Consider the following 72,089-nt stretch of genomic DNA (forward strand, 5'->3'; position numbering starts at 1 on the left):
ATGTTGTTTAGCCTCCATATTATTGTACTTTTAATAGTTTTTTTTTTTCCTGTAGTTGACATCTAATCTTACTACATTGTGATCAGAAAAGACGCTTTGAATGATTTCAATTTTTTTTTAATTTACCAAGGCTAGATTTAGAAAAAGAAACAAAGGATACCATAGCAAAAATTAACAAAGCTAAAAGCTGGTTCTTTGAGAAGATAAATAAAATTGACAAACCATTAGCCAGACTCATCAAGAAACAAAGGGAGAAGAATCAAATCAATAAAAATAGAAATGAAAATGGATAAATCACAACAGACAATACAGAAATACAAAGCATCATAAGAAACTACTATCAGCAACTAAATGCCAATAAAATGGACAACTTGGAAGAAATGGACAAATTCTTAAAAAAGTATAACTTTCCAAAACTGAACCAGGAAGAAATAGAAAATGTTAAAAGACCCATCACAAGCACGGAAATTGAAACTGTAATCAGAAATCTTCCAGCAAACAAAAGCCCAGGACCAGACGGCTTCACAGCTGAATTCTACCAAAAATTAAGAGAAGAGTTAACGTCTATCCTACTCAAACTCTTCCAGAAACTTTCACAGGAAGGTTTGGAAGAGAAACTTCCAAACACTTTCTATGAGGCCACCATCACCCTAATACCAAAACCAGACAAAGATGCCACAAAAAAGAAAACTACAGGCCAATATCACTGATGAACTTAGATGCAAAAATCCTTAACAAAATTCTAGCAAACAGAATCCAACAATATATTAAAAAGATCATACATCATGACCAAGTGGTCTTTATCCCAGGGATGCAAGGATTCTTTAATATCCCCAAATCAATCAATGTGATACTCTACATTAACAAATTGAAAGATAAAAACCATATGATTATCTCAATAGATGCAGAGAAAGCATTTGACAAAATTCAACATCCATTTATGATAGAAACCCTCCAGAAAGCAAGAATAGAAGGAACATACCTCAACATAATAAAAGCCATATATGATAAACCCACAGCAAACATTATCCTCAATGGTGAAAAATTGAAAGCATTTCCCCTAAAGTCAGGAATAAGACAAAGGTGCCCACTCTCACCACTACTATTCAACATGGTTTTGGAAGTTTTGACCCCAGCAATCAGAGCAGAAAAGAAATAAAAGGAATTCAGATTGGAAAAGAAGAAGTAAAACTCTCACTGTTTGTAGATGACATGATCCCTTACATAGAAAATCCTAAACACTTCACCAGAAAATTACTAGAGCTAATCAATGAATACAGTAAAGTATCAGGATATAAAATTGACATGCAGAAATCCCTTGCATTCCTATACACTAACAATGAGAAGACAGAAAGAGAAATTAAGGAAACAATTCCATTCACCATTGCAACGAAAAGAATAAAATACTTAGGAATAAAACTACCTAAAGAAACAAAAGACCTATAGATGGAAAACTATAAAACGCTGCTGAAAGAAATCAAACAGGACACACACAGATGGAGAAATATACCATGTTCATGGATTGGAAGAATCAATATAGTGAAAATGATTATACTACCCAAAACAGATTCATGCAATCCCTATCAAGCTACCAACAGTATTTTTCACAAAACTAGAACAAAGAATTTCACAATTTGTATGGAAATACAAAAAACCTCGAATAGTCAAAGCAATCTTGAGAAAGAAGAATGGAACTGGAGGAATCAACCTGCCTGACTTCAGGCTCTACTACAAAGCTACAGTCATCAAGACAGTATGGTACTGGCACAAAGACAGAAATATAGATCAATGGAACAAAATAGGAAGCCCAGAGATAAATCCATGTACCTATGGACACCTTATCTTTGACAAAGGAGGCAAGAATATACAATGGAGAAAAGAGAATCTCTTGAACAAGTGATGCTGGGAAAACTGCTCAACCACTTGTAAAAGAATGAAACTAACACACTTTCTAACACCATACACAAAAATAAACTCAAAATGGATTAAAGGTCTAAACGTAAGACCAGAAACTATAAAACTCCTAGAGGAAAACAGGCAAAACACTCTCCAACATAAATCACAGCAGGATCCTCTATGACCCATCTCCCAGAGTATTGGAAATAAAAGCAAAAATAAACAAATGGGACCTAATTAAACTTAAAAGCTTTTGCACAACAAAGGAAATTTTAATCAAGGTGAAAAGACAGCCTTCAGAATGGGAGAAAATAATAGCAAATGAAGCAACTGACAAATAATTAATCTCAAAAATATACAAGCAACTCCTGCAGCAGCTCAATTCCAGAAAAATAAATGACCCAATCAAAAAATGGGCCAAAGAACTACACAGACATTTCTCCAAAGAAGACATACAGATGGCTAACAAACACATGAAAAGATGCTCAACATCACTCATTATCAGAGAAACGCAAATCAAAACCACAATGAGGTACCATGTCACTCCAGTCAGAATGGCTGCGATCCAAAAATCTACAAGCAATAAATGCTGGAGAGGGTGTGGAGAAAAGGGAACCCTCTTACACTGTTGGTGGGAATGCAAACTAGTATAGACACTATGGAGAACAGTGTAGTGATTCCTTTAAAAACTGGAAATAGAACTGCCATACGACCCAGCAATCCCACTTCTGGGCATACACACTGAGGAAACCAGAATTGAAAGAGACACGTGTACCCCAATGTTCATTGCAGCACTGTTTATAATAGCCAGGACATGGAAGCAACCTGGATGTCAGCTGATGAATGGATAAGAAAGCAGTGGTACATATACACAATGGAATTTTACTCAACCATTAAAAAGAATGCATTTGAATCAGTTCTAACGAGTTGGATGAAACTGTAGCCTATTATACAGAGTGAAGTAAGAAAGAAAATCACCAATACAGTATATTAACACATATGTATGGAGTTTAGAAAGATGGTAATGATGACCCTATATGCGAGACAGCAAAAAAGACAGATGTAAAGAAGTCTTTTGGATTCTGTGGCAGAATGCTAGGGTGGGATAATTTGAGAGAATAGAAATGAAACATGTATATTATCATATGTGAAATAGATCACCAGTCCAGATTTGATGCATGAGACAGGGTGCTCAGGGCTGGTGCACTGGGATGACCCTGAGGGATAGGATGGGGAGGGATGTGGGAGGGGGTTCAGGATGGGGAACACATGTATACCCATGGCTGATTCATGTCAATGTACAGTAAAAATACTACAATATTGTAAAGTAATTAGCCTCCAATTAAAATAAATTAATTTTTAAATAAAATAAATATCAATGGGACAATTAATGCACAAGTGTGTGTGTGTGTGTACATATACATATACATATAAAATTTTCCTTAAGCAGGCATTTCCCCTTGTAGTGTGGAATGTTATTTAGAAACCACAATCTGGGCATTTCTAGCTCAAATTTAATGCTATGATTTTTTTTTTTTTTTGTCTTGCCTACTCCTAATTCATGTTATATTTCTTTCATCTTAAAATGAGAGAACTCTGGCTTCCTAAAACAGTTTCTTTTTCATTTCTAAAGTACATATAAAATAGTTTCAGAATTGCTATACCCATGTCAGTATGGAAAACAAACATACAATGAGGAGTTCAAGATTTCTTTCCAGTTCTTTTTAGTAATTCAATTGATGACTTACAGTCAAATTACTCTGTTCAAACTTATTTGAATAGTTTTTTCTTCTCTGTGTAAATTATGTTATTCACCTGAAAAACAGTTATGTTTGTTTCTGTTTACTTTTAGCTGTTTTATTCAACCTAACCTTGTTGCCTCAATTTTCTTTTCCAATATGTAATTCATTAACAAATTTCTAAAAGTGAAAACTATACAAAAACAAATTCAAAGAGATCTCTCTCCTATCCATTCCACCCTGTTATCACCTACCCTCATAAGTAACTAATTTCCTTAGTTTTTGTTCACTATTTCTTGCAAAAATAAGCAGATATATACTTACCTCTGCTCTTATTCAAAATTATCATATAACATATGCCCTTTTATTTTTTTGTGTGTTTAACTTAACAACATATCCTCAAATCCATACCATATCAATTCATGGAGATAATCCTTGTTCTTTTCTATGGCTTCAGAGTTTTCCATTTTGTAGATGTACTGTACTTAATTTATTCAGCCACCTCCTATGGGTGTGAATATATTGCTCAAAATATTTTATACTTGTAGATAACGCTGGAGTAATTAACCTATCATATACATTTATTTTTGTAATTCTATAAGTATAAAATAATTTAAAAATCAGTTTAGTTATATAATCTATAACAATTAGAAATAAATCTTGGGTTACTACTGTTAGAATTTTAAGAAATCCAAGCCAAATAACACTACTCACCCTCTTGAAATCCTAAATCAACTCAAAAATAGATAAGAAAAGATAAGGTATATGGAGACTAAAATATTAGCTTTATTACTGATAAATCTGATATTGGAGAAGGTGATCAAAGCAGAGGCATTTGGTGCCCTAAACCAAATCACTTCAGCCTACTTCCTATTTTAACTGCACCAGTTACAAGTTAATTTGAACAACTTGGGATTGAACTGTGCAGTTGACTTACACAGAGATATTTTTCAATAGTAAATACTACAATACTATGCTATCTGCAGTTGGTTTAATCCGTGGATATGGAGGAACCACAGATACAGAAGTGAAGTGAAAGTTGTTCAGTCATGTCCAAATCTTAGGGACCCCGTGGACTGTAGCCTGCCAGGCTCCACTGTCCATGGAATTCTCCAGGCCAGAATACTGGAGTGGGTAGCCTTTCCCTTCCTCAGGGGATCATCGCAACCCAGGGATCTAACCCATGTCTCCCACATTGCGGGCAGATTCTTTACTGTCTGAGCCACCAGGGAAGCCCAAGAATACTGGAATAGGTAGCCTATCCCTTCTCCAGAAGATCTTCCTGACCCAGAAATCAAACCAGGGTCTCCTGAATTGCAGGTAGATTCTATATCAGCTGAACTACTGGGGAAGTCCTACAGGTATAGAGGAACCATATGTATGCAGAGCCTACTATACATCGCATACAGATTTTCAACTCTGTACAGTTGATGCCCCTAACATCTGTGCTGTTCAAGGGGGGTACTTGTATTTTTCTGTGTCTTAACATCATCCTGCCTTAACAAGTCACATTTTATACAAAGCCCCAAGAGCTTAATCAGCAGTCCAGTAGAGCAGTCAGGAGGAGTGGCAGTGTCTGGAGTAAACACTTGGCCAACTAAGACAGGAGTGGGTGAATAAATGCTGTATCTCAGAGGGACAATTCCAAATATATTCTACATGGTTTCCCAAAGGGATTGAGCCTCAGTGGCCCCAATCAGTTACCAGTTCAGTATCATATTCTTTAGTGATGTTTTTCCTTCACTGTTCCATTCTACTCATTCCTTCACTCTTGCTTCCTGGAGCCAATCCCAGATAAACTATCTGTACACAAGTCCTTGTCTGAGACTTTTCCTTGGGAGAGAAACTGAATTAAGACACTCAATTAGATGTGCAGCAACTAGATGGAATGCCAATATCAGAGTGATTCACCTACCCAAGCAGGCAGTGCTGAATCATACCATACCAGTGATGTGAGTTGTTAACCCCTGTAAGACATTCGGCATGGACAAAAAGAACACAATGTGTGCAGCAGGCCACTTAGCTGAAAAGAGAAGAGCCTGAAATGTTCCCACACTGTTTCTTTCCCAAAGCCTACAGTCTAGACATACCTCTTTGGGTAAGTGTAAGTGTGGAAGAGGAAAGCAGTAAGTTTAACGAACATCCTCACAGTGAAAATCAGAACACTGGAGGTGTAACATTCCCCTCCCTCCATTAATAACTTCTCATCAAAATCTTAGGGAATAAGACACTTAACATGTACAAGATACTAATAAATATGATGAATTTTACCCTTAAAAAGCTTAAGCAGGAGGTACAACTTTAAGTTTTTTAAAAATAAACTTTCCTACAAGTATATAGACATGAATTTTTCATAAAGGAAAGCAAGCCCACAAAACAGTCATCCAGATCCAGATGTAGAAACCTGGAAGCCCCTGTCATTGCTCTACCATCCTAGCTGCTATGGCCCAGACATACCTACTAGGTCAGCTGATGCTGGGAATTCTGAACCTAGAAGGACTCTTGGAAATTGTGACCAGTTGGGGTAGGATGGGCTTCCCTGACAGCTCAGATGGTAAAGAATCTGCCTGCAATGCCAGGGTAGGATGGATTGGGAGACTGAGATTGACATATATATATTACTGATACTATGCATAAAATAGGCAACTAATGAGAACCTGCTGTGTAGCACAGGAAACTATGCTCAGTGCTCTGTGGTGACCTAAATGGGAAGGAAATCCAAAAAAGAGGGGATATATGTTTACATATAGAGCAGATTCACTTTGCTGTACAACAGAAATTGACATAGCAGTGTAAAGCAACTGTAATCTAATGGAAAAAAAAAAAAAAAAAAAGAACCCCTTCAGTTGGTGAAGGGGGCTGGGCCCTTACATCTCCTCCTCAATCAGTCATTGGATGTGGCCAAGGTGGCTATCTTCAGCAAAGTCATCCTTGCAGGAGTATGATAACTGAGGACTTCCTACAGTCAGCACTTTCACAGCTGAGGGTATTCATTTTTTCATTTTTAAACCAAGATCTCAGTAGTGTATCACCGTATTGACTACAAACCAGATATACTTGGATCAATGAGATTTTAAAAAACAACAATCACTTATTTTTCTTTGCCTCAAATCTCTCTCTCTCTCTTTTTTTTTTTTTGTGAGACTTTAAAGCTTTTTATACTTCTCTATCATAACAAATGCCTATTGAATTAATCTGGTTTCTTGTCTGTTTGCTCTGAGTCTTTGAGCTAGGGAAACACATTTTATTAGTTGTATACCCAATACCTACCTCAGTCCCTGGCTGAGAGACAGTATCCAATTATTATCTGATGAAAGAATAAATTCAAATGTATAACTGTTTGACTGATCTTCTGAAATGATTAATGATTACATATACCTGTCTGCATGTAGATTTTAGTGCCTAGCTCTAGGCTCTGTCTTCATGCCTATCCCAAACTATAGTTTTACCAGTGATAAAGAGTAAGGTATGGGGTAGCAAGTAAATGTTCCACGTGTGAATGGTGTAAGACTAAGGATTAAAACCTCACTGGATGAGAGAGTAAAGATTCAAAAAGAATGAAAATAGGCTGAAATAATGGTCTGAATCTAATGAGGTGAAATTTAAGAGGAAATGGTGTAAGGCACTGTCAGTAGATTCAATAAACCATCTGGACAGGTTTTCAATTGGCTGTAGTAAAGAATCAGGGCTTTAGATGATGATAATACTAATAAAAGCCAACACAATTACGTGGCTATGAGAAAAAGCCAATATCATCGTAGACCTTATCAGCAGAAATATATAATCTGTAAGCCAGGAAGAAATAACCCTGTTCTAGGTCAGATTGTCATCATCAACCCTGTAGTTTCTAGCACTGCCATTGGAGTATAAAGACCAGACAATTTAGAATGCATCTGGAGGTGAGCAAGTCAGGGATGGAAATACTCTACAACTTGCAAGATAACCAATATCTTAATAGAAAACCAAACAAATATGAAAAAAAATAATTAATAACCCTCATTAATATAGCTGAAGAAATCCTAAAAGTGGTATATTGAATCTAGCAACATGTTAAAAAAACACACCACTACATATCATATACTTTTTGGCAGAATGTTATGTGATTCACTTTAGAAAGGCTATGGGTCACATCATTATGTCAGAGAAATATTATGAGTTTTCAATAGGAGACTTAAATGGCGATTGGTGAGATGAAAGTTACATTCATTTTTGAAAATTTAAAAATGCAAAACTCATTAAATTAGGAATAGATGGGCAGGTTATAAACATGATTGTTTATGTTTCTAATTTACATATATTTACATACTTGTATGTATTTATTATATATGTCATATATACTTCTTATGCTAAATGGTAAAGCCATATCTTTTCTTTATTTTCTTGGGCTCCAAAATCACTGCAGATAATGAATGCAGCCATGAAATTAAAAGATGCTTGCTCCTTGGAAGCAAAGCTATGACAAACCTAGACAGCATATTAAAAAGCAGAGATATTACTTTGCCAGCAAAGGTCCATCTAGTCAAAGCTATGGTGCTTCCAGTAGTCATATATGGATGTGAGAGTTGGACCATAAATCAGGTTGAACAGCAAAGAATCAATGCTTTTGTATTGTGGTGTTGGAGAAGACTCTTGACAGGCCCTTGGAGTGCTAGGAGATCAAACCAGTCATTCTTAAAGGAAATCATTCCTGAATATTCATTGGAAGAACTGATGCTGAAGCTGAAGCTCCAAAACTTTGGCCACCTGATGCAAAGAGCCAACTCGTTAGAAAAGAACTTGATGCTGGGAAAAACTTAAGGACTTGCCTAATAAGATAACAAAATGTGTTCAAAAGACAAGCCAAAGAAACATGGTGAAAATTCTAGGGGAATTGTACATTTAAGAATTTATGATATTAGTATAAATTGATCCAATAAAGAAATAAAAGATACTATAATAAATGTTGCTGAAGAAGCAACGTTGGAGAAAAATAACTTAATTTCTACTTAGCCCCAAAATAAATTACAGATGAACAAGTGATTTACATTTTTAAACAGAATCTTACAATTTCCAGAAAAATATTGTATCATCTCTCACCCAGGTGGATCTTTCTCAGCGTTAAAAAAAGAGAGAAAGCAGGATAGGGAACACATGTATACCTGTGGCAGATTCATGTTGATGTATAGCAAAACCAATACAATATTGTAAAGAAAAAAAAACATGTTTTAGATGTCTGAAAAAATAAAAAAAATAAATAAATAAACTTCTTTGATGCCAAAAAAATATCAATTTAACTTTACAATATTCATTTTTAATTTATAAGAAAAAGTAAGCAGAAATTAAAACCAAAAATGATGCCAGGGAAGTATTTCAAAAATGACAAAGGGTAAACAGCTTTCCACATAAATAGTTCTTAAAAACAAAAAGGTAAATACCCATAAACAGAAAAAAAAAGGCAAATAACATTCATGGGTGATCAACAAAAGAAAAACTACAATGGCCAATAAAAAACACAAAAAATTATTTCAACTCACTAATATTGAAATAAATTAAGGTGTTTTACCTACATTCACTCATTCATCCAAAATATATTTATTTATATTCAATGTTATTTCAGGACTTTTGTGTGCCACTAACCTGGTGGCTCAGGAGTAAAGAATCCACCTGCCAATGCAGGAGACGCAGGTTCAATCCCTAGGTTGGGAAGATCCCTTGGAGGAGAAAATGGCAACCCACTACAGTATTTTTGTCTGGGAAATCCCATGGTCAGAGGAGCCTGGCACGCCACAGTCCATGAGGTCAAAAAGAGTTGGACATGACCTAGTGACTGAGGGTGCACACACACACACATACACACACACACACACATACACACGAAATACTGCATCTACTCTCATGAAAAAGAGGTAGACAGTAATCAGATAAAAGAATAATAGCATGATTTCAGATACTGATAAATGTATGAGGAAGATAAAATAGGCTAAATGGCTCTCTAGCCATTAGGGGATACTATTCAAATGGGAGAAAATCGACATGATATTCTTAAAAGGTATTTTGGCAATATGTATCCATAAATTACGAATGTTTATACCTTTTGAAAAATTTTTACCTTGAAATAGTGTAAGACTCACAAGAAGTGGCAAATATAGGAGAGAATTCCTATGGTGGATTCACCTGCCTTTCCCCAATGACAGCATCTTATATTTGTTGTTGTTGTTACATAGTCAAAGTAAAATACCAAAACTCGGAAATTGACATTGGCACGATACTATTAACTAAACTGCAGACCTTGAGTCATTTTCTTCAGTTTTTACATGGACTTCTCTGTGGGCTTGGTGTGTAGTCCTGTGAGATTTTTTTCATATGTGTAGATTCGTGTAACAGAAGTATTCCATTGTCACAAAACACTGTCATCACAGCCCTGTATAGTTTTATCTCCTCTAACTCTAACCTTTGACAACCACTGATCCATTTTTCATCACTATAATTTTATCATTTTGAGACTGTTATATAAATGGAATCATAGAGTATGTAATCTTATGAGATTGGCTTTTCTTCCCCCTCACTCGGCATAATGCCCTGGAGATTCATCCAAGTTTCTGTGGGCATTAGTAATTGGTTTCTCTTCATGGCTGAGCAATATTCCCATTACATGGATGAACAAGTTTCTTTATCCATTCACCCATCAAAGGGCATTTGAGTTATTCCCAGTTTGGGGCTATTACAAATAAAGCTGCTATGAACATTTGTATACAGACTTTTGTGTGGATATCTGTTTTCAGTTCAGTGAGATAAACACCCATAATTGTAATTGTTGGATCCTATGGCAACTACAGAGAAGGCGATGGCACCCCACTCCAGTACTCTTGCCTGGAAAATCCCATGGATGGAGGAGCCTGGTAGGCTGCAGTCCATGGGGTCACTAGGAGTTGGACACGACTGAGCGACTTCACTTTCACTTTTCACTTTCATGCATTGGAGAAGGAAATGGCAACCCACTCCAGTGTTCTTGCCTGGAGAATCCCAGGGACGGGGGAGCCTGGTGGGCTGCCATCTCTGGGGTCGCACAGAGTCAGACACGACTGAAGCGACTCAGCAGCAGTAGCAGTATGGCAACTATATGGTATAACTTTGTCAGAAACTACCAAACTGTTTTCAGAAGTTTGTAGCATTTCACATTTCCACCAGGAATGTATGATGGATCCAATTTGTCCACATTCCAAAAGCATTTGGTATTGTCACTGTCTTCTGTTTTAGCCATTACAATAGATGTGTACTGGCTTCAGGCCTTCAATTTGCCTTTATCTAATGGCTAATGGCATTGAACATACTTTTAGTGTCTACTTACTCTCTGTACATTCCCTTTGGTTGTATATCTGGTTCAGACTTTGGCCTGCTTTATAATGGGAATGTCTTACTATTGAATGTTCTGGATACAAGTCTTATGTTGAATATGTGACTTATGAATATTTCTTATAATCAGGGGCTTGTCTTCTCATCCTCTTAATAGATTCTCTCATAAAGCAAAGTTCAAAGCTTCTGACAAAGATCAGTTTGTCATTTTTTTTCTCCCATGGATTGTACTTTTGGTATCATGTATAAAAACTCTACCTAACACAAATCATAAAGGTTTTCTCCCATGCTTTTCTATAAAAATTTAATAGCTTTACAGTTTACATTTTTTTAAGTTAATTTTGATGTAAGGTGGAAGGTTGAGGTGTTTTTTTTTTTTTTTTTTTTGATCTGTAGATGTTCAATTGTCACAGCATGATTTATTGAAAAGATCATCCTTTCTCCATTAAATTCAGTTGCATGTACTTTCCTGGGTCAATTTCTAGACTCTACTTTGTTCCATTGATTTATATGTCTATTCATTTTTCTATAAGACACTTTGTTGTGTTCATATATTTTTGATTCAACAGTTTTATTTCTAGGAATTTATCCATAAGAGATAAAGAGAAGAACTCGCCATAAAAGATAGGGTATACATGGGAAAATGCACATATAAGGATGTTCACTGAAGCATTAATGTAATGAATAACTGAAAACAATCTAATATTTAATGACAGAAAAAAAGTTAAAGACATCACGATAGATTTCAGATTACAGAAAGATGATTCACTTGACTGGTACAGAAACTCTCCCTGTAAAACCTAGTTGTTAAATAAACATAATATCTTTTACTGTATACAGTAGCTGACTTCAAAAAGTGTGAGCTCTCCAGGAACCTGAATTAGAGTTTCCTGACAGCCAGAATTCCAAGAGTACATGCTGATTTTGCTGTAGCCTTGAACATGTTGCATGTGTGTGTGTGTGTGTGTGTGTGTGTGTGCTCAGTTGCACACTCATATCTGACTCTTTGCGACCCCATGGACTGACATTTTACTAGCCCAATATTAGTAGGATCTTGATTTGAATACACACAAAGGCACAGATGATAAGAGCTTTGCTCATTCATGGTAGGACACTAAAACTAATACCTGGGAATAAGGCTGAGCCCCTCAAAAGGGAATTGGAAATAAAAATGTTCCATGTACCTATGCACTGTGATGGAAATAAACATTATATAAATATAATGTATTAATATAAAGAAGTATGTATATGAGGTGTTATATGAAATTATAGGAAATAAGTATTATAAAATCAGTGATGTGGCTCATTCATTCAACTATGACTCACTGGGCACCTACTATGTATGAGAAACTACGAAACTGCAGTGCACTGAACAAAGTCTCTGTATTCCTGTAGCTTAAGTAGTAATGTGTGTGGAAGAGGGAAGCAGCTATCGAGAAACAGGTAATTAGCAAGAAAACCTATATTATGCTAGGTGGTGATATGTGCTATAGGGAAAAGAAATAAAGCAAGGAAACAAAGATAAGGAGGGCTCCTGTGTGTGTGTGTGTGTGTGTGTGTGTGTGTGTGTAGCAGAGGGGTATTATTTAACGGGCAATCAATGAAGGTCTCACTAATCGGGTAATATTTAAGCAGAGACATGCAAACCAAGAACCAAATACTGGTATATAGAATATCTGCTAACAAATATAGTCACGGAGATTTTAAAACAATAACTCAGTGCATGGATTAAACAGGGGATTAGACATAGCTGAAGAAAGGATTAGGATTCAACTTAGAAAATACAGAATAAATATTTTGAAAGTTTTTTCAGCTACAGAGTAGCTATACTTTATATAGATATCTACAAATAGCCTTTGAATTTTATGAGCTTATTTTAAGAAAATGTAGATCAGCACTGTCTAAATATAATACAAGAAATACAAATATTAGTATATTTTATACATGGAATCTAAATAAAAAGTCAAACCCATAGAAAGGGAGTAGAAAAGTGGATTCCAGGGGCTGATGAGTAGGAGAAATAGGGAGAGATTAATAAAAGGGAATTAACTTTCAGCTACAAGATAAATAAGGGAGAGGATCTAATGTAAGATATAATGACTACAGTTGAAAACAATGTATTTTTAAAATAAAAATAAACATAATATGAACTACACATGTAATTTTATTTTTTCTAGTAATCACATTAAAAATTTAAAAATAATAAGGAAATTATTCTGATAATGCACTGTTAGTAAATGAATAATTGTTTAATTCAACACATCCAAAATATTATTTCAACATGTGGAATGAGCCACCTTTCACACGCTTAGTAGCCACAATAGCTACCGTATTAGACAGCACAGCCCTTGATATAGCATATATTACTGCAGGCAGCTTTTCCATGCTTCGCAAAACTCGAGGTATATTTAACCAAAAAAAAAAGAAACTGATACTGTGGAAATCCTAGGAATTTTGCCTTCCTTAGGTACTTCTACTCCTTGGGGTTTTATGGCCATGCAGGGTCAAGGGACATGACCTTGGGATAACCCAGGAGAGACATCCAGAAAGAGATGTAAAGGGAGATAAAGAGAAACACTGAGAGCAAGAGACAGAAAAAAAGTATATGTGTGTGCACATGCATGCTCATGTATACACACACAAGGGAGAATGATAAGGGGATTGGGAGACAGAAGAGGCTCTTCCCTTCAGTCCAGATTAGAAACTCAGCACGGAGCCTCCTTCCCCCTCCTTGAATCAGGAGGGCCCTCCACTTCAAGTTGTGCCTCTGTGAGTACCGCTCCACAGTAGGGGACACCACTGGCTACAGAGACCATGGCTAAAGCTTAAAACCCATGAATCTGAGCTCATTCACTTCAACCTTCAACCAAGGCTCTACTTCTCCAGAGAGAACAGGCTTGAGATCAGTGACTCCAGAAAGCAAATAAGCTGAATTCAGCAGAGACATGGAGGTGGTAGCAAAGGTACCCTACCAGGTCTTTAAAATGTAGAGTGTGATGAACTGTTTTTGCCTGAGAACTCTCTAAAAAGAAAGGACAGATCTTACACCCCGGGTTTCTCAGCACCATTTGTACACTAAAATGAGGGACACACACACGGTATAAGCCTGTTTCTTATCTCAGTTACACTTTGACAACTACCAACTGAATCAACAAGTACATGCCACTTTGATATCATTCGAAAGTGTGATGGAGGTGTTGGCTAGTAATCCTAAAATGCTACTACTCTAAGCAAGGACCTTATTTGAAGAGACAAAGTAACACTATAGTAATAGCCCATGGACTGTGAATCTGAAGTCTGTATCTCAGATCTGGTCCTACCATTAAATAGCAACATGACACTATCAGCCAATTATCCTTCCGTGTAAAGCCTTCCTCTGTTTCCTTACTTATGAAAGCATCACACTGGATCATAAAGTCACTCTCATTCTACAATGTATTGCTTCACTTTTATAGAGAAAAAAATGATGAAACTGACTGTTTTTATTTAACAATGAAACAGAATGAGAATTGTTGGATTCCTAAGGACTGTCTAGATTATTCCAGGTCTGTTCATGGCAAGGCCACAAGGTAATTTCACAGGAAGTGGATTCTCAGGAAATTAAGTGAACTCCAATTCCCCCACTTCTATCAATATCCCTATGAGAGTGGAATTTATGTGAGTCTGTGCATGTTGGTTTTTTAGAGAAGGGTGATTCTTAAATAATGTACAAATAGAAAATTTCGCAATTATTTAGTTTTGAAACACCAGTGGTCAAGTAACATCATAATAAATTTGGAGGAAATTAAAGTATTTGTATGTATAGAATCAAGTTTCTCAGTTTCCTACCATTATTCATAGTGAACACACATCTTAAGTTCAAGTGTCTGCTTTCATGAGACCACATGCTACCAGGCCATGCCTTGCAGTTAAGTCATCCTCAGCTTTTCTCTTATATCAGAAAAATTTTGGACCTAAAATGTCACTAACACATATTAATAGATACTTGATCATGGAGTAGTTTTGTTTACCAACTTCTAGGAGACAAAAGCTGGGATACACATTTCATTTATAGAATTTTGTTCTTGCAGCTGCTCAATACCAAATACAATGACATATGCAATTTGGTGACGTGTTTCAATTTGCAGACTTCACAGAAGCCTCTGCCTAGAACCAGTAATCAGCAGGACCAGCAACAACACTGCCAAAGATTCTACAAAAGCCATTCAAACAACCCTATAATTTAACTTTCATTTTTATCTAATAATGTTTGTGTATTATTTCAAATTGAAATGCAATTAGTTTAGAGGCTTACTATACAGATTTTGGGGTAAGCATCACTGATTTTACAAAGACAGGCCAAGGCCACCTAATATTGTTCACTACAATTAGTTTTCTGATTGACAGTTAAATCCTCCCATTGACTCAGGTTTTTGACACTTCCACATGTCAAGCTGAAATACTGTTATTCTCTGAACCATAAAATTTCAATGAGATTTTTTTGACTCTGCAACCAAATAACCAAATTAAATAAGAACACTTGAAAGCTACCTGCTTTATTTCCCAAACTCACAATTTCTTGAGTTTGGTTTAAGTGCAACTCCTGATAATGGGTAATAATACTGTAAATATTTTATCACTCTACACTGTTGGAAAGCAGTCTGATATCTATGGGTTTTGGCGTTAAGCAGCTGGAGTTTGAATCTTGGCTCCAAGCCTACTCTGCACGATGTTGCATATAGAGTATATGCTCAGTAAATAATGCTTTCCTCTCCTTATTGGTTTCCACTAAAGTCAACTAGGGGAATGAATTTGGAATTCATTTCATGAGCAATGAGGAACTACTTAAAATGCTGTTTTAAATTGGGGAAATTAATATGAACTTTTAGATAAGTGATAAAGAAAGAGATAGAGGCAAGGAGATTGGATATGAACCTGTTTCAGTAGGCTAGATAGAAATACCCTATTCATTGATCAATTGATAGGATCATAACTAAGATGTGGGCAGGAAGCAAGATTTCAGATTATCTCCTTACTTACCTATCTGCCTATTCATTTATCAATAATCATTTGTTTGTTCAAAAAGAACATTCACATCACCAACAAGGAGTCTAAGAAATAGCTATCATTACTCAATTTTCACAGATGAGAAAAGTGATGCTCAAAGAGGTCATGTATTTTCCCCAAGGATAACATAACTATCTAGCTGGTTAGTGTTGGACCCAGAATTTGAAGATGAATTATCTGTGATCATTTCTATCATATACTCCATCTCACGAAAACATCAGAAAGTATGAGATTATTTATTGGAGAAATATTGGAGACCAAAGGAAGAATCAAACAATAGTAAAAGTTTAATAGTGATAACATTAAAAGAAAGAGTAAAGTCAGAGAAAGAATTGATACAGTATGGGACCAGGATACTGATCAAATATGTAGCTTGGATATGCTGATTTTAGAGTGGGATTGAACATTCAAATAGAACTTCCACTAGATATCTGGAAATGTGGGAAAGTTAGAGTGTCTGGCCTGATCTATAAAGGTGCTGAGTGAGAGAGGAGACCTTAATAATAAATATAAACAGAGAGAGAAACATTTTGAAATAGAAGCTTGCTAACAGCACCTATGGAACAGCCCTATTCTGGCTATGAGATGCAGTGTATTAACTGACCAGAAAGATAGTGATGAAGCAAGCAAAGGTATAACCAAACATGTGCAGCTCAGAAAACAAGAGAACAATCAGAGGATTGTCATTTTGAACATCCATTGCCAGATATTCAATATTTATGTGTTAGCATTCAACTCAAAAATAGATTCATATGCTATATTATTTCCATTATTTAAGGAGTAGACACTAAGGCCAAAGAAGAAATCTAACTTGTTCAAGAACACACAAGAAGGAAATAACAAAATCAGGATTCTAAGTTAGTTCTGGGAGGCTCCAAATCTCTGTTCTTTGCATTGTAAGGAAGAGGGAATAGTCACTAGTGATTAAATGCTGCTATATTATCAAGAAGCAATGTTGTACAGCAAAAACTAACACAATGTTAGCAGTTATACTCCAGTAATGGAGAAAGAAATGGCAACCCACTCCAGTATTCTTGCCTGGAAAATCCCATGGACAGAGGAGCCTGGCAGACTATAGTCCATGGGGTCACAGAGTCGGACATGACTGAGTGACTTCACTGATCACTGATACTCCAATAACAAAAATAAAATAGATTATCAACAAAGACCTTCTGTATAGAATAGAGAACTCTACTCAATATTCTACTATAATCTAAATGGGAAAAGAATTTGAAAAAGAATAGATACATGTATATGTATAACTGAATCACTTCACAGTACACCTGAAACTAACACAATTTTGTTAATCAACTATATGCCAATAAAAAATAAAATGATCAACAAAGACCTACTGTATAGCACAGGGAACTCTACTCAATATTCTATAACAATGTAAATGGGAGAAGAATTTGAAAAAGAACAGATACATGTATATGTATAACTGAGTCACTATGCTGAACACTTGAAACTAACACAAATTTGTTCATCAATTATACTCTAATACTAAATAAAAATTAGGGGAAAAAAGCAATGTCAAAGGGTTTGGCAATTAGAAGGTTTTGAGAGAGATTTTGGAATGGGGCTAAAATTTCAAGTAGAAAGGATTGAGTAGGAGGTGAGAAAGTGGAAACTGTGCTGGGGACCACTCTCCAGAGCAGTTGGGCACTGCCAGCAAGGGGAAAGAAGATTCGAAATGAAGGAGAAATCTGATCTGAAGATGCCTCCACTCACTACTTTCTCAGGTGGGCATTCCAGTTCTTTTGTAATTTTATGACTTACTGAAACTTTTCAAGTTGGAAGGTACTTGCCAATCATCTGAACCCCTCAGGTGATAGATAAGGAAAACAGTTCTAGAGAAGTAAAATGGCAGGCCCAGACAGTCCAGTCCCCTGCAAAACTGAATCTATAAACCCAAGTCTCTTGACTCCTCATTTAATGCTCATTTGGAAGGTACTGACTTGAGCATGATAATTTATCCATTTTTGTTCATGCTAGATGCAGCTCACACTTGCTTAACACGTACTTTGCCTGAAAGTCCTCTGGCCTACATGTCCATCTAACTGTAGTCCAGATATTGGAAACAGAGATTTCCTTTAAAAAGTAGCAGAGGAAAATGATTAAAACTATATATTAATACCTTTGAAAATGAATAGTGAATATTTCAGTTAACTTTCAGAATTACATCATTCTCTTCTCTGAACTTCAATATGAATAGAATCCATTAAGTTATTTAGCAAATAACTACCACAATTTTTCTACTATGGCCAAGTACTTATCATTTTTCTTCTTTAGGACTTGAACTTCCTCAAAGGTAGAGATGATTTTATGTGTGTATTTGTTACAAGAGATAGCACAGTGTAGAGTATATGGTGGACAATGAATATATAGTTGTTGAAAGAGAAGTCTGCACTAATATACAGATTTAAAAATTCTTTGGAACAAAATTTTCAAAAGCATGTTTTTAAGCAGTCATGATTCAATTGCCCCATGGAAAATGTTGTGTGAAATCCAATTACTTTCCCATTTGGGAATCAGCTTCTTACTTGATGACTCAAATGGCCAATTCCAAATGTACTGAGACAAGGTCAAGGAGGAATTTGGTAAAATTCGTAATATATTATCTATTTCTTTAGTTTATCATTTTCTACTAATAAAAATAAAACATGGTCATTATAGATAATGTGAGCAATCTAAGACTAAAACAAAGAAGAAAATAGTCACTGAGAAAACCATCAACCGTGGAGAACTGTAGCTGGTATTTTATTTCCTTTTATTAAAAACACACATATTTTTACATAATAAGGGTGAAAATGAATGTAAATATTGTATATATTTAATTTAATATTGCATAGTGTTTTTCTATGAATATTCATTGGAAGGACTGATGCTGAAGCTCCAATACTTTGGCCACCTGATGCAAAGAAAGACTGAAGGCAGGAGGAGAAGGGGACGACAGAGGATGAGATGGTTTGATGGCATCACTGACTTGACGGACATGAGTTTGGGCAAGCTCTGGGACTTGGTGATGGACAGGGAAGCTTGGCATGCTGCAGTCCACAGGGTTGCAGAGCGTCAGACATGACTGAGAAACTGAACTGATTTGTATTTTTCTATGTCACTAAACATCTCTCAATGACATCATTTTAAAATATGAATAATGTAGTATGAATGACATCATTTAAACTATTTTGCTATTGGTTATTCAAGTTGCTATCAAGTTTTCATTGTTCCAAATACTTCTGTGAGTAAAATTTTTGTGCCTAATAAGGTTGCTAAAATTTATGGCCATTTCCTTAGACTAGATGCTGAGAGGCTGAATTATGAGATCAGTTCAGTTCAGTTCAGTTGCTCAGTTGTGTCTGACTCTTTGTGACCCCATGAACCGCAGCACGCCAGGCCTCCCTGTCCATCACCAAATCCCGGAGTCCACCCAAACCCATGCCCATTGAGTCGGTGATACCATCCAACCATCTCACCCTCTGTTGTCCCCTTCTCTTCCTGCCCGCAACCTTTCCCAGCATCAGGGTCTTTTCCAATGAGTAAGCTCTTCACATCACTGGAACTTAATTCTATTTGCTGTTTGTGTAACTACATAAAAAAAGGATTTTTCCATTCAAATACCTCATACCCAGAAGAGTCAAACAAAATGTGTGAATGGTTTTCTCCAATCAACATCACAAAACCTGATCATTCATTTGACACCTACAACATAGGTGGTATCTTAAAATTCATTTAAATTATCTTGTAATTATGCTAATTCTTATTGTGTTATTTTGTTATTAGCAATGGGAAGGATGGGTATAAGGTGGTGGATCTGGACTGATGAGCTCTTCTCACAAGTATTGGGCTGGCCAAAATACAACAGGACTATGACATTAGAGAAGTAGGCTGTGGCTAAGAAACTGTCTCTCCATATGCTTTGTATCCATATCCCACAAACCTCATTGCTGAGCCTTCTTCAGGGTCATTCTTAATAATTTATCACTGTCTACAGTGTTGGCAGTACTAAGAAGATGATGTTACCATAAGAAATAGTATACACAGCATACAAACAGGTCAATAACCAGCTCATTTTGATATATGTCAGAAGCCTATTTTATCCAGGGACACAGTTTCTCTGCCTGCAAAAATCCATTTTCAGGGGAATCCTACAGGCTAAATCACAACATCATTCCAGTTAGGTAGAGAAAATAACTTTAGCTGCAGTCTGCCTTATCACATTCAAAGCACATACATGTTTGCAATCAAATTCCCCCAAAGATTATACATATTTCTACTCTCAGAAAAAGAAATGTGGGATGCTCTTACACATAACTGCTAGATTTAGAATCTAACTTGCAATTACATATAAAAAACCAATGAAATTTCAGGTTGGAAAGTATCACTATTACAATTGGTTAATTTTGTTTTAAAATTGAACTTAATGATTTTTTTTGGTTATAAAAATAATGTTCATTGCATAAAATTTAGGTAAGTATTAATAAGGGAATTTAAATAACCTCTGTACCTATAACCAAGTGATAACTACTGTTAATTATTTTGTGCAATAGTTCAGCCCCTTTTCTTATCTCTGCATGTGTGTGTGTGTGTGTGTGTGTGTGCATAATTGGGCTTATACTGCATATTATCTTTTTAACTTGTTCTATGCTTATTAATGCACCACAGACAGTCTACACAACCTTTATATAATACATATGTAATTAATCATAATCATGTTTTCTATTAACTGTATATTATTTAGTTAAAATATATGGAACTTACTTAAGTGTTACTCTGTTTTCAGATTTAGGTTGTTCTTTATGGTGTACAATACACAATAATGTTACATTTAGTATCTTACTTATCCCTATTTCCTTAAGTAAATTTCCAGAAGCTTAATTGTAAAGTTAACAGGATATAACCTATGTAAATAATTTTCATACATATTCCTATATTATCATTATGTATATATATTTAGGTATATACACTAAACTATGCCCTACTGTACACACTGTACTGCCAGCTATAGCAGATGGTGTTGGTCCCCCGTTCAGAACCCATTGCTTACACAAGAGACAGTTTTCATGTACAGGCTCTTCTCCTGCCTCAGAATCCTGCTCAGTCCCCATTGGTGAAGCAAGCGGGAAGTGTGGAGAGGGTACCATCCTGAGAATTGTTCTCAACCATTAAGGGGTAGGAGTCTGAATATAAGAACCCTAGATTTCTGACCTCTTTGTGGGGCAACTGAGTTGTGCTCTAGTTTCTTAGAGGTCCCCAGCAGGGTGACCTTCAGTGGCCCACAAACAAGTACTTATTGACATTCTCTATACTGACTTTATTCCCTTCCCTGTCTCACTTTCTTACTCTCTCATAGTCCTTACTGGGAATATCTCCCAAATAAACTACCATATCCAAATCCTTGACTCATATTCCGCTTTTAAAGAAAACCAAACTAGCATAAGATTCCATTTTCTCTTACTTTTAGTTGCAGGATTATTTTTAGACTGGGGAAAGATTAAGATAGAACTGATAACATCTCTAAAATATATGTAAGACTTAATAGTAAAATTTCAGAGAACTATTTGAGAGTAGAGCAGGGAGGGGGACTGCAATGATCAGATAGGATAACAACAAAATAATTTTAATTAACCTGAACTTGAACAAAATTGCCCTCTACTTTCAATGTAAAAGTTCAATTCAGATATTTCTAAGTCTCTACCTTTTTATTTATTTATTTATTTCTGGCCATGCCACAGCACCTGCGTGATTTCAGTTCCCTGACCAGAGATCGAACCCATGTCCCCTGCAATGGAAGCATGGAGTCCTAACCACCAGACTACCAGGGAAGTCCTCATAATTCTCTATTGATTAAAAAATGCAAAATTTAACAACTTGAATATCTAGACACTATGATGAAAATTCTCAGTGCTCTTTCCTTGCTTCAGAGAGGAGTTAAGAGTGTCCAGTTCAAAGAGAAGGATCTTGCTTATGTTCAGCAAATCCATCTCGTTATAAAGTGAGAAATTCATAGACGCCAATACACTGTGAGTGAGAGAAGACTTGCACGAGAGTCAGGTGGGAAGGATTGCAGATGCACCTTTTGACCAGGTAGATTTACATGATGATCTGGACAGAAATGAGTGGCACTGTTTATTACACAGGAGGAAAGAATACACAGAGCATCAGAATCTTGGTCATTAGCACTGTCCAAAGAGCTTTCTGCAGTAATGGAAATGTTTTATATTTCTGCCACTTAATGCAGTAAATACTTATTACATGCGACTATCAAACACATGAAATGTGGCTATTGTGACTAGCACAACTAAAAATTTAAATTTTTTAATTTTAATTAATTTAAATAACCACATTTGGCTAGCAGTTACCCTTTTGGACAGTGTAAATCTAGGTCCTACACTGATTGCACTACACCATGGTAACTTTCCAAAGGTCTAAATTTCAGTTGTTAACTTAATTACAATCAACTACTGGAAAAAATAGTGTTTTAAGTTCTAGTCTACAAAGGGCTACTTTAAATTCTGATATTGTTTGGGGGGAGCTAAAATGGGGAAAGACATTAATAATATCAAGTATTTACATGGTAATATTATCAGTCACTCTTCTAAGCACTTGTATTTTAACTGGTTTTAAACTTACCACAACAGCATCAAAAATATTTAGGAATAAATTTTAACCAAGGAGATAACAGAAATGTATAATGAAAGGTGTAAGAGACAGATGAAAGAAACTGAAAACACAAATAAATAGATATCCTCTGCTTACGAATCAGAAGAATTAATATTGTTAAAATGTCCATACCACCCAACGTCATCTATAGATTCAATGCAATCCTTATCAAAATACCAACAGCATTTTTCACAGAAATAGAACAAACAATCCTAAAACTTGTAGAGAACTATGAGAGACTCAATAGCCCAAGCAACCCCAAGAAAGAAGAATGAAGTTGGAGGCATCACAATTTCTGATTTTCAAACTTTATTACAAAGGTATAGTAATTAGAACAAGTATGATTATGGCAGAAAAGCAGAAACATACACCAGGGGAAAATACCCAAATTTCCCAATGGGAAAATACCTACCCAAAATAAAGTATTCACATGTAGTCAACTAATACTTGATAAGGAACCAAGAATACTCAAATAGTTTATGTTCTCACTTATAGGCAGAATCTAAAAAATCAGAATTCACAGAAATAGATGGTACAATGTTGGTTGCTAGGGGCTAAGGGTGGGGTGAAATTGGGAGGTTTGATCAAAAGGATATAAACTTACAGCTATAAGATAAGTCTTGGGGATCTAATGTACAGTATGGTGACTATAGTTAACAATTAACTTGAAAGTTGTTAAGAGAACAGATCTTAAATATTATCATCACACTAAAAGAGTTGATTGTGTGTGGGGATGGAGGTGTTAACTAACCTTTGTGTAGCAATAATTTTGCAATATACAAGCCAAATCATCACATTGTATACCTTAAACTTACATGTGTTGTATTTCAAAAATAGATCAATAAAGCTAGAATAAAACAAAAAAAACTATCACAACCTTATGAAGTATATACTGTTATTGTCTCCATTTAACCCTTAAAGAAAATGAGGCATAGAGAGGTTAAATGATTTACCCACCCAGCTAGGTAATTGAAGAGCTGGGAATTAAACCTGAGTCTGTGCTCTCAAACATGACACTACACTAGCTCTTAGGATTTCAGGGTTTTTAGGGAGGACTGTTATTCCCAGTCACCTAACATATGCTAATAAAAAGCTAAGTCATGTGTCTCCACACAATAAAAGAAAGTCTTTATGAGTCTTTTCTGGTAAAAAAAAAAAAAAAATGGAAAACATTGGATACTTTGGTATTCTAAATAGACCAGTTCTGCCTAAAAACATTTTCCAGCATCATATGTGAAAGAAGTCTTTCTTTCTGATCCTAAGTGATGTGTTCCTAGATGAATGATACCTATTTTTATTACTCTCGCTGGAAAAATAAAAGATAACCTAGACACAGAGTTCTTTGTCTGATCTCTGTTCTGTTCTTCTATCACACATTTTTTGTTTCAACTTTCATGGAACAAATGCAGAATTAGCAATGGAAATCCACAAAGAGATTCACAAAGAAAGAAATGTTACATTTCTTTTGAAGGGTGAGAAGATGGTATGGTAAGAAAAGGATCTTCCAATTTAAAAGAAAATACAGTGTTAATGATGGGATATTATTTGAGCAAAAGTGAAATACATTTGTAAAATCTGGATATCTCACTGTTGAGTAGATTACGGATTTTAAATTTGAACTCTGTAAATTATGGATTTTAATGTTTGAACTCTGGCCATAGTTACTAACCCAGATCAAGAGAGAAAAATATCCTTTCACATAAGTATAATGAAGTACTTCAATATAAATACTCAGGTAATCCTAATAACTCACAAGGGAAGATATGATACATTTTTCACACTGAGCTTGACACTAGCATCAGCAGATGAACTCCATACTAGACTTTAATCTCTAAACCAGGTTTTCTAAGAATAATAAGGTACCTACTGTTAAGCATAGATTCAGTTCAGTTCAGTCACTCAGTCGTGTCCGACTCTTTGCGACCCCATGAATCGCAGCACGCCAGGCCTCCCTGTCCATCACCAACTCCCCGAGTTCACTCAGACTCACGTCCACTGAGTCAGTAGACTTGCTTTAAAGGTTGAAGATTTGTTGGCCATGGAAAGAAAAGTCAGAGGACCACTGAGACCAGAGATTTTCTTCAGGGTCTCAGTGTTTGAGATTATTTACCAACACATACCAAGCTCATTAATGAAAAAAAATGACAGCCAACAAATTTCCATATTCACCTTTCTTGATGAAGAGAGATGCTTGACAAAATGACAAGGTGAGAAGAGGAAAGGGAATAGCAAAATCATAAGGCTAGAGTTTAGAGTCTGCGTCAGGTTGTGTGCCTAGTGTTGACACCAGACACACAGGCTGAAGCTGCATTATGGAAATCTTTGTGGCCCATGTTAAAAGGTTTTATCCTTTATCCTGAAGATGGAAGAAATACTCAAAGGGTTTAAACAGAATACAATTTACTTAGATTTGCAGTTGAGAATATAATTGTGGCAGAATTTTGAGAGCTAATGCTGGATTCAGAGAAGTGGATTAAAAAAGTTTTTTTCCAATGAGATTTAAGTACTGCTCAGTTATTACACTACTAAAATTGAAAACCCTTTCTAAACTGAATATGCTTGGGTCCAGGTGACACACTTGGGCATAGTCGCTAAATAATCTTCACTATCCAACTAGTTTTTGACATGCAAGAATCACTTATAAGTCAATTCAATATACAGAATTTTGCTTTAACTGGTAAATCAGGTAAAAGGTACTAAACCTAAAAAGTATCCAATGTAAGAACTATTTAAATACAGATTATCTGTGTTTGCTGCACTTAGTGCAAAAGCAAAAATGCTTCCCAAGTCTTTAAGACACTGAAAAACTCCCAGTATGGAAAGGACCTGCCATTTTTCCTGAGCGTCTGCATTTGGGGTTGCACAAGGCATGTCAGTTTAAAGCTACTGGCCACTATGTACAGGGATTAAGAAGGTGATTTACTGAGGTTCAAAGAAAATAAACTCTGTACTAGATGAAGATAATGTAAGATGTTTCTTGGAACAGTGTAGGCGTAATCAAAATGTATCCTAAAAAAAATTTACAAAAACACCACAATATTCAGAGACAAGTTAATATATCTCAGTATATGTCAGTGAGAAAGTAGGACAAGAGAAAAACAACTTTGGTTAGTCACAGGAGGTGGTCTGGATGGGGAGATTTGGTGCAAAGAGTGAGCAATAAATAGTAGGGGAAGACTTAAAAAAATGTATTATTAAATTTGTAGGTTGCTTTTTCTTTTGTCAACTTGACGGCAGGACATAACCCTTCCTACTTACTAAAGTCCAGAGAAGAACATGTAAAGCATTGAAACACAAAACAAGCAGCAGTTAGGAAATATAGAGAAGGAACAGCCCTTCCTTGGTTAATGGGCAATAAATGGTTTTTTCCAAGGACACAATGGAAGATCCAGCAGTGGATGAAGGATCTCTGGATTAGAAAATTCAGAGCAGCAATAGCTGGAGCTATAGAAAATCAGGTGAGGATTATGTATTAAAGAGCAAGTTTTTGCGAAAAACTGGATTTGGATATGAGAACCTTTGCAGTAGGTTTTGTTGTTGTTCAGTCGCTCAGTTGTGTCTGCTTCTTTGCAGCCCCGTGGACTGCAGCAGGTCATCTCATTCTCTGTCACCCCCTTCTCCTCAGTAGGTGCAAAACATGCTAAAAGGAAGAAGCAATCTGACGCAGATCAGTGAGGACACTGGAACAGCAAAGAAAATCTGTAGAACACTAGACTGGAGACATTTTCCTTCAATAATTTTCAGGAATTCACCAAGAGTTTAGTCGGAGTGATTTAAAGGAAGTGTCAGAACCAACAGGTATGCTGTTTATAGTTTGTAATATTTTTTAATGTAATCCTATGGTAATGTTCATTACACACATACTCCCCCAACCACTACTTTTCAACATGGACCATGTCATTTTAACTCCATCAATGTGGACAGTATCATTATTACTAGTTCTCTCTGTTGTCTTTGTTGCTGTTGTTCAGTCACTAAGTTGGGTCTGACTCTTTGGGACCCCATGGACTGCAGCATGCCAGACTTCCCTGTCCTTCACTATCTCCCAGAGTTTCCTCCAATTCATGTCCATTGAGTCAGTGATGCCATCCATTCATCTCATCCTCTGTTGCCTGCTTCTCCTCTTGCCCTCAATCTTTCCCAGCATCAGGGTCTTTTCCAATGAGTCAACTTTTCACATCAGGGGGCCAAAGTTTTGAAGCTTCAGCCTCTGCATCAGTCCTTCCAATGAATAGTCAGGGTTTATTTCCTTTAGGATTGACTGGTTTGATCTCCTTGCAGTCCAAGGGGACTCTCAAGAGTTTGCTCCAGCACCACACTTTGAAAGCATCAATTCTTCAGTGCACAGCCTTCTTTATGGTCCAACTTTCATATCCATACATGACTACTGAAAAAAACATAGCTTTGACTATATGAACCTTATCAGCAAAGTGATGTCTCTGATTTTTATTACTCTGTCTGGGTTTGTCATGTTCTTCCTTCCAAAGAGCAAGCATCTTTTAATTTCATGGCTGCAGTCACCATCCGCAGTGATTTTGAAGCCCAAGAAAATAAAATCTGTCACTCTAATTCCCCTCCTTCTATTTTCCATGAAGTGATGGGACTGGATGCCATGATCTTAATTTTTTGAATATTGAGTTTTAAGCCTGCTTTTTCACTCTCCTCTTTCACCTTCATCAAGAGGCTCTTGAGTTTCTCTTCGCTTTCAGCCATTAGAGTGGTATCATCTGCATGTGGGGTTGTTGATATTTCTCCTGGCAATCTTGATTTCAGGTTGTGAGTCATCCAGCCCAGCATTCCACATGTTGTACTCTGCCTATAAGTTAAATAAGCAGGGTGACAATATATAGCTTTGATGAACTCATTTCTTAATTTGGAACCAGTCCATTGTTCCATGTCCAGTTCTAACTATTGCTTCTTGACCTACATACAGGTTTCTCAGAAGATAGGTAAGGTGGTCTGGTATTCCCATCTCTTTAAGAATTTTCCAGTGTTTGTTGTGATCCACACTGTCAAAGGCTTTAGCATAGTCAATGAAGAAGTAGATGTTTTTCTGAAATTTCCTTGCTTTCTCCATGATCCAATGGATGTTGGCAATTTGATCTCTGGTTCCTCTGCCTTTTCTAAATCCAGCTGGTACACCTGGAAGTTTTCAGTTCACATACTGCTGAAGCCTACCTTGAAGGATTTTGAGCATTACCCTGCTAACATGTGAAATAAGTGCAATTGTACAGTAGTTTGAACATTATTTGGCATTGCCCTTCTTTGGGATTGGAATGAAAACTGTCCTTTTCCAGTCCTGTGACCACTGCTGAGTTTTCCAAATTTGCTGACTTACAGAGTATAGCACTTTCACAGCATCATCTTTTAGGATTTGAAACAGCTCAGTTGGAATTCCATCACCTCCACTAGCTTTGTTTGTAGTGATGCTTCCTAAGGCCCACTTGACTTCACACTCCAGGATGTCTGGCTCTAGACGAATGACCACACCATCGTAGTTATCCGGGTCCTTAAGACCTTTCTTGTATAGTTCTTCTGTATATTCTTGTCAGCTCTTCTTAATCTCTTCTGCTTCTGTTAGGTCCTTGCCATTTCTGTCTTAAAGGACAGAAATATGCCAATTTCTGTGCCCATCCTTGCATGAAATGTTCCCTCGATATCTCTAAATTTCTTGAAGGGATCTCTAGCCTTTCCCATTCTACTGTTTTCCTCTATTTCTTTGCAACATTCACATAAGAAGGCTTTCTTGTTTCTCCTTGCTATTCTTTGGAACTCTGCATTCAGTTTGGGTGTATCTTTCCTTTCTCTTTTGCTTCTCTTCATTTCTCAGCTATTTGTAAGGCCTAGTCAGACAGTCACTTGCCTTTTTGTAATCTTTTTCTTTGGGATGGTTTTGGCACTGCCTCCTGTAAAATGTTATGAACTTCTGTCCATAGTTCTTCAGGCACCCTGTCTACCAGATCTAATCCCTTGAATCTGTCACTTCCACTGTATAATCATAAGGGAGTTGATTTAGTTTATACCTGAATGGCCTGGTTGTTTTCCCTCCTCCCTTCAATTTAAGTCTGAATTTTGCAGTAAGGAGCTCATGATCTGAACCACAGTGAGTTCTAGGTTTTATTTTTGCTGACTATACAGAGTTTCTCCACCTTTGGCTGCAAAGAATATAATCAGTATGTATACTTATCTGTTGTCTTTACCTGGTCCTTTATTTAAAGAATATGATGAGGGGCTATTATGGTAAATATTCAGACTAAAGGACTTCATTGTCCATGGCCTTCAAGATTCTGTTTGCCAGAGAGGACACAAAGGTGAGCAGTAAATCTTCAATTCATTGACATTTCTCCAGTGTCTGGAATAGTGCCTGCCACATGCTAAGTTCTCAAGATAACTTCCCAATGAATGAATGAATCTGTTAATGAATGGTACTTTAATAAAGCTTATTCTTGGCCAATTGTGCCATGTAAGCTATTTAAGCATGGAACATTACAACCAGCCCCTGGGGAGAGTCACAGAGAATATTTTATTCCTCATTTAAATAAAAATCCATTATTTTGTATCTACTTAAAATAAGGGACATGCCAGCATTCAAATCCTAGAAGTCACATCAACCTGATTGAATGTCTGATCTGAAGTTGTGCCATTATGCTCTTTGACCTGAAAAGTAGATTTCCTTTCACTTTTCATAAGGGTCAAGACCCTTGAAATATCCTTCAGCATGAAACATGAATTCTTCATCAGAGTTGTAGATGTTCCAGAGATAATATAATGCAAGAGTAGGAAATAGCTTACAAAGGTAATAATGATGCTTTAAATAGTATCAATAAACATAATGTGTTAAAAATATGAGAGAGAGTGTCCTACTGGGCAATATATTAATACTATCTCCACTTTGAGTCAGGAGGATCTCTGGAGGAGCAAATGGCAACCCATTCCAGTATTCTTATCTGGGAAATTCCATGCATAGTTCATGGGATCGCAAAACAGTCACAGACAACTGAGCAAGTAGAACAACAACAACTACTACCATTTCTGGACAAGAAACTTTAAAGGGGAAAATGACAAATTGGAGTTTGTGGGGAAAAATGTGGCCAGATATCAAGGAGACTTTAAATCTTGTCATATGTAGAAAACTTTGAAGAACTCATAATTTGCACCCCCAAAAAATTTCCTTATCAGTTTGCCATATCTTTCCATAAAAGATACATCTATTTACCAAAATACTAAAAGTCTAAGAATCAATCAGAATTTTCTTCCCCTCAACTGAATTATCAATATTAATACCAATTACAATATTAATGCTAATGCAATTATTTCTAATAAGCTGAGTATTACTGAGTATTTATGCTTTGTCAGGCACAGTGCTAAGAGGTTTGCATGTATTCTCTTGGTTAATTTTCATAACAATTTTACCTTTCATCTTTCAGATGATGAATCTGAAATGTAGAACTATTAACACAAGTGCATATAGTCATAAATGGTACAGTCAGGATTTAAACCTAAGTTTGTCAAATTTCACAAGCTGAACCAAATCCTGTCATGTCAATCTCCCAAAATATTTACCTCTTCCCACATCTGCCCTTCTTCACTGCTGCTAGTCTCATGAAAACCAGCATCATCTCTTATCTTATACTACTCCAGTAGTATCTTACTCCAGGTTGTGTTAAGTGTCTACACAGTATTATTCCAATGAACTCTGTGTTTGAGTATTATATCATGCAAAGGTGAGAAAACTTAAATCAAAGAGGTTAAATAAGACACTGAATGTAATATAACTACTGAACAGAAGAAAGAAGTGAATATGCCATGTAATACTCACTTAAATTCACTTTGGAGAGGGTCAATGGGATTAGCAGAGTGGAATGAAAGTAAATTAGTTTCCTCTTCCAACAATTAATCAAATTAATTAAAATAACAGTAAATATCAGCAAAAAAAAAAAAATAGTTTCAATTCCAAAGAAAGAAAGGAATGGGACTTAAAGTTCTGAGATTCAAAACTGTTGTCAAAGGGAAAAGGCAGAATCTATAAGAGTGGTAATGAAAGTTTACTGACCGGAGATCAACCCCTGAGCCAAATGGATGAGTTGGCAAAGTAACAAAAAATCTCAAAAATACCCCTGATCTGGGAGAGAAGCAAACTTAATAGATGTTTTTATCGTCTTCCTCTCTGACTGGGGGCAAGGGATGAAATTAAGGAAGTATAAAATAGAATTTAAAACTCTTTCTAAAGAAAACAAAGTTTCCAGGACTCATACATTTGGAGAAGTGAAGTGAAACTTAAATCTGTCTCTCCAAGGAAGCAGACACAACCCCAAGTGGAGAAAACTAATCCTGACTTAAGAAGGTGAAGGAAATCTGAAGAATGAGAAATTAGAAAAAGACCATGTTTCTAAAAAAGACTGCAGAGTCTCAACTGAACTTTTCTGTCCTCCAAGATACCACATATCTTCAATATCTAGTCCTCAAATGGATGCTCAGATATTGTAAAAAGAGTCAGGCAAAGCAAAAATGCAAGTCTGCATTGCATGTCTAAACATGCATGTCTAAACATGGGAAAGACAAAAAGAAAAAAAAATCCAGATACATGAAACATGTAAAAACAAACATATTCCTAAGCTGAACAGACTGCATACTGTATGATTGCCAGTACATGACATTCTGAAAAAGGTAAAAGTATAAAGACTGTAAAAACATCAGTAGTTGTCAAGGGTTAGAGGAGAGGGAGGGATAAATAGGCAGAGAACGGAGGATTTTTGTGGCAGTGAAACTATCCTGTATACATGTTATTATATATTTGTAAAACTCTACAGAATGGACAACACCAGAAGTGAACTCCAATGTAAAGTGAATTTCAGGTGATAATGCTGTGTCAATGTAGGGTTACTGATTGGAACAAATGTGTGTGTGTGTGTGTGTGTGTGTGTGTGTGTGTGTGTGTAAGATACATAGGGGATCTTTCTACTTCCTGCTCAGTTTTGTTGTGAACCTAAAATTTCTCTAAAAAATAAAATCTTAAAATGAATGTGATAAACTCAACAAGTGGAGTATTTATCAGTATCATAAAATTCCTCTGAACTGTAGACATAATTGAATCTAGATTAAATGTGCAAGAAAATTTCTAGGAAAGCACAAAAGATCACACCTTGGTAAAATGACTGAATTTCAACTATAAATAAAGAATCTGAAGTATCTAGCAAAAGTACCTCATTTCGGGGAAAGACAACATTCTCAAGTCTCTCAACAACAGTCTAATGCCAGAAGACAATGGGGCATGGGCACTCATTTTTGGGGAAAGAAATTATGTCCCAAGAACATCACAGTAAGTCAAAAAGTTTTAAAAATATACAGGCAACAAGCACTAGTTTTCAAAGAGTAATGATCTAGAGAAGACAGGACTCTGAGCTCTTCTTGAAAGAACTACTTGACAACATAATCCAGACAATTAAGAAATCACTCAGAACGAAGAATTCCATACTGGTCATGGCAAAAGTCCAGGTAATGAACACTGCATTCATGTCAGTATAGAATAATACTAAACAGATGCCAAAATTACTGGTACTGAACAGAATAAAATTGTTATGAACTGTAACGTGTTTTTAGACAGGAATATTTAATGAAGAATAAATCAAAAAATAGGGAAGGTGTAGGGGAAAATGTGAGAGAACAAATGAACTATTTCTCTCATGCTATAAATTTCATCAGCTCTGACTAAAATTTAAACATATAGTTAAATAAAAGACCATAGCTCTAACTCTTCAATGCATTCAACATTTGGGTAAACTCTAAATAGAGCATTTAGAAAATAAAATATACTGTACTGAAGAAACTTTCATCTGAATTGCTTCAGTTTCTTTTTCTTCTATTCAAGAAAAATAAAATTGAATATTCTAAAATCACATTTGTAATATAATTCTGTTTTATAAATACTTTGTAGTGCTTTATACTGTGTCAACTTGGTTAAGCTGGACATATATTTCCCAGAACTCCCCTCCTTGTATGGTCTGGCTCCTGGTGGGCTCTAGTTGTCCAAACAATGGATCTGCACAAGATTCAGAAGACTTAACTGATGCAGAAGCCACTACTCTGATTTTGATTCTATAGCTGAACCCTGTCTGATACAAATATTTTCTATCTTTCTTCAAAAACATCTAGAACAATAGTCTCCTAATAGGAAACATGGTTATTTCTGATTAGCTTAATTTTATGATTTTCAAGAATTTTTGTTATTTTATACATTTCTTTTGGGGGGGCTTTGTCGCAGAAACAGACCACCACTCAACCTGGTTCTTTCTGAAAAGAGCGCTACTCAAAATAAAATGTGTGGAATCTCTTCCCCAAGAAATATTATCTGCCTCTGTTCTAGCTTCTCAGGATTTTATTCAGGGATTAGGAAGCTAATTCTGCCTAAGCTATAATAATTATAGAGCCTAATATATTATTCCTCCTGGATAACATTCTTGCAATTAGTGTCAACTAACTTTCAGCATCTTAACCCAAAGAAAAACTGGACAGGATTCCAGATAAAATAGTTGGCAAGTAGTTCACTTATGAAAGCACTTGCTTAGAAATTCAGAACAAGGCAGATCCTTCGTAAACTCTGAGGAGGATGCACGGGCATGAGTGCAACGAGGTAATTGGTTCTCAGAATTTGATGCCTTGAAAATTTTGCTATGATGATTTTGAAAGTCAGAGAATGAACATAAACAGTGACCAGTTTCTTAAAAGCAGTTTGTCATAGTTTGGTGCTCAATCAATATTTGTTGACTTCATAGATGAAACTAGTTAGAAGTCAGACATTCAAGGTTTGTTAACTCTGCATACCTCAGAGTCAGCATTTCCTAAACTATAAGCATGAAAGTGGTGCTTTGCCTGAACAAACTGTCAATTAAAAAAAAAAAATAATGAAACATCCGGTTAAACACAATTTAACAGGTAGTTTTAAATAGGGATTTTCAGTATTCCTGAGGTTGTTGTTGCTATTTAGTTGCTAAGTCATGTCCAACTTTTTCGTGACCCCATGGACTGTAGCCCACCAGGCTCCTCTGCCCTTGGGATATCCCAGGCAAAAATACTGGAGTAGGTTGCAATTTCCTTCTCCAGGGGATCTTCCCAACCCAGGGATCAAACCAGCATATCCTACTTGGCAGGCAGATTCTTTACCACTGAGCCACCTGAGAAGCCCCATTTCCAAGGTAGAGTTTCTAAATTTGGTTACAATGGGGTAGAGAAATGAGTTTTTGCATGCATTTGTGTTATTTTTCTAAAGATCTATAAAATATTTTTAAATGAATTTTTATTGGAGTGTAGTTGCTTTGCAATGTTGTGTTACTCTCTCAGATCAGACCAGTCGCTTAGTCATGTCCAACTCTTTGCGACCCCATGAATCGCAGCACGCCAGGCCTCCCTGTCCATCACCAACTCCCGGAGTTCACTCAGACTCACGTCCATCGAGTCAGTGATGCCATCCAGCCAACTCATCCTCTGTCGTCCCCTTCTCCTCCTTCCCCCAATCCCTCCCAGCATCAGAGTCTTTTCCAATGAGTCAACTCTTCGCATGAAGTGGCCAAAGTACTGGAGTTTCAGCTTTACCATCATTCCTTCCAAAGAAATCCCAGGGCTGATCTCCTTCAGAATGGACTGGTTGGATCTCCTTGCCGTCCAAGGGACTCTCAAGAGTCTTCTCCAACACCACAGTTCAAAAGCGTCAATTCTTTGGTGCTCAGCCTTCTTCACAGTCCAACTCTCACATCCATACATGACCACAGGAAAAACCATCATGGCAAAATAAATCAGCCAAACATATACATATATTCCCTCTCTTTTGGAGTTCATTGTGCTATACAGTATATTCTCATTAGATATCTATTTTATATACAGTATCAATAGTGTATATGTGTCAATCCTAATCTCCCAAGGGACCTATAAAGTCTTGAAGTAGTTCACAGAGCAAAATTTGGCACAGGAATTCTGTTTATCTTTGTAGGTGGTTTTGTGGGCATTTCCATTGTTATGTTAACTCTGCAAGTTGGAGGAACTGTTTTGCAAGTATTATAGTCTACACGTATGTCCACAGGGATAAAATTAACATTCAATTATTGTTTTACTTTAACAAATATATATTACAATTTTTATCATAAGTTTTAGATGTCAAGGGATATTTCATAAACATAAGAATGAGCAGAGCCATCTATCTTGCCTCCTGTAAAATGAAATTACATTTTCTAATTTCTTTGTAAACTAAAAATAATCATAGATATCATTTTTAACAGAAGCTAGAAGTGTCTTCTGTCTGCTCAAGAAGTATGAAAGCAAGACCATTATATATTATTCTGAGAAAAACTTGATATTTTAATAAAAACTTTCTCAATTCTTACTTTTCAATAATGTTCTGTGCTGTGGGAGCAAAGATCATTTCACCAGCATATAAGTAAACATGAGCTACATTCCTATTTGCTCAACACAAACATATTTTGTATTTATACTCTTGATATACAAACAGCTAGGCTTCTTTCCTTTCCATGCCCAAAATTTACCAAGGAAATGGTAGCATCATTAAATTAAATTATAAATGGCAAAAATAATTATTTTTTACAATCTATTTTATAGAAATAATTATATGAAAGCATTTGACCACATCATACAATTAGAACATTTGCTTTAGAAACTAGCTCTGATTTTGACATTATTCGTGTCTTAAATTGAGTTTTTCTCTCTGCATCTAATCATTAGTATCAGTTTTATCACAGAGAGCTCTTACCCATTAGGGGAAAATAAAATGGCATTATTGGCATTATTAATCACTAAGGTATAAGTCTGGACTTTTATAGTTTTATATTTTGTCAGTTCAGTTTAGTCACTCAGTCATGTCCAACTCTCTGCAACCCCATGGACTGCAGCACGCCAGGCTTTCTTGTCCAACACCAACTCCCGGAACTTGCTCAAACTCATGTTCATGGAGTTGGTGATGCCATCCAGCTATCTTATCCTCAGTCGTCCCCTTCTCCTCCTGCCTTCAATCTTTCCCAGCATCAGGGTCTTTTCCAATGAGTCAGTTCTTTGCATCAGGTAGCCAAAGTATTGGAGTTTCAGCTTCAGCATCAGTCCTTCCAGTGAATATTTAGGACTGATTTCCTTTAGGATTGACTAGTTGGATCTTCTTGCAGTCCAAGACACTCTCAAGACTTCCCCAACACCACAGTTCAAAACTGTTATATTTTATAAACTGTATAAAACTGCTATATTTTATAGGGCAAACTGTATAAAACTGTTATATTTTATAGAGTAAACATAAAGTTGAAATATTATAAGAGTTTCTTTTTCTGTAATCATTTAAAATGCTTAACTTTAATTTTTATAACCTGGTAACAAAATTGGTCTCTAAAAATAAATCAATCAATTGCCATATCCACATTCACCAAATTTAACCCAAAATCTGTTTATAGATGTGTTTTAGGGTCAAAAAATGAACTGTCATAACCTGAAAGTGTCTCCTGAGATACTGGGGTCAAGTAAAACAAACACCGTAGCTTGGAGTTGAATGACTAATTTGCAACTTAGCACTAACTGGTGACTTTTAAAAAGGCACTAAACCTCTAAGGCATTCATTTTCCTTATTTGTGAAATTAGGGGGTTTGAGTTTGTTATTATGTTTAAGATTCCATTCAACTGTAACATGATTAGTTCTGTTAAAGATACTTATTAAAAAAGCAAACATTGTGCTGTATAGTCTATGGGTTTGGACAACGGTATAAGGACATATGTCCAGTATTATAATATCATATAGAATATTTTCTCTGTCCTAAAAAAACTCCTCTGTGCTCTGCCTATTCATATCCAAGGCACTACCCTTGGGAACCGCTTATCTTTTTAATGTTTCCATAGTTTTACCTTTTCCAGAATGTCAAACTGAAGAGCACTTTGATTTCTATCAGCGTTGAATAGGAGTTCCTGTTGTTCTAGCTTCTCCAAGCAAGTGGTGGTGTAAGTGTTTTGGATTTGGCTGCCTAGAATTGTTCCTTCTGGTATCTCATTTTGGTCTTAATTAGTAATTCTCTAATAACATATGATATTGAATATATTTTATCTGCTTGCTTGCCATCTGTATATTTTATTTCATGAGATGTCTGTTCAAGTCTTAGGCCCATTTTTTAATTTGGTTGTTCATTTTCTTATTGTTGTTAAGACTTCTTTATGTATTTTGATTAATAGTTCTTTATTAGAATGACTTTTGCAAATATTTTCTTCCAGTCTATAGCTTGTATTCTCATATTCTTGATACTGTATTTGATAGAGCAGAAGTTTTTAATTTTCATGAAGTCTAGCTTCGTGAAATCAAGTCCAGCCTCATCAGTTCATTCTTCTATGGATTGCGCCTTTGGCGTTGTATATAAAATGTCATTGCACTAAACTTGGTTATTAATTTTAATAGTTTCTTGATTCTTTAGGAATTTCTATATGTAAGATTATGTCATATGCAATTAGAGATAGTTTACTCCTTCCTTTTCATTCTCAGTCTCTGTTTTCTTCCCTAATGAGAACAACCTTTGGTACAATACTGAGTAGAAGTAGAAAGAGTAAACATTCTATTTTTTGTTCTTGATCTTAGCTTTCTGTCCTTTGCCATAAAGTATGTTAGCTATGGGTTTTTCATAGATGTCCTTTTCAGGAGTTACCTTCTATTTTTACTTTGTTGAGTACTTTTTATCAAGAAAGGGTGTTAGATTATAACAATACTTTTTCTGCATCTATAATGCATCTGTAATGTGATTTTAGTCCTTTATTGTTTGTGATTTATCAAAATCATTGATTTTCGTACATTGAGCCAACCTTGAATTTTTGGACTAATTCTCATTTGTTCATGGTGTACTGTGTGTGTGTGTGTGTGTTGCTGGATTTAGTTTTCTAGTATTGTGTATAAATTTTTGTATCTTTTGAACATATTTGTAAGGGAAATAATTCTATAGATTTCCTTTAATGTGATATCTTTGCCGAATTTTGTCAGCAGAATAATACTGGCTTCATAAAATTAGCTGCCATGTGTTCTTTTTTTGGAAGTTTGCCAAGGATTGGTGTTAACCCTTTAGATGTTTGGTAGAATTCTAGAGTCCTGGGCATTTCATTGTGGGAAGTTTTTGTTTACTAACTCAGTCTCTTTGTTATTGTTATTAAGTCAACTAGGATTTTTCATTTATTCTTGAATTAGATTCAGTAGTTTGTGTCTTTCTCACAATTTTTCCATTTCCTCTAGGTAATCTAATTTTTTGGCATACAACTGTTCATAGTATACCTTACAATACCTTATTTCTGTAAGGCTAGTAATCATGCCTCCTCTTTCACTCCAGATTTTAAAATTTGATCATCTATTTTCCTTAGTAAAGCTGAAGGTTTGTCAATTTTATTGATATTTCAAAGAACAAACTTGAGGTTTTGTTGATTTTCTCCATTGTTTTCCTGCTCTGCATTTCATTTATTTATACACTAATCCACATTTCCTTCCTTCTGCTTGCTTTGTTTTTTTCTTTTTCTATTTTTGTAAGGTTAGGTTATGAAGTTGAAATCTTTCTTCTATAATATACGCATTTATAGCTATGTATTTCCTTCTGAACTATGCATTAGCTGCATTTAGTGAGCTTTTCTATATGTTTTTTTCCATAGCTTCAAAGCATTTCCTAATTTATCTTGTCATTTCTTCTTTTCCTCCAGATTACTTAAGATTGTTCTTAATTTCTACCTATTTGTGAGTTTCTCCAAAGACTATTGTTGATCACAGTAAAACTGATCTCATTATGTTTTATCTCATTATTTATGTAAGTGCAACAGGAGTAATAATTAATCATAAAGTTCCTTGAGCATATAGCATTTAGAAATTACATCCTAAGTTTTTTTGTCTAGATATTTTCAAAAGGAATTTGGGGTTGGGCTTGTAAAACTATCTATTTTTGTCATTATAACCTAAGGCTAGGAAACTAAGCCTAACATACTCTCCTACGAATTTCACTGACAGTATCTATACATTTGAGTTATATCCTCTCTCTTTAGGTTCCCCAAATTTTCTAACATCTACTGCCTGACAGAAATGGATCTTTTTCAGCACTTATGAGACCGAGACCCTATATAAGCCAAGTACTAAACCGGTTTTCTTGAGACGACTCTGTAAGCTTTGGCTCTATTTATATAAAGTCAATTTTTATAATGAGATTTCCATATTTGATCAGATTAGTATAATATTTAAATGTAACACTCAAAATAGGGTATGGCCTTGGTTAAACAATTGATATATTCAATTACATCCTGGTAAAAATGAGGACGGGTTCCATTTAAGCCTATACATATAATTAAATTACCATGAAAAGTTTCAGTAAAAATGTTATTTGAATTAAGAAAGGGAGTCAATGAGATGTAAATATCATTAGCAGTATTTTCAGTTTACACAGTCGTATCTACTAAATTTAGAGTTAAGAACAGTTTATAAGAAATGGAGGCTTCTCTAGTGGCTTCCCTTGTGGCTCAGCTGGTAAAAAATCTGCTTGCAATGTGCGAGAACTGGGTTGGGATCCCCTGAAGAAGGGAAAGGCTACCCCTCCAGTATTCTGGCCTGGAGAATTCCATGGACTGTATAGTTCATGGGGTCTCAAAGAGTCGTACATGACTGAATGACTTTCACTAGTGGTTGAGTGGTAAAGGATGCATCTGCCAATGCAGGAGACACAGGTTGGATCCCTGGGTCAGGAAGATCCCCTGGAGAAGGAAATGGTAGTCCACTCCAGTATTCTTGCCTGGGAGATCCCATGGAGAGGGGAGCCTAGTGGGCTACAGTCCACAGAGTCACAAAAGAGTTGATTCAGTGACTAAACAACAACAACAAAAAATGGCCGGAAAAAACAAAAAGACAGAAAACCCAAAATCATATCAACATCATTCCAAACACATAACCACAGTTATAGTTTCCTCAAAAGATTTAGTCCTGTGTCATTAATTATTTTTATTCTTAGTAATCTGTGTTCATGAAATATGCCCACTTACAGACTAAAAATACCCGTATTAATTCCTAGCAGTCCATAGCACATCTTGAAAGTTGTCCAAGTATCATCAGCTTGAAGTTGTACCCAAGAGTGTATTCTCTGGAGCATCAATAGTTCATGGTACATGGTAACATCCTTTCCGCAGGCCCTGAGACTGTTTTGTTTTGCTTTCTACAAATTTTAGCCTGAAGCATTAATACCAGAGCCTTCATGAATACATCAGGGGTAAGGATAAAGCTGATAATAAACATGTATGGTTATGGTTAATTTATCAAAGTTACCAATATTATAAGAATGTAGAAGAGTAAAATTCTCTATTGGGGTGCAGTAAATAACTATTTTGTAAAGGTTTGATCAAGGATTTCCTTGAAAGTAACATTATATTGCAGACTATTGAAGGCATTGACAAATCTCTGAAATATTGCTATTAATAAAATTTACTTATACAAACTTAACCTTGGAAAGACTGAACATCTCTTCTTATTTGGAAATTCTTCCCATAAAATTTTTACAGTAATGTTAAGCTAAAGAAGAAATATGGAGTTACCAAAAAAAAAAAAGAAAGAAGCTAATTACTTCTGGCAGCCCTTTTTGATAAGGTGAAATAGCAAATTTCTACCTTTCCAGGGACCATCTGGGAAATCTCAAAGATAGTTTTAAGTGTTGAAGGCATCCTAAAATTTTAATTTATTTTTAATGTAGGTTTTGATCTTGCAAAGTCACAACTGAAAAAGTTTTCAAAGGAGATACGGTCAGTCTATTAAGATAGAATCATGGATTCCTGAGAAACAATGCTTTTTATTGAAAGAGGCAAAATATAAACAAATAAATACAGAAAAAGACAGCATGATTGTAAGGAAACTCAGCTCTTTCACAACTGAGGACTCTTAGTATTTTGCTAAAAAAAATAATGATCATTTTCATTGACACAAATCATACCTCAAGTCAAGCAATCCATCCAGACTGTTCTTACAACTAACATGGACAAAACTAGGTTTTATAGATGGGGGACAAATGCTGTAAATCTGTTTTTCCTCCAGCCTCTCTTCCCTAGCCCCTTCCTTCCTCCCTTTCTTTGTCTCTTTCACAAAAGTACTTATTATACAAAGTAATAATAATAAAGATTATAGTCAAGTCAACAAAATCAAGTAATATTATGGTGAGATTTGGAAACTGCTATCTGGAGAGATTATAAGTAGGATAAAGAATAACATCTAATAACATTCTTATGACTCATTTGAAAAGACCCTGATGCTGGGAAAGACTGAAGGCGGGAGGAGAAGGGGACAATGGAGGATGAGATGGTTGGATGGCATCACCAACTCAATGGACATGAGTTTGAGTAAACTCCGGGAGTTGGCAAAGGACAGGGAGGCCTAGTGTGCTGCAGTCCATGGGGTTGCAAATAGTCAGACATGATTGAGTGACTGAACTGAACTGAACTGAAGGAGTTTTAAGACAAATCTGGATGGCATCACTGACTCAATGTACCTGAGTTTGAGCAAACTCCAGGAGATGGTGAAGGAGAGGGAAGTCTGGCGTGCTGCAGTCCTTAGGGTTGCACAGAGTTGGACGCGACTTAGTGACTCAAGAACAAAGACAAATTTATCATTGAAACAGACAGAAAGCCAAATTCTAGCTTTCCATTAAGATATTATTTAGCAATAAAGGTTTAATAGACTTTTTTTTTCCTTAAAATTAAAACCACTCAAATCAAGCCAACTTTGTAAAAATTTAAATACATTTTGTTGCCTTTTTTGTATTCATGTAGAGTCTGAACCACAGACAATAACCAAAGAAACTAATATGTATTTTTATAGAAAAATTAAAAATGGATAGATATTCAAGGACATTGTATATTATGTAAGCATGTTAGCTGGAGGAGGAAATGGCAACCCATTCCAATATTCTTGCCTGGAGAACCCCACGGACTGAGGAATCCGTCAGGTCCTAGTCTATGGGGTCACAAAGAGTTGGACATGGCTGAAGTGACTTAGCATGCACACAAGCATGTTAGCAAACTAAATACAAATTGTACAACTCTCTGCAGTCACTCAGATATCTTTTACATCTAGTTAAAATGGCAAAAAGGAATATTAGTGGTAAGGAATCTGCCTTCCAATGCAGAAGACATGGGTTCAATCCCTGATCCAGAAAGATCCTACATGCCCTGGAGCAACTAAGCCCATGCACCACAACTATGGAACCTGTGCTCTGAGCCCCAGAGCTGCAACTACTGAATCCCTCACACCTAGAGACCGTGCTCCACCACAAGACAAGCCACCTCAATGAGCAGCCCGCTCACCGCAACTAGAAAGTAGTCCCCACTCACTGCAACTGGAGAAAATCAATGCAGCAAGGAGACCCAGCACAGCCAAAAATAAATAAATAAAATTATTTAAAAAAAACATTAAAATGACTCATTGTTCATGTTCATTAAAATGACTCAAAGATAAGGCCACTCTCGAGTGTAGTAGAAGAAAATGTTTCAAAAATAGAAGCATATAAGCTTTGTAATAATATTTTCAATATTCATTCTTAAAAATTGTCTTGATATTTAATAATCCATAAAAAATCAATTTAAGATTAGTCCAAGATGTTATGGCTCAGCTGGTAAAGAATCTGCCTGCAATACAGGAGACATGGGTTCGATCCCTGGGTTGGGGAGATCTCCTGGAGAAAGGAAAGGCTATCCACTCCAGTATTCTGGCCTGGAGAATTCCATGGACTGTATAGTCCATGGGGTCACAAAGAGTTGGATGTGACTGAGCGACTTTCACTTCAAGGATGTTTAAAATTATGTAATTATGCTTAAGCTTTCAAACTTGAAATATAATAAATTTTAACTTAAAAAGTTTGTGAGAATAAAGAAATAATTTAGTTGAATATAAATTTGTATTTTTCATAATTTTCATTATTATGGAGGAGTAATATAAGTTGATTTGATTATTAAACCAAGATTAAAAGTTAAGAGAGTTCAGAATAACTATTCTCTTTAAGAAGGAACACAAATCAAAATCTTATTAAATATATATGATGCCATATGATGTAAGGGGAAGGGGTAAATTAGGAGGTTGAGGTTAACATATACACTACTAAATATAAAATAACCAACAAGGATCTACTGTATAGCACAGGGAGCTGTGCACTTGAAACTAAGACAACATTGTAAATCAACTATACTCCAATATAAAGTTAAAAATTAAAAATACACAGTATACCACATTTTGATAAACTCAAGGAAAAGGTTCATATCTATCATTTTTAAACCAAAATTATTTAGTCAAATGTGTCAGAAGAGTAATCTTTATGATGTGAACTTGGATTTTTTTAAGTGTTTCTGGACTAGCAATTTCTAAAATTTTAGAGGTTTGATTTCTGTTTTTCCTGTGTATTTGAGGGAAATAAGGACTTATTTTCAAAAGAAAATAGATATCCACTATTCATCCCATAGACATCACCAAATGCTCAAATGATAAAACCAAAGTCCCAATTAATGCTGCCACAAATGAGAGTAACTTATTGGCCATATATTAACTGGAAACAAGAACAAACAGTAGGAAAAAAAAAGAAGGCTAAACAAAAGCAAATAAAAAAGTAAACAAATATAAAGCTCTGTTGTTGCTTGGGACTTATTTTGAGAACTAAGAGAAGACCTAACTGGGATGAATGTCTTCATGAGGTATGTATTCTTTCTCAGCAATGCAGTTTACTTGGTTCATGGGATGAGGCCACACGGGCATCTCAGTGGATGATCCACAAAACTGGTAGGTATATTTTTCCAAAAGAGCAATCAAGACCCAAAACAAATATGTGTCAAATATTTCCTGTCATTCCTTCATTACTTAGGAAAACAGTAAGATGATAAAAACCAGTCCACAGAGCATCTGAGAAGCTAAGTATTAATAGGTCATGTTATGATGAGACTTCTGAGTTAGAAACCAAACTGGCTAACGACCTACATGGTCGTAAACTGAAACTTCAGGGATGGAATCACCAAATAAAATACAGGATGCAGAGCTAAACATGAATTTCAGATGAACAGTGAACAATTTTTTCAATATAAATAAGTCCTGGATATTGCATGCATATTTATTTGTTAAATCTGGCAACTCTCTAATGGTATTATCTGTTTCATTAGACAAATTATTTGCATTTCTTTTTGATAAAAATTTACAAATCAGTCTCTACCTCTCTAGAGATATAAATGACCCAGATAATAAAAAGTTAAGCCTAGAATTACAGGATATAGGAAGCTTGGGGTTGGTGCACTGGGATGACCCAGAGGGATGGTATGGGGAGGAGGTGGGAGGGGGGTTCAGGATTGGGAACACGTGTACACCCGTGGCGGATTCATGTTGATGTATGGCAAAACCAATACAATGTTGTAAAGTAATTAGCCTCTAGTTAAAATAAATAAATTTAATTTTAAAAAAGAATAATAATAATCTCTTTTATCAAAATTTAGTGAACTTGAGTTTTCCAAGTTGTAGACAATTTTCCCAGTGAAGCACAAGTAAAATACTTACACTGGAAAATACTATTTCTTACAAAATAACATTAGGAATTAAGATATAAAACAACAAGCATATAGACTGCCTCCTTAAGTCTCTTCATATTCAATCTGAGAACACTTTGGTCATTTTTTTTTTCTAGAGTACTATTTCATGCAGGAGGCACTCTGTTATTATCACAAACACAGGTTGGAAAGGTTATTTTTAGACTTATGATGTTTTCAACTGCAGAAAAAAATTTACTTCCAGAAAAGAAACCAAAACAAACCATACAATCAGATAACAGGGCAAAAATTGTTCACAAGTATCACTTGACTAAGGTCAGGATCTGTATTCCCCTGCTGTGCTCACCTCTCTCTAAAGCAGATCAAGATAAGTCATTCTACATTTCTGAAATACAAGTCTATCCCTCAAGGAATTATTTTAACCACCAGGAAGCTGTATAAAAACAATACAAATTATATTAAACTTTTTATATTATAATGTAATTTAGCAATTAACAATGCTATGATCATTTTAGGTGAACAGTGAAAGGACTCAGCCATACATATACGTGTTTCTATTCTCCCCCAAACTCCCCTCCCATCCAGGCTGCTACATAACATTGAGCAGAGTTCCCAGTGCCATATAGTAGGTCCTTGCTGATTATCCATTTTAAATATATGCATGTCCATCCCAAACTCCCTAACTATCCCTTCCCCCATCCTACCCCCCCACAAAAAATAAGCTCATTTTCTAAGTCTGTGAGACTATTTCTGTTTTGTGAATAAAGGAACTATATAAACTTGATTTTGAAGGAAAAATTAGTGAGTAAATGATCTTAGTTGCAAATCTTCAGCAAAGAAGAAATTTCCCCAAGAGCTAGGCAGGTAGCTATATATGTTAACTATATAAAATACAATCTATTGTTATATATTCATTCATTTATTAAAGACATTGAGCTCCACATATTTGTTGATTCAGGTTATATCAATACAAACAACAAACAAGCTGGATCTCTATCTTTGTGAGAGTATGTTTACTTGGCATTTGTATGAAAAGACAAAACAACTGAAAAACTGAAACTAAGCCACCCAACTAAAATGAATTTTCTCTACAAAAGGATTTTAAAACTTAAAGTTTAATTATATATTTTGAAATACTGACAGTTTAGTGAAATGCTGGTATTAGCTTGACAATGGAATTATGATTTTTGTTCATTGGTTTAAACTTCTGCAATTCAGGAAGCAATGTCAAAAACAATAACATCAGACAAAGGGCCACTTGGCAGAGACAAAGAATGAAAATAAATATGAACCTAAAAAGAGAAGGAGAAACTTTAAATATTAGAAAGGCAACAATGTTTGAATTCACAATTATAAAAGTATTGATTAGTACTGAATGATCTTATAATTATCAGCAGATAAGAATGAGTCTTGTTTACATACCATTATTCAAGAAATGATGAATATGGTAAAGCAAGCACTTACCAGAAGCAATATCCCTACTATATAGCACAGGGAACTCTGCTCAATGTTATGAGAAAATTTTTTCAAAATAAATAGAAGTACGTCATCCTCCAGATTCAAATACATTTTTGGTGGCTGTAACACCTAGCTGCCTATCCAAAATGGATTCTCCCCTTATGAGAATACGGATTTTATTGACAGAGCACTGTGTCCATTAATTCTCCCCTCTCCAGACTTCTATAGTTATACTTGACCCTCTGACTCAGTGAAAGGGAAAGTTGTTCAGCTGTGTCCCACTGTTTGCGACCCCATGGACTATACAGTCCGTGGAATTTTCGAGCCAGAATACTAGACTGGGTAGTCTTTCCCTTCTCCAGGGGATCTTCCCAACCCAGGGACTGAACCCAGGTCTCCTGCATTGCAGGCAGATTCTTTACCAGCTGAGCCACCAGGGAAGCCCTCTGTGACTCAGTGGAAGTGGAAGTGAAGTCTCTCAGTCGTGTCTGACTCTTTGCAACCCCATGGACTGTAGCCCACCAGGCTTCTACGTCCATGGGATTTTCCAGGCAAGAATACTGGAGTAGGTTACCATTTCCTTCTCCAGGAGATCTTCCCAACCCAGGGACTGAACCCGTGTCTCCCACATTGTAGGCAGACACTTTACTGTCTGAGCCACCAGGGAAGTACCTTATGAAATAAAAATAGAAATGTGCTGAGTGAAATTTACAGTTTTCCTGAAAAGAGAGACAAATCTATCTGATGTGTTTTTCTCTTTACCATTCTCCCTTTTTCTTGCCTGCAGTGGGGAATAATAACTTTCAAAGGGTATGCCAATGACTTTCCACCATGAGGAACCAAGCTTTCCTCTAAGACTGGAGGATATGAGGCAAAAAGGAGCCTGAGTCACAGTCACTTCCTGGAGCAGCTGCACTTCCCCTAGGTAGACTATCTCTCAATTTCTTGGTTAGCAAGAAAAAAACAGATTAACTCCTATTTAGGCAAGTCACATAATTTGGTTTCTCTTACCCAGGACTCTTACACTGCAGGCAGATTCTTTGCATCTGAGCCACCAAGAAAGCCCTACTTGCAGCGAAATCCAACCCTAAACGTATGACAGAAGCAGAGGAAGAAGAAGGGGGAACCCGAATAAGCATATTTTGAAATTTCTCCATGGGAAATTCTAATGGGAACCTTATTTCGCTCTATAAAGAAGGGTGTTCACCTCCATGTCATTGAGATGCATGCACATGTGTCAACTGTATCCAAAAGTTCCTTCTAAACCAAGGTCTTAAAATGAAAGTGGAATCTAACTCATGGGAAAAATTACTCAGTGTCCTAAATAATGTGCATTTTCTCTCTCTCTCTTTCCCTCTTCTTCTCTCTCTCTCTCTTGATTTTTCTATCCATACACATATTACTAAAGTATACTTTTCAAAATTTTAAAATTATAAGTCTCATGTCAAACATTTCATTTAAAAAATTAATGAAGGAACCAATAAAACATTAAGACTGATTTCAAAAACATTTGAGGAGCTAATTGTAGGCAGTGTAATAAAGAATGCTAGGATAAGATTGTTGGGTTAAATACAGAACTGGTAATTGTCTACAGAGTAATAAATTATAATTTGTGGCATCACTCTTTCTACATGATAGAAATTATTTGCACCTCTACTGGATAAAAATGTGCAATTGAATATGTAACCTCACTACATTCAGATTCTTTAATCGATAGTCTTGATTTGTGTACATAATATACAAACTATATCTCATATAAGTATATATTTAAATATAATAAGTCTATAACATAAATATAATACATACATATTACCATGCATGTGTGGCTACTCAGTTGCTTCAGTCGTGTCCGACTCTTTGTGACTCTACAGACAGTAGCCCACCAGGCTCCTCTGTCCATGGGATTTCCCAGGCAAAAATACTGAATGGGTTGCCATGCCCTCCTCCAGGGGATCTTCCTGACCCAGGGATTGAACCTGCATCTCCTGTGTCTCTTGCACTGGCAGACAGATTCTTTACTGCTGAACCACCAGGGAAGTCTCATATTTTAATATAATAAATACATATTTAAATTTAAAATCTATAATAAATAAATATGTAATGAACATATGAGATATAATTATTAACAAATACTGTTGTGATGTGAATGGTATTAACTCCAACCCACACTTTCTGGGAGCTAGAAAAAGCCTTAGCTATGAGTAGCTGAAGGAAACGGTAGGTTCTGATTTGCTTCTATTCTTGTTCTGGTTCTTTGTTATCCACTGATCTTTATCTTATCACAGCTCAGTTTACCATCCATGACATTCTACCGGGAAAATACCTCTTTAGTTGCCTCAGAGAAAATCCCATTGACATCTTAGTTGTACAAGGAAATGGCAGCCCAATCCAGTATTCTTGCCTGGAAAATCCCATGGATGGCAGAGCCTGGTAGGCTACTGTCCATGGGGTCACAGAGTCAGACACAACTGAGCGACTTCACTTTAAGCAACTACTCAAAAGTGGAGACTAAATAGCAGAGACTATGCCCATTGCATTTTTCTTTTTTTTTTAAATTTTATTTTAGTTTTAAAACTTTACATAATTGTATTAGTTTTGCCAAATATCAAAATGAATCCATCACAGGTATACATGTGTTCCTCATCCTGAACACTCCTCCCTTCTCCCTCCCCATACCATCCCTCTGGGTCGTCCCAGTGCACTAGCCCCAAGCATCCAGTATCATGCATCAAACTGCATTTTTCTATACAATTTTTTATTACTCTTGTAGCTCAACTACTAATTGTTACTTAGCACACACATATAAAAATTCTGTATAATTAATACAGAATATGTCAATACCAATGCACACTTTGCAAAACAGGCTAACTATAGTTACATTTTACATATAGGTGGGTGATTTCTTCTCTCAGTTGTTGGTGCAGAACTTGAAGAGATGACCCTGGATTTTGAGGAACAAAATTTTTTAAGGGAGCACAGCCTTCAAACTTTCCCACTTATTGTTTAAAATATCCTAGCCCCAGATAAACCTCTGGTGATGGCTGAGTGAGGAGTCTGGCAAATCCTCTCCCCCAAAAGCAGCTAAAAAGCTGAAGAAAATTGACAAAAACAATCTTTTCAGTACTATGGCAGTAGTCCAAAGGCATATAACAATGTAAGAAGTATTTATGCTTGAACAATTGCTGAATATTGAGTAGAAATAGTAGGAGTCTATGGCATTTTTGCCTGGGATGCTACCAAGAGCCCTCCAGCTCCATTGGCACAGATGTTCTGCCAGAGCAGAGCAGGCCATAAGGGCTGACAGCTTCACTGATGCGATCAAAATAGAGTGTGGCTCTTAACTGGCGGTAATGGAATATACATTCTTTCCAAGAGAACAGGGAACATTTACAAAGATAGACAGTACTTGAGGTCATAAAATGAGCCTCAAAAGCATTAAAAAATTCAAGTCACATTAAATATATTCTCTGACCACTATGAAACTAAATTAAAAATCAATAACAAAATGATTTCTATAAAATCTCCCAGTATTTGCAAAATAAATATTCTATTTCTTTAAGCTCATAGATCTAAGAGGCAAACCAAAAGTTAAATTAGAAGTCTTTTGAAGTGGATGCAAATGAAAACAGAATATATTAAAATGCGTAGGATGCCTCTAAATATGCAGTCAAGAAAAAATGCCCACATGAGAAAATAAGAACATTTCAAATCAATGATTTCAATATCCACCTTCTGAAACTAAGAAAAAATAGCAAGTTGCATCCATAATTAATAAATATCAAACAATAAAGATTGTGGTAGAAATTGGTGAAATAATAACAGAAAACAATAGACAAAGATCAGTAACTGAAAAGTGATTCTTTGACAAGTTCAGCAAAATTGATAAGCCTTTAGCTGAATTGGCTAATGAAAAAATATACAAATTATTGGGAGTTGGTGATGGACAGGGAAGCCTGTCACAGAGAGTCGGACACAACTAAGCAACTGAATTGAACTATGAATATTAGGGATGAAAGGAGTGACATCACTATAGAGTATAGAAAATTTTAAAGAATCATGAAATACTTTGAAGTACTTTGTGCCAAAATGTTTTAAAACTTTGATAAAATGGACAGATTGCTTGACAGCTCAAACTATCGGAGCTCCCTGAAAAATAAATAGCCTGAATAACCTTATATTTATTAAAAAATGATATTGTAGCTAAAATCCTTTCAACAAAGATAACTTCAGAATCAGATGGCTTCAGTGGTGAATATCCAAACAGTTAAGGAATGAATGATACCAATTCTATACACACTATTCCAGAAATTGAAGAGGAGGGAATCTTTTCCAGTTCACCCACTAATACCAACATTATGCTACTACCAAAACAAGCTAAACTGTTATAAGAAAAGAAAACTAAGGACCAATATTCCTCACGGACATAAATGCAATAATTCTAAACAAAGGTTTGGCAAATCTAATCCAATACTAACAACAATAACGAAAGAACAGGCAAAGAATTAACAAAAACTTCATCAAAAAAGACATAGGGATGGTAACTAATCACATGAAATTACCCTCAACATCATTAGTCATGAGGCGAATAAGAATTAGAATCAAAGTGAGAAACCATTCACATGCTAGCAAAGCAATTCTCAAAATTCTCCAAGCCAGGCTTCCACAGTACATGAACCATGAACTTCCAGATGATCAAGCTGGATTTAGAAAGGGCAGAGGAACCAGAGATCAAATTGCCAACATCCATTGGATAATCAAAAAAGCAAGAGTTCCAGAAAAGCATCTACTTATGTTTTATTGACTATGCCAAAGCCTTTGACTATGTGGATCACAATAAACTGTGGAAAATTCTTAAAGGAATAGGAATGCCAGACCACCTGACCTGCCTCCTGAGAAATCTGTATACAGGCCAAGAAGCAACATTTAGAACTGGACATGAAACAGACTGGTTCCAAATCGGGGAAGGAGTAAGTCAAGGTTGTATATTGTCACCCTGCTTATTTAACTTATATACAGAGTACATCATGTGAAATGCCAGGCTGGGTAAAGCACAAGCTGGAATCAAGATTGCCAGAGAAATATCAATAACCTCAGATATGCAGATGACACCACCCTTAAGGCAGAAAGTAAAGAACTAAAGAGCCTCTTGATGAAAGTGAAAGAAGAGAGTGAAAAAGTTGGCTTAAAGCTCAACATTCAGAAGACTAAGATCATGGCATCTGGTCCCATCACTTCATGGCAAATAGATGGTGAATCAAAGGAAACAGTGACAGACTTCATTTTGGGGAGCTCTAAAATCACTGCAGATGCTGACTGAAGCCATGAAATTAAAAGACACTTGCTCCTTGGAAGAAAAATTATGACCAACCTAGACAGTATATTAAAAAGCAGAGACATTACTTTGCCAACAAGGTCCATCTAGTCAAAGCTATGGTTTTTCCAGTAGTCATGTATGGATGTGAGAGTTGGAGTATAAAGAAAGCTGAGTGCCAAAGAGTTAATGCTTTTGAACTGTGGTGTTGGAGAAGACTCTTGAGAGTCCCTTGGGCTGCAAGGAGATCACACCAATCAATCCTAAAGGAAATCAGTCCTGAATATTCATTGGAAAGACTGAGGCTGAGGCTGAAACTCCAATATTTGGCCACCTGATGCAAAGAATTGACTCATTGGAAAAGACCCTGATGCTGGGAATGATTAAAGGAAGGAAGAGAAGGGAACATCAGAGGGTGAGATGGTTGGATGGCATCACCAACTTGATGGACATGAGTGAGAAATCTCCAGGAATTTGTGAAGGACAGGGAATCCTCGCATGCTGCAGTCCATGGGGTTGCAAAGAGTCAGACATGACTGAGCGACTGAAGAGAACTGAGAAACCACTACAGACCAATGAGGAAGTCTAAAATTAAAAAGACTGACAATAGCAAGTATTAGCAAGGATTTGGAACAACTGTAATTCTCATCCACTGATGGTCGGGGTGTAAAATGGTGTGGTTACTTTGGTAAAGAGTTTTCTCATCCACTGATGGTTGGGGTGTAAAATGGTGTGGTTACTTTGGTAAAGAGTTATAGTTTGGCATTCACCTACTACATGATTTGGCCATCCCCTCAGAGGTATAACCCAAGAGAAACAAAAGCATATGTCCATACAAATACTTGTGTGTGACTATTTATAACAGTATTATTTATAACGGCCAAAACCAAGAAGGAGATCTGAACTGTACATCAACAGATGAATGAATTAAAACAAAACAAATCTCTGCTACAGTCATACAATAGAACACTTCTCAGCAGTAACAAAACTATGAACTACTAATACATGCTATAATAGAGATAAACCTCAATGTAAATGTGCTGAGTGAAATAAATCGTGCCAAAAAAGAAAGAAAATGTATGGGGCTTTCTTGATGGCTCAGTAATAAAGAGTCTGCCTGCCAATGCAGGAGACAAGGGTTTGATCTCTGATTTTTGAAGATCAAACATGCCATGAGGCAACTAAGCCCATGTGGTACAACTGCTGAGCCTGTGCTCCAGAGCCCGGGGGCCGCAACTACTGAGCCCACATGCTGCAACTACTGAGCCCACATGCTGCAACTACTGAAGCCTGTGTGCCCTAGAGCCCATGCTTCACAGCAAGAGAAGCCATGGCAACGAGAAGCCAGCACATCACAACTAGAGAGTAGTCCCTACTTGCCACAACTAGAGAAAACCCCACGTGCCGCAGTGAAGACCTAACATAGCCAAAAACAAAATTTTTAAATGAAAGATGATGTATTATTCAATTTGTATAAAGTTAAAAAAATGGAAACTAATCTATAGTGACAGAGAGAAGAGCAGTGGATTCTAGGAGATCTGGGGTCAGAGAGGAATGGACAGAATCATGAAGACAATTATATTGTGGAGGTAATGTATATGTTTATTATTGTGATAATAGTTTAAATATATGTGAAAACTTATTGAATTATAGGATTTAAATATTTCAGTTTATCGTACATCAACTATTGCAAAATAAGGGTTTTTTTTTTAATCCCACAAAAAAGGCCAGGTAGAAATGATTGGTGAATTACATCAAATATTTAATGAAAAAAATCCAAATTTTTGCAAGCTCTTTCAGTAGATAGAGAAGGAGGGAATATACTTTATAATTCATTCTATGAGGCCAGTATTAATCTGATATCAAAGCCAGAAAAAGACATCACCAAAAAAACTACAAACCAATATCCCTCATTAACATAGTCAAAAAGATTGCTTGACAAAAATTCATTCAAGTGGACCCTAAACCAAAATATAAAATGCAAAACTATAGAAGTTTCAGAATATAGCACAAGTGAAAATCTAGGTGACCTTGGGTTTGACACTAACTCTTCAAATGCAACTCCAACAGTGTGATCTAAGAAAGAAAAAATGATAAGATGGGCTTCATTAAAATGAAAAACTTCTGCTCTGTTAAAGACACCAATAAGAGAATGTAGGGTAAGCCATGGGCTGGAAGACAAATTTTGTAAAACATCTCATAAAGGACTAGTATCCAAAGTATGCAAAGAACTTTTAACACTCAGCAATAAGAAAACAATGTAATTACAAATGGGCAAAAGATTTAAAAAGACACATCACCAAAGAAAACTGGTGACAGATAATATACATATGACAGATACTCAACATCAAATGTCATCAGGGAATTGCAAATTAAAACAGCAGTAAGATAACACCACACACCTATTAGAATGCCTGAAGTGGGAAAACACTGACAATATTAAAGGCTCACAAGAATGGGGAGCAATAATTCTCATTCACTGCTGGTGGGAATAAAAAGGATACAGACATGATGGAAGACACCTGAACTGTTTCTTACAAAACTAAGCATACTTTTACCACAGGATCCATCAATCATGCTCCTTGGTAGGTACACAAATGAATTAAGAACATAGGTCCTCACAAGGTCTGCACACAAATGTTTATAGGACCTTTATTAATAAGTGCCAAAACTTGGAAACAACCAAGATATCTTTCAACAGGTGAATGGATATACAAATTGTGGTACCTCCATACAATGGAATGTTACTCAGTGCTAAATAAATATGAGATACCAAGGACAAAAAGACACAGAGGAAATTTAAATGAAAATTTACAAGTGAAGAAGTCAATCTGAGAAGGCTATATATACTATTTTATTCCCATGATATGGCCTTCTAGTAAAGGCAAAACTATGGAGACAGTAAAAAGATCAGTGGTTTCTAAGCGTTTGAGAAGGATGGAAGGAAGGTGGAACATGGGTTTTTTTTTTGTTTTTTTTTTTTTTTTTAGGGCAGTGAAACTGTTCCATATGCTACTATAATAGTAGACAAATATTACTAAACACCTGTCAAAATCTAGAGTATGTACAACACAAAGAGTGAACTCTAAGGTAAACTATGGACTTTGTTAAGAATAATGTATTAATGTTAGTTCATCAACTGTCACAAAAGTACCACACTAATGCAGGACATTAATAAGAGGGAAAACTGTAGGAGAGGGAAGAAGGAGGTGTATGGGAACTGTGTACTTTTAGCTTAAGTTTCCTTTAAATCTAAAACTGCTTAAAAAATAAAGCATTACACACACACACATAAGTATTTATCTTCAAACTATTTATGTAACCCTTGTAAAGTTCAATGTATATGGTTCCCCACTTAAAATTGTGGCTTTAGCTTTAAATATCAAATTGTCAAAATAAAATAAAATCAATAGAGGTGAAGGTAATATTCTCATTTCCAGGATTATTCTGCTATAGTCACTCATTCACTTTGCTATACTAAATTGCACTGAACTTTTAAGAGTTAATTGATATCATATTTAATTCCCTAATAAACCTCATCATTTGTTCTTACACTGAGCCTATGCCATGTATTTTGGACCCTAGTTTGTTGCTTGAAGCATAGCATTATCTTCTTAACTAGTACTTCTTATCATAAGAGAATAGGATCTCTTATTCAGTATTTCTGACAGACCTCAGTACCATGTGGAATATAAAGAATGTTTTAAAATATTGCTTTACTTTCATGCTTATAACAAATGTATTATAGTTTAAGAATTCTGAATAGCATGCATTTACTCTTGACTATTAGCTCAACATCACTAATCATATGGGAAATGCAAAACAAAACCACAATGAGATATCACCTCACACCTGTCAGAATAGCCATCATCAAAAAGTCTACAAATAAAACATTGGAGAGGGTGTTGAGAAAAGGGAACTCTCCAACACTGTTGGTGGGAATGCAAATTGGTGCAGCCACTATGGAAAATAGTATGCAGGTTTCTCAAAAAATAAAATAAAATAAAAATAGAACTACAATATGACACAGCAATTCCACTTATGAGTATATATCAAAAAAACCCAGAAACACTAATTTGAAAAGGTACATGGACTCCAATGTTCATAGCAGCATTACAATTGCTAAGACATGGAAGCAACATAAATGTCCATAAACAAATGAGTGCATAAAGAAGATGTGATAGACACACATACACACACACACACACACACACACACACTGAAATACTGCTCAGTCATAAAAAAAAAAAAAATTTGGCACTGGCAGCAACATGGATGGACTTGGAGGGCATTATGCTAAGGGAAATAAGTCAGACAAAGACAAATACAGTATAAAATCACTTACATGCAAAATATATATTAAAAAAATACTACATCTTAGTGAACAAAAAGGAATCAAACTTACAGAAATAGAGAACAAACCAATGAGGGTAAAGAAGGGAGAAGTTGCAATATAAGGGTGGGAGATTAAGAGGTACAAACTAGAATATAAAATAAGCTATAGGGATATACTCTACAACATGAGGAATATAGCCAATATTTTTAAAATACACATTAAACTATCAAAAAATAAATAAAATTTTAAAATTTTAAATGCCTCTTTATAGATATGTCCCTTAAGGGGTTTCCCTGATGGTTCAGTGTTTAAAGAGTCCACCTTTCAATGCAAGGAACACTGGTCCAGGAAGATCCCATGTGCCATGGGGCAACTAAGCCCATGTGCCACAACTACTGAGCCAGCACTCTAAAGCCCATGAGCTACAAGTACTGAGCCCACACGCAGCAACTACTAAAGCCCTCACGCATTACAGCCCATGTTCCTCAATGAGAAGCCACTGCAATGAGAAAGCCTGTGCACTGCAACCAGAGACTAGCCCCCACTCTCCACAAATAGAGAAAGCTTGCATACAGCAACCAGGATTCAGCACAGCCAAAAATAAATAAATAATTTTTTTATAAATAGAGATTTTTTTTAAATCCCTCTGGAAAAGAATGAATTGATACTTCATAATTTTCCAAAGTTATGTAAACCCCAACAGCTTCTATCATCTCCAGCTGGGGCCATGAAACTAATACTATCTCAACCAAAAGAAACAAAACTAAGACAGCTCTTCTTTCTCTGTTCTGCATTCTCTCTTTCATCTTCCAACCTCAAGGAAGTATGGAAAAAATATGGATAAGGTGCAGCAGCCCATGGAATTAGGAAAGGAGAGAAATCACATAAAGAGTGACAACCATGCTAGATATGAGGAGAAATGACCTAGGATATCCTGGGTTGGGCAAGCCATGGGTCACCTCCATGTGATGGGCCTAAGTAAAAGATGCAAACGAGTGAACAAGGAAATGGAAGGACTACACTGAAAGAAAAGGAAGAGACTCTTAAAAGTTAATTTTTTATTTTACTTATTTAAAACATTCATATAGTTTTAAAATCAACTCTATAAAGAAGCAATATTCTGAAAAGTTTGGCTTCTAATCTGTTCCTTTTCCTTATCCCCTTCCTCCAACATAGTAGGGCTTCTAGTTTAAAATAAATAGAATCTGGTTATAAGCCTCTATTTCAGTTTTACTTAATCTTCAATGAAGGTAACTTGGATGATATGAAAAAAAAAGATAACTCAAAACAACAAAACACTAGCCTATAGATTTGTTTGCAGAACATCAGAGGAATTTCGACTAAGACAAGGCTCATGGAAAGAGATTGAAAACACTGTTCCTGGTATACTATGCTGCTGCTACTGCTACTGCTAAGTCGCTTCAGTCGTGTCCGACTCTGTGCGACCCCATGGACTGCAGCCCACCAGGGTCCTCCATCCATGGGATTTTCCGGGCAACAGTACTGGAGTGGGGTGCCATTGCCTTCTCCCGGTATACTATGCTAAGCTCTTCTAAAAGTTAGTTGGAGACCCACTGTTCCTCTGAATTCTTCATTCAGAAACTTAAAGTCTATATCAATTAGAGAGCTGGGCATCCATCCCTCTACTGACTTCTTTCTGTCTCCATCTCTTTCATCAACTAGTACACTATCTTGCTACAATCAGAGATTAAAATTTCCAGAAGGCTACAGGACCAAACGTGGATAGCAAGCTTTCAAAAGCATACTGAAATCTAAAACATAGGGTATTTACATGTAAAACACCAAAGAGAGTATTAAATGAGAGTCCAAAAGGAGTATGCAAAGGAATGATAGTATTCTCTAAATTATGTATTAATTTCCCCAGATAATGAGGATAGAATATTCTAAATCAGTCCAATAACATATTAGAAAATAATATTATAAGTGCTAAGAACTGGTCTGTAGACATCAACTAGTCTTCTAGCTTTTGGTATAAAAAGGACAAAGGCATTCATAATAGTGTAGTGCATACATGCTCAGTCGTGTCCAACTCTTTGCAATCCCCTGGACTGTAGCCCACCAGGCTCCTCTGTCCATGGGATTTCCCAGACAAGAAGATTGGAATGGGTTGCAATTTCTTTCTCAAGGGGATCTTTTTGACTCAGGGATTGAACCCGTGTTTCCTGCATTGGCAGGTGGATTCTTAACCAGTGAGCCACCTGGGAAGCCCAAACACATTCATATATTGTACCTTGTCAATTCACAAACATCATCTCAGGATCTCTCCTTAGTTATGTGAAGAGAAGCAAACAGAAATACAAACCAACATACCACCTATGAAATATTAGGGAAAAGCACACCATCTGTAACATTCAGGAAAGGCAAAGTTGAAATTCTCAAAGGATTACAAGAGGATACCAACTCAATAGAATAACAGTACAGGCAGAGGATAAAAGATAGGAAAACAATATACAAAGGAAATTGGATGAGACAAGAAAAAACTGGAGTAAAATTAAAAGCAACATAAAATTAAACTCCATTGGAGATAGTAAAGAATGTACTTCATCTTGAAGAATATCAAATTACCGAAGTGGACACTAACTTAATTGGTGGATACATTTGGGAAGTTCTCACAGAAAGCAGAGAAAAGGGAAACAAGTATAAACTATCTGATAATGTATAAAATACAGACTGAAGAGCCAATTTAATAATTAAAGTCTTTTTCAGGAAAACGGGAAGTAGAAGAGAAGTAATGATCAAAATCATAATTTTTAAAAAATGATTACGAGAAAAAATGCACAAAGCAAATTAAAAGGGCTCACCATATACCAGGCAAAAGTGATTTCAAGAATTCCAACTTCAGACATACTGACTGACAAAAATGCTCAACTTTAAAGATACTGAAAAAAAGCTAATAATTAACCATGTTGTATAACACAGATTAACTACAAAAGAGTAAGATTGGGCTACATTTTTCTGCTGTAACTAAAACAACACCTGGTACTTACCCAAAACTCAATAAATCTTTATTGAATGAATGAATAAAATAATGAATGAATGTGTAATGACAACAAAAAACAGCATTCATAACATAAAATATCTATGGCCTTTGTTAAAAAAAAAAGTGATGACATTAGCATAGCTTCCTACAATATTATTCATGTAAATCTCCCAGATATTGGGAAGTTTTGGTAGAAAAACCCTGGTAGACCTCACTATGGGACTATGTGATTATAAAATGGTCAAGTAGACAGAAGACACCACAGGAGAGATATATTTACTTTGAATATTGTCAGTGTCATGGCTACTAGAGAAGAGTGAGCTTCAGGGGGGATTGGAGTACGTGATTGATTGAAAACTAAAATAGAACTAGAGCTAAATATAAATTGTTTGAAAATTTTAGAAAGAAGGGAACAACTACAATTATATGCGTATAACCCCTCTTCCTGCTGTCTTAGGCAACTTTTCCCTTTCTCTTGGAGATACTAGATATGGAGCATGCTTCTGCTAGTACCTATAATGGGGTGGAGTGGAGGATAATTATAAGGGAGCTTTTAGGAACACTTAGAATAGAATAGCTGAGGGACTTGTAAGTTCTTAAATGGCCTGTAAGAACATGTACAGCCACTTCATTGACTGCTCTCAAGTGGCAAATAAAGATAGCATCTTTAAAACATATTGATCACTGTCTTACTCCAGTAAACCCAGAAGACTTAGTTTTTAGGGGCAAGGAGAATATTCAGGACTGATACTATCATGGAAGTCGCAAGTATAAGCTCATAGCAAGAGATAGGAGGAGAATCTTTAACTAAATAAACATGCAATACATTAATGACACTGATTACTTAATCATAATTATGTAACTAAATACACTGAGAGGCTTTTTGTATCAGTCATCTATCACCACATTAATGCTGCATAACAAACTATTTCAGGGTGGTCCTAAGATGGCAGAGGAACAGGACAGGGAGACCACTTTCTCCCAGACAAATTCATCAAAAGATCATTTGAACGCTGAGCAAATTCCACAAAACAACCTCTGAACGCTGGCAGAGGACACCAGGCACCTGGAAAGGCAGCCCATTGTCTTCAAAAGGAGGTAGGACAATATATAAAAAATAAAAAGAGAGACAAAAGAGTTAGGGATGGAGACCTGTCCTGAGGAGGGAGTCTTAAAGGGGGAGAAGTTTTCAAACACCAGGAAACCCTCTCACCAGCAGGTCTGTGGGGAGTTTTGGAATTTCAGAGGGCAACATAACCAGGAGGAAAAATAAATAAATAAACCCCACAGATTATGTGCCTAATGGCAACTCCCAGCAAAGAAGGAGCCCAGACACTCACATCTGCCACCAGCAAGTTGGGGGCTAAATAGGGAGGCGTGGGCTGCATTGCTTAGGGTAAGGACTGGGCCTGAATGGCCTGAGAGCAATCTGAGGGAGCTAACGTGGGATAGCAACCCAAATTGTGGGATAGCCAGAGAGAGAGAAAAAAAAAGGAGGGTGGAGAGAGAACTATGCCTCGAAAGCCTTAACCTAAGCCACTAACAGGCCTGCTCACAGAACAAAGGACTGAGGGAATACCAGAGGAGAGCTAGCCAGAAGCAGACAGGCCCATCCCCCGCCAGAGGCAGGGAAACAGGCCAGAGGCAGCCAGAGCCGGAAAGGGGCAAACCCCAGAGGCATCCTTTACCAAACTGCAAGCAGGCTTCCAGTTGCTAACCAAGACTTCTTGGGATTCTGGATGGTTGACATCTGCTGGGAGGGTTGCAGCTAGAGATGAGCTCCTCAGAAGAGACACACAGCACACCTGAGAGTGTGCACCCACTGCCACCCAGGAAATTGAGCGGCTGGGACCAGGGAGGTGATAAGACGCACCGCCTACCTGGGGAGAGTGTGCTCGCCAAGCACCTGGTCGCCTGAGCTGCTCAGACCTGGGAAAGGCATAAAATGCCTGCCCAACCGAGTCTGCGCCTTTGTGGAGTACCCGAGCACCTGAACCTGAGCGGCTTAGACCTGGCAAGTGCACGCAACCCAGGGCCCGCTTCAGACAGTTCCACTGCAGAGCAACCTAAAGCCTGAGCAGTGTAAACTGGAAAAGCACACACGCCATGAGTGGATGCAAACCCAATGTGGCCGAGACACTGCGAGCACTCCCCACACACGCCAGTGATATTTGTTTACAGTGGTCTTCCCTCCGAACAGCACGACTGAACAAGTGAGCCTAAATAAGTGACCACCTTGGCCCCCTTGTGTCAGGGTGGAAATTACACACTGAAGAGGTCAGCAAACAGAAGAAGCCAAAATAAACAGAGGGAACTGCTTCGGAAGTGACAGGTGCAACAGATTAAAACCCTGTAGTTAGCACCAACTACATAGGAAGGGGCCTATAGATATTGAGAAGTATAAACTGGAACAAGGAACTATCTGAAATTGAACTGACCCCACACTGCCCACAACAGCTACAGAGAAATTTCTAGATATATTTTTACTATTATCTTTTTTAAAAAATTTTTAAGTCCTCTATTACTCCTTAAATTTTCATTTTTATAACCTATTACCTTGCAAAAAAAAGACCCTATTTTTAAAGCAAACTTCATATATATTTTTTTATAATTTTTGTGATTTTGTTTTGTTTTTTTAATATTGTATTTTTGAGAGTGTAACCTCTACTTTAGATTTTTAATCTTTGCTTTTTGGTATTTGTTATCAAATCTGTACCTTTAAGAATCCAATCTTCAGGGCCCATTTTTACTTAGGAGTGTGATTACTGGCTTGACTGCTTTCTCCCTCTTTTGACTCTCCTTTTTCTCCCCCAGGTCACCTCTATCTCCTCCCTCCCCCTTCTCTTCTCTGACCAACCCTGTGAATCTCTGTGTGTGTTCCGGGCTGTGGAGAACACTTAGGGAACTGATTACTGCCTAGATTTGTCTCTCTCCTTTTGATTCCACTTTTCTCCTCCTGGTAACCTCTATCTCCTTCCTTCCACTTCTCTTCTCTATTTAACTCTGTGAACCTCTCTGAGGGTTCCAGATTGTGGAGAGCACATAGGGAATTGATTACTGGCTAGACTGCTATCTCCCCTTTTGAATCCCCCTCTTCTCCTCCTGGTCACCTCTATCTCCCTCATCCCTCTTCTCTTCTCCACATAACTCTGTGAACCTCTCTGCGTGTCCCTCAGTGTAGAAAATCTTTTCACCATTAACCTAGATGTTTTATCATCAGTGCTTTGTGGATTGAGCAGTCTTGAGGCTACTGTAAGAATAAGACTGAAAGACAGAGGCAGGAGGCTTAAGCCCAAAACGTGAGAATACCAGAGAACTCCTGAATCCAGGGAACATTAATCAATTAGAGATCATCCAAAACCCCCGTAACTACACTGAAACCAAGCACCACCCAAGAGCCAACAAGTTCCAGAGCAAGACATAACACACAAATTTTCCAGCAATGCAGGAACATAGCCCTGAGCTTCAATAAACAGGCTGCCCAAAGTCACACCAAACCCACTGACATCTCAAAACTCAGTACTGGACACTTTATTGCACCCCAGAGAGAAGAAATCCACCTCCACCCACCAGAACACCAATGCAAGCTTCCCTAACCAGGAAACCTTGACAAGCCACTCCTTCAACCCCACCCACAGTGAGGAACCTTCACAATAAAAAGGAACCACAAACTTCCAGAATACAGAATACAGAAAGGCTACCCCAAACACAGCAACCTAAACAAGATGAAAAGGCAGAGAAATACTCAGCAGGTAAGGAAACATGATAAATGCCCACCAAACCAAATAAAAGAGGAGGAGATATCCCTATCTCCTCTGAAATTCTGAAAAAGAATTCAGAATACTGATAGTAAAGATGATCCAAAATCTTGAAACCAAGATGGAGTTACAGATAAATAGCCTGGAGACAAGGATTGAGAAGATGCAAGAAAGGTTTAACAAGGACCTAGAAGAAATAAAAAAGAGTAAATATATAATGAATAATGTAATAAATTATACAAAAACATGCTGGAGGGAAAAAACAGTAGAATAATGAAGGCAGAAGATAGGATAAGTGAGGTAGAAGATAGACTGGTAGAAATAAACGAAGCAGAGAGGAAAAAAGAAAAAAGAAAAGAAATAAAGACAACCTCAGGGACCTCTGGGACAATGTTAAACGCCCCAACATTTGAATCATAGGAGTCCCAGAAAAAGACAAAAAGAAAGGCCATGAGAAAATACTTGAGGAGATAATAGTTGAAAACTTCCATAAAATGGGGAAGGAAATAGCCACCCAAGTCCAAGAAACCCAGAGAATCCCAAATAGTAGAAACCCAAGGTGAAATGCCCCAAGACACATATTAATCAAATTAACAAAGATCAAACACAAAGAACAAATATTAAAACCAGCAAGGGAAAAACAACAAATAGCACACAAGGGGATTCCCATAAGGATAACAGCTGATTGTTCAATAGAAACTCTTCAGGCCAGAAGGTGATGGCAGGACATATGTAAAGTGATGAAAGAGAAAAACCTACAACCCAGATTACTATATCCAGCAAGGATCTCATTCAAATATGAAGGAGAAATCAGAAGCTTTACAGACAAGCAAAAGCTCAGAGAATTCAGCACCACCAAACCAGCTCTTCAACAAATGCTAAAGGATCTTCTTTAGACAGGAAACACAGAAAGGGTGTATAAACTCAAACCCAAAACAACAAAGTAAATGGAAACGGGATCATACTTATCAATAATTACCTTAAATGTAAATGGGTTGAATGCCCCAACCAAAAGACAAAGACTGGCTGAATGGATTAAAAAACAAGACCCCTATATATGCTGTCTAGAAGAGACCCACCTCAAAACAAGGGACACACACAGACTGAAAGTGAAGGTCTGGAAAAAGATATTTCACACAAATGGAGACCAAAAAAAAAAAAAAAAAAGCAGGAGTAGCAATACTCATATCAGATGAAATAGACTTTAAAATAAAGGCTGTGAAAAGAGGCAAAGAAGGACACTACATAATGATCAAAGGATCAATCCAAGAAGAAGATATAACAATCATAAATATAATGCACCCAACATAGCAGCACCTAAATATGTAAGGCAAATGCTAACAAGTATGAAAGGGGAAATTAACAACAACACAATAATAGTGAGAGACTTTAATACCCCACTCACACCTATGGATAGATCAACTAAACAGAAAATTAACAAGAAAACACAAACTTTAAATGATACAATGGACCAGTTAGACCTAATTGATATCTACAGGACATTTCACCCCAAAATAATGAATTTCACCTTTTTCTCAAGTGCACATGGAACCTTCTCCAGGATAGATCACATTTTGGGCCATAAATCTAGCCTTGGTAAATTCAAAAAAACTGAAATCATTCAAAGCATCTTTTCTGACCACAATGCAGTAAGATTAGATCTCAATTACAGGGAAAAAAAAAACTATTAAAAATTCCCATATATAGAGGCTAAATAACTCACTTCTGAATAACCAACAAATCACAGAAGAAATAAAAAAAGAAATCAAAATATGCATAGAAATGAATGAAAATGAAAACACAACAACCCAAAACCTGTGGGACACTGTAAAAGGAGTGCTAAGGGGAACGTTCATAGCAATACAGGCTTACCTCAAGAAACAAGAAAAAAGTAAAATAAATAACCTAACTCTACAACTAAAGCAACTAGAAAAGGAAGAAATGAAGAACCCCAGGGTTAGTAGAAGGAAAGAAATTTTAAAAATTAGGGCAGAAATAAATTCAAAAGAAACAAAAGAGACCATAGCAAAAATCAACAAAGCTAAAAGCTGGTTCTTTGAGAAGATAAATAAAATTGACAAACCATTAGCCAAACTCATCAAGAAACAAAGGGAGAAGAATCAAATCAATAAAATTAGAAATGAAAATGGAGAAATCACAACAGACAACACAGAAATACAAAGGATCATAAGAGACTACTATCAGCAACTATATGCCAATAAAATGGACAACTTGGAAGAAATGGACAAATTCCTAGAAAAGCATAACTTTCCAAAACTGAACCAGGAAGAAATAGAAAATCTTAACAGACCCATCACAAGCACAGAAATTGAAACTGTAATCAGAAATCCTCCAGCAAACAGAAGCCCAGACAGCTTCACAGTTGAATTCTACCAAAAATTTAGAGAAGAGCTAACACCCATTTTACTCAAACTCTTCCAGAAAATTGCAGAGGAAGGTAAACTTCCAAACTCATTCTATGAGGCCACCATCACCCTAATACCAAAACCAGACAAAGATTCCACAAAAAAAGAAAACTACAGGCCAATCTCACTGATGAACATAGGTGCAAAAATCCTTAACAAAATTCTAGCAAACAGAATCCAATAACATGAAGAAGATCATACATCATGACCAAGTGGGCTTTATCCCAGGAATGCAAGGATTCTTCAATATCTGCAAATCAATCAGTGTTAATACACCACATTAACAAATTGAAAGATAAAAACCATATGATTATTTCAATAGATGCAGAGAAAGCCTCTGACAAAATTCAACATCCATTTATGATAAAAACTCTCCAGAAAGCAGGAATAGAAGGAACATACCTCAACACAATAAAAGCTATATATTACAAACCCACAGAAAACATTATCCTCAATGGTGAAAAATTGAAAGCATTTCCCCTAAAGTCAGGAACAAGACAAGGGTGCGCACTCATCACTACTATTCAATATAATTTTGGAAGTTTTGGCCACAGCAATCAGAGCAGAAAAAGAAATAAAAGGAATCCAAATTGGAAAAGAAGAAGTAAAACTCTCACTATTTGCAGATGACATGATCCTCTACATAGAAAACCCTAAAGACGCCACCAGAAAATTACTAGAGCTAATCAATGAATATAGTAAAATTGCAGGATATAAAATTAACACACAGAACTCCCGTGCATTCCTATACACTAACAATGAGAAAACAGAAAGAGAAATTAAGGAAACAATTCCATCTACCATTGCAACGAAAAGAATAAAATACTTAGGAATATATCTACCTAAAGAAACAAAAGACCTATAAATAGAAAACTATAAAACACTGATGAAAGAAATCAAAGGTGACACAAAGAGATGGAGAAACATACCATGTTCATGGATTGGAAGAATCAATATATTGAAAATGAGTATACTACCCAAAGCAATCTATAGATTCAATGCAATCCCTATCAAGCTACCAACAGTTTTTTTCACAGAACTAGAAGAAATAATTTCACAATTTGTATGGAAATACAAAAAAACCTCGAATAGCCAAAGCAATCTTGAGAAAGAAGAATGGAACTGGAGGAATCAACCTGCCTGACTTCAGGCTCTACTACAAAGCTACAGTCATCAAGACAGTATGGTACTGGCACAAAGACAGAAATATAGATCAATGGAACAAAATAGAAAGCCCAGAGATAAATCCATGTACCTATGGACACCTTATCTTTGACAAAGGAGGCAAGAATATACAATGGAGAAAAGACAATCTCTTGAACAAGTGGTGCTGGGAAAACTGGTCAACCACTTGTAAAAGAATGAAAGTAGAACACTTTCTAACACCATACACAAAAATAAACTCAAAATGGATTAAAGGTCTAAACTTAAGACCAGAAACTATGAAACTCCTAGAGGAAAACATAGGCAAAACACTCTCTGACATAAATCACAGCAGGATCCTATATGACCCACCTCCCAGAGTAATGGAAATAAAAGAAAAAATAAACAAATGGCACCTAATTAAACTTAAAAGCTTTTGCACAACAAAGGAAACTATAAGCAAGGTGAAAAGACAGCCTTCAGAATGGAAGAAAATAATAGCAAATGAAGCAACTGACAAGGAATTAATCTCAAAAATATACAAGCAACTCCTGCAGCTCAATTCCAGAAAAATAAATGACCCAATCAAAAAATGGGCCAAAGAAATAAACAGACATTTCTCTAAGGAGGACATACTAATGGCTAACAAACACACGAAAAGATGCCCAACATCACTCATTATCAGAGAAATGCAAATCGAAGCCACAATGAGGTACCATCTCACGCAGGTCAGAATGGCTGCTATCCAAAAATCTACAAACAATAAATGCTGGAGAGGCTGTGGAGAAAAGGGAACCCTCTTACACTGTTGATGGGATGCAAACTAGTACAGCCGCTATGGAGAACAGTATGGAAATTCCTTAAAAAACTGGAAATAGAACTGTCATACGACCCAGCAATCCCACTGCTGAGCATACACACCGAGGAAACCAGGATTGAAAGAGACACATGTACCCCAATGTTCATCGCAGCACTGTTTATAATAGCCAGGATATGGAAGCAACCTAGATGTCCATCAGCAGACGAATGGATAAGAAAGCTGTGGTACATATACACAGTGCAATATTACTCAGCCATTAAAAATAATACATTAAATTAAAATTGAAAAAAAAAAAGAAATACAATTGAAAAAAAAAATTATCTAACACCTTTTTCTTCAGTGCTGTGGTCTGCAAACAAAAATAAATCAATGAAACCACATTAAAAAAAATAATACATTTGAATCAGTTCTAATGAGGTGGATGAAACTGGAGCCTATTATACAGAGTGAATTAAGTCAGAAAGAAAAACACCAATACAGTATAATAACACATATAATTGGAATTTAGAAAGATGGTAATGATAACCCTATATGTTGGACAGTGAAGGAGACACAGATGTATAGAACAGTCTATTGGACTCTGTGGGAGAGGGCGAGGGTGGGATGATCTGAGAAAATAGCATTGAAACATGTATATTATCATATGTGAAACAGACCGCCAGTCCAGGTTCAATGCATGAGACAGAGTGCTCAGGGCTGGTGCACTGGGATGACCCAGAGGGATGGGATGGGGAGGGATATGGGAGGGGGGTTCAGGATGGGGAACACATGTACAATCATGGCTGATTCATATCAATGTATGGCAAAAAACACTAAAAAAAAAAAAAGCTTTCAAGTCAAAAAAGAATAAATGTATAGTGATTTTTAAGAAACTTGATTTAATAAACATATCAAACTTTGTACATTGAAAATAAAAACAAGCTATTTCAGAACTCAGTGGTCAGGGAAAAGGATGGTGGAAGGGATAGTTAGGGAGTTAGGGATGGACATATACACACTGCTATATTTAGAATGGATAACCAACAAGGACCTACAGTATAGCACATGGAACTCTGCTCAAAATGTTATATGGCAGCTTCCAGGGGAGGGAAGTTTGGGGGAGAACAGATACATGTATATGTATGACTGAGTCTCCCTTCACTGTTCACCTAAAACTATCACAACATTGTTAGTCGGCTATATCCCGATACAAAATAAAAAGTTTAAAAAAAAAAAACTCAGTGGCTGAAAAAATAACATTTATTATTTCTCAGGAGTCTATGTTCTGGCTGGGTGGTTCTGGTGATCTGATCCAGACTCAGCTGATCTTGCTGGGGCTTGTTCACATGTCTTTGCTCAGCTGGCAGTCTAAATGAGGTCTAGCTGAGCTAAGATGACTTTGGCTGAGATGACACAGCTTTACTCCATGTATCTCTCCTAATATTTCAGGAGGCTGTACTAGGCAGGCTCTTGTGGTAGAGAGAGAGGAACATAAAAGGAAGCCAATGTGTGCAAATCACTTCTCAAGACTGCTTACGTCAAGTTTGCTACTGTTTCAATGAATAAATTAAGTCATGTGTCAAGCCCAAACCCAGTATGTAGGTAGGTACGACCAAAATGTGAGACTATAGAAAGGTGTAAAATGGCAACACAACCATCCTACATACTATGGAAATGGACAGACGGCATTACTCTAGTAGTTTCCTCTAGACAGAGTTCATCACCAGTAAGCGAAAAGCAATTAAACCTGATTATAGCCATGCTAGGGCTTCCCAGATGGTGCTAGTGGTAAGGACCCACATGCCAATGCAGGAGACATAACAGACTTGGGATCGATCCCTGGGTCAGAAAAATCCCCTGGAGGAGGAAGTGGCAACCCAATCTACTATCCTTGGCTGGAGAAACCCATGGACAGAGGTGCCTGGCAGGCTCACAAAGACTCAGACATGACAAGCAACTAAGCACACATAGCCATGCTAACAAATATATAGAAATAAGACTAATAGGAAGTGTAATATGATATTGTGGTCTTGGGGGCACTATCTTTAGTTTTTTTCAGTAGTTTTTTGGTGATTTCCAAGCTTCCTTTCCAGATGAAATATATATTGCAAAAAACACATTCATTTTCTTTAGTTTCTCCATTTTGATGTATTATTATGCTACCTCCTTTTTTTTTAATCACACAGATTTTCCCTCAAAACTCCTAATTTTATTACTGTAAAAGAATCCAAATATACAAAGATACCACACACACACACACACACACACACACACACACATGCTCCCATGCAAACACCTACCTACATGTATACACACACTCTCCTTCCACAACTGAGTCCCTAAACCAGCAATATTTTCTTAAGAGTTAGTACATTCTATGGAATACTTAAAGAAGTGGTTCTCAGCAATCTCTGCTTAATTGGAATCACTTGGGAACATGAAAACACTGATGTTTGGGTCTCACTTACAAAAGTTCTGATATAGCTGGTCTGAGATATGGCCTGCACATAAGGCTTTTATAAGTCCTCCAAAAGACTGGTCACTAGTTAAGAATAAATGTTTATAGCGATGGCAAAATGATTGAGTAGTAGCAAAAACTCTAAGTCAGTGGTTCTCCAACCTATTTGCGCATTAGACTTGGTCAGAGAAGGCAATGGCACCCCACTCCAGTACTCTTGCCTGGAAAATCCCATGGATGGAGGAGCCTGGTAGGCTGCAGTCCATGGGGTCGCTAAGAGTTGGACACGACTGAGCGACTTCACTTTCACTTTTCACTTTCATGCGTTGGAGAAGGAAATGGCAACCCACTTCAATGTTCTTGCCTGGAGAATCCCAGGGACGGGGGAGCCTGGTGGCTGCCGTCTATGGGGTCACACAGAGTCGGACACGATTGAAGTGACTTAGCATAGCATAGCATAGTATGTTTTGATACGGTATTTTAAAACAAGAGTCAAACATAATTTTTCAGAGCAATGACCCATACTAGAAAATGATGACAATGGAAACAATGAAGTAAATACACATCTACTCTTGAAATTTCCTTCTAAGCACAACATTAACAAGCAGCAAGATTAAGAAAACTTTCTAGAAGGGACACATGAATTAGTACCAATTAAATCTTCTATAAATTTAAGGAGATCGTACTAAGTCATGAAGACCCAAAATGGAGTACCAGTATCTTGAAGTCAGATGATATATTCATGATATAACAGGATGATGAGTTAGTTTTAGCTAATTAAGATCCAGTGGAATACCAATTGATCTATGGTAAATGCCTCACCTGTATAGCTCTTAAGTAATGAGAATTCCATGAGCATCTAGAAAACGTTTTCAAATAACTGAAGGATTAACTGTTTGGTCTCAAAGTTCCAAAAGTCTTTTAAAACTGAAGACCAGAGTTGATTATTTAGAAGAAATTACTCAAGTTTATATAACATTGTTGTTATAAGACTAGGACCAGTCCATCTGCCATCATTACATATACTATCATTAGGGTAACCATATGTCTGACTTTCCTAAGACTGTTTCTCTTTATGGGCTTCCCAGGTGGCACTAGTGGTAAAGAACCTGCCTGCCAGTGCAGGAGATGAAGGAGATGTGGGTTTGATCCCTGGGTCAGGAAGATCCCCTGGAGGAGGACACGGGCAACCCACTCCAGTATTCTTGCCTGGAGAATCTCATGGACGGTGGATCTTGGCAGGCTGTGGTCCATGGGGTCACAAAAGGGTCAGACATGACTGAAGTGACTTAACACGCACATCCCTGTTTATATATGCTGTAGATCAATCAATGCCTGCTACTTATATTTAATTTCTATATATAATTTTCTCTTTCATTCTCAAAAATGTCCAGGCTTGGATAATAAAGTAGAACACATATGTAAATAATGTCTTAAAATGTCTTCAAATGTAATTTAATTACACACAATTGCAGGAGAATCTTAAATTTGGTCAATACATTCTTAGTGTTGCCCAAAGCTAGACTTAAGCTCTTATTTTAAGCCAACACATTATATTCTAGACACCAATTTATATTTGACATAGCTCTATAGCTTTCCAAAAGGCTTTCATAAGCAACATTTAATTTTACTTCACAAGAACTGTATCAGATTGTAGAGTAGAAATATGTATAGATTTTCACAAAATTTGCTTTCACATCACAGGGAAAGATCTGTAAAGCAAGATCTCTAAAATCTGGCTATTCCTTTCCAGAAACTACAAGGCAGAATTCTCTTATGTCAAACATCAAGCCTTCAATCCTACAGTTGATTACTCTGATATAGCTGGTGCCTCCTGCCTCCTTCAGAGTCATTTGGAAAGCTGGTAGCAGATGGAGAACAGTTCCCGTTAAGGGCAATTAAGTCATTTTATGTGTGACTATTTAAAAGGCAGAAGCTTTAAAACACATATGCCTGTCAGTTATTTTCTATAAAATGTCTTAAGGACTATTATAGAGAGAAAAGGAAGCCCAGTAGCTCTGTCTGAGCCTCCCGCTTAGACTCCGTCCTGGGATTCTGCAATTTTATCTCCTGGCAGGTTAAGTTTCTTGTAGGCTTTTAGCAAGGGAAATGTGTGAAAACTAGAGGTTTTGTTCAAACTACTAATTTCACAGGTAAGAAAACTCTGGTTCAGAAAGTTCAAATGCCTTTCAAAGAGCATTTAAATATTGCTTTTCTGTTTTCAGTCCACAGCCAAGTCAAAAAATAAAAATCCTTCCTCATGCTAAATGTTAAATATCATCAACAAACAATTTTTATCTTAAACTTAACCTGATTTTTTTTCAGATCAGTACTTTCTCAGACTTTGATTGTTAAACAATAATCTGTCCATCTCTGATGGGTCAAGTATATATATAAATGAGAGGTACCACTTTCACCTACCTGGTTCAGCTCATCAAGCAAAAACAGCACTTCCTTAGAAGTGTGTTTATCTTTGTGGGTAGAACAGAGTTCATCCAAATGCCAAATCCCCCCTTTATATCCCCGTTTATTATCTTCTTTACTTGGGAAAAGTCTCTAAGGAAACATAGCCTTGTGTAGCCTCTTAGACTATCTTGAGTTCCAGTAGGGAAAAAGTGTTATCAGTTACCATGACAACTTTATTTTTCCAGAGCTCCCTGCTGCACCTCATTTGTACTAAATATAAGGAATCATTATTATTCAATGTAGGCTCTGATAAAGACTTTCAATAGTTTGCAATACTTCTTGAAGCCCTCCTTTCTACAAAGTGAAATACATTTAATTTTCCAAAGACAATGTTACCTTTGCTACCTATCCATCAAGCACATATAGCACTAAGCTCAGCCCACAGCATCTCTACCTTCTAGGCATTTTCAGTGATTTCTACTATGAGATGGAGAAGACTCTTGAGAGTCCCTTGGACTGCAAGGAGATCCAACCAGTCCATCCTAAAGGAGATCAGTCCTGGGTGTTCATTGGAAGGACTGATGTTGAAGCTGAAACTCCAATAGTTTGGCCACCTGATGTGAAGAGCTGACTCATTGGAAAAGACCCTGATGCTGGGAAAGATTGAGGGCAGGAGGAGAAGGGGACGACAGAGGATGAGATGGTTGGACAGCATCACGGACTCAATGGACACGGGTTTGGGTGGACTCTGTGAGTTGGTGATGGACAGGGAGGCCT

Source organism: Bos indicus x Bos taurus, chromosome X (genome assembly GCF_003369695.1).
Source record: "Bos indicus x Bos taurus breed Angus x Brahman F1 hybrid chromosome X, Bos_hybrid_MaternalHap_v2.0, whole genome shotgun sequence".
NCBI classification, from domain to species: Eukaryota; Metazoa; Chordata; class Mammalia; order Artiodactyla; family Bovidae; genus Bos; species Bos indicus x Bos taurus.